The sequence below is a fragment of the Cryptomeria japonica genome, chromosome 8 (genome assembly GCF_030272615.1).
Source record: "Cryptomeria japonica chromosome 8, Sugi_1.0, whole genome shotgun sequence".
Taxonomy (NCBI): domain Eukaryota; kingdom Viridiplantae; phylum Streptophyta; class Pinopsida; order Cupressales; family Cupressaceae; genus Cryptomeria; species Cryptomeria japonica.
In genome coordinates this window covers 683,687,169-683,759,257 of record NC_081412.1, presented here as the reverse complement: position 1 = coordinate 683,759,257, position 72,089 = coordinate 683,687,169, and the positions used below count along the sequence as shown (strand labels likewise).

At 35.4% G+C, this 72,089-nt stretch overlaps 1 protein-coding gene across 1 annotated transcript; it reads right to left on the bottom strand.

Moving 5' to 3' along the window:
- Window positions 1-64,455: 64,455 nt before the first annotated feature.
- Window positions 64,456-69,557, bottom strand: LOC131857912 (uncharacterized). Its single transcript, XM_059210700.1, has 5 exons — window positions 69,126-69,557; window positions 68,929-69,000; window positions 68,711-68,800; window positions 64,837-64,915; window positions 64,456-64,664 (listed from the first exon to the last, which is right to left on the bottom strand). The coding sequence occupies exons 1-5, from the start codon at window positions 69,555-69,557 to the stop codon at window positions 64,456-64,458; spliced, it is 882 nt and encodes a 293-aa protein (XP_059066683.1).
- Between the last annotated feature and the right edge of the window lie 2,532 nt (window positions 69,558-72,089).

Sequence of the window (72,089 nt, the reverse complement as noted above, 5' to 3'; positions counted from 1 at the left end):
TTCTTGATTTTTTCACTTTTTTTTGGAATTTTATGTTTATAAAGGAAAATGAAAAAATAATAAACCTAGATCTTACAATGCAATGCAATGAAAATTAAATTGGATTAACGTCAGGTTCGCCAAAGATGTGTAGGGGAAAATGTAAGACTAGGCAAGCAAACCCTAGCCCACTCTTACATACAAACTCACATAATACAAAAGATCCTAGGGAGGTAATGCACTTTGGCTACTTCTTGTGAGGAAGAGAGATCCAAGGATTATCTTATAGGGGTTCTATTCCCTCACTGCAAAAAAGAGAATGGAAAGATGCAAGTATACACTAATAACCCTAATCTGAAAATGCAAGATTGAGAATAACTAATATGCTGATGAAAAGTACAGATTAAGATCTAAATTTAGAGGTGCACTTGTGTTATAAATATGAGGTGAAATGTCTGGGATGAGGGTTCTATGCCACTATCCTAATTCTATAGATCTAGAACTATACCTTCAGAACTAGAAACTGAGATCTGAAGCCTATTATTCTGACAAACCTTGGTAAAAATAGGGAGAAACAGGGCACCACACCCTTGTCCTGGATAGGACTAGGGCACCACGCCCCTATCCCAGGGGTTTTTCATGAAATTTTCCTTTGAAATTTTTTTTGTGCACTCTGTTGATCCTAAAAATTACAGCGACGCTCGGATTTGAATCTGCACCTTAGCTAAAAACCATTGTTTTGGGTGGCTATGTAGGATTTTGCTTTAGTCAAACCCCCATTTTGGTGATTCCACCTTAATGAATAGTTGATTTGTAAATTAAAATACTATGTGCAAGAACCTTGTGTGTGTTTGCAGTGTCATAAATTGTACACCCTTGCTAGGGTGCTACAATTTCACAATTAGTTTATCACACACCTTAGTGTGTTTGCATCTTGCATTGTAATTTCACTTGAAGCCTTTAATTAATTAATTTAATTAAATCTAAAGTCCTATTTCATAACTCCCCACAACATAAAATTGGGCACTTTACCCTAAGTGTGCCCCTTTTTATTTTATTCTTCCAATAAATCATTTAATCATAAACCCTAATTATGTCCTATTTCAACTTTTAAGGCCCGATTTCGCATATCAAAACACCTCGAAATAAGCTATAACTTTGGGATTTGCTGTAATATCATCATATCTAATGAACCTAAAAATTTGGTGAAATGTTTGTTGCACCATGTTGAAAATGCACATGGTCCTTGACTTTTTTCCCAAAATTTTGGGAGCACAATTGTTTGACACAATGGATCACTGAGAGGGGGGGTGAATCAGTGATTTAAAAAACTTTTCCTTCAATAGGGATACACTAGTAATATATAAAACACACTGACTAATAAATGGTAGCTCAAACAATGCAAACTAAGTGTGTGAAAGGATTTGCTACAACATCAACATAGCTCATACACAAGAATGCATCCCACAACACCAGATTTATGAGGAAAACCCAATTTTGGAAAAACCTTGGTGAGAATAGCTACTGGAGATCTTCTACTCCAATCTAGCCTCACAATGTAAAAGATCTAATTATAGTTTTATGGCACAAACCCAAGGAGCATGAACCCCTAATTCATGAGCACCGACTCAAAGGAGCACCAACCCCTGCACAATTTATAGGCTACAACCTAAAGGAGCTATAACCCTTGCATTGAGCACCAACTCAGTGAAAACAATATAAAACTTAGTTATACAAATTAGATCCCTATTGCAAAAGAATTTTTGCAACCTTACAATATTCTGCTCTATCAGTTTCAACCTTACTAGTTTATGTTTCCTCCACACACTCTGCTATTTTTCTTTGCTACTAATCCTAACTTTGCTAAGTCTCCTCTCACAATATCTTCATGATTCAAATCACACTAATGACTCTTTATCAGATGTTGCTTCCTCCATATTTTCACCTCTACCTCCTATGCTAACTCTGCCAGTTTGTTCCTTACACCAGTTTACCTTGCTTCTCCTTACCGGTACAATCCTTTCTCATAAATACTTCAAGTGCTTATCTCTTCGACTCTAAATTTTTTAGCAATTTCATACTTACCTTCACTCTTCAGCAGCACTGATCATAGTCTCAAGTCATCATATTTAATCTTGAGCTTTCCCACCAAAAATCAATTCAAACTAAGGGTAGTTAGGGTTTCCTTCTCCCAACTAAATTTGCATCTGATCTAATCCAATTCATCTTGGATCGATCACCTGCATTGGAGGAATACATATGTACATGTTTTCCATCATCCAATGTATATTTGGTAAAGATAGCAATCCCGACCATGATTTTTGGCCTTGAAATCTGTTGACTCATTTATAGCCTAGTTGTTTCCTTCTCGAGGTCCACTTGCAATCTGATTTATTTTCTTCGATCCAGGCACCAAGAACTCCTTGATCTTTCTATGTTATTCATTCTTCCATGAGTCTTATCAGTCTATTATTGTCCAATGATTTTTGGTTGTTTCATTAAAGTCGACAAACTATTCCAACAACTATGTTTATAGAAACTTCATCAACCTCGACATGCTTGCCACCTCAGCTCCACATGGCATCACATTGGTCATACACTCAGCTCACTGACACAAGGTTAGTTTACTCTTGAACATTCAACAAACTCATATCGGCATAAGCCCTTACTGGTGAGACCTTCTCCTTTTGCTAACCCATAGTGCACACTACACCGGTAGCACATCTTCACCTTCAATGGTTTGTGATCATTTTAGCATTCTTCCTCTTCATCATAAACAAGCAACCAACCTTCAAACCGGTTACAACTTGTCATGCCAACACACAACTTTATATCACCTTTTACCAGTGATGTTACTAATAGTCATAAATCTTACTTGTTTTCCACCATACCAGTTTCATGTTAATCTTCCTTATGCCTGTTTAACCTTCTTCACATCGGGTGATATACCTTTACTGGTAGCCTGCAATACCAATTGAAATCAATGACAACTCAATGCTAACAATCTCCCCCTTTGGCATTGATGTTAACATGATCAGTTATAGTTTCTCTGCCCCTTTAACAACAATGGGAAAGGGAACCTTAGTCTGACACCAATATTCTCTCCCTTGTCTTCATCTGGTTAGGACACATACTCCCCCTATGTCTATGCTTCATGATTCAAGAGTCATAAGAGAGTAAAAATGGTTGAGTCCCCCTGAATCATACATTCTCATATGCATTTAATTTCTACCAGATGGTTGGACAACACCCATCTTTTGTCTCAAGTACTCAAATGGGCCTAAAGGAAGTGGCTTCGTAAATATGTCAGTAATCTACTCACTAGTTGGAACATATTCTACTATGACCTCCTTGTTTGCTATCTTCTCCCTCAAGGACTCATACTTGATTGTAATGTGTTTTTTTATTGAGTGCATTATTGGATTATTGGATATGTTGATTGCACTTGAGTTATCACACCAGATTGGAATAGGTTCTGGTATCTCCACCTGTAGGTCTTTCAATGTCTGCTTCATCCATAAAACCTATGAACAACATGTAGGAGCTTCTATATACTCTACCTCTGTAGTAGATAATGACACTAAATCTTTCTTCTTGTTGTGCCATGATACTAACCGGTCTCCTAAGTAGAAAGAAGCTCCACTTGTACTTTTGTGGTCATCTATACTTCCTGGCCAATCTGCATTAGTATAAGCCTACAAAGAAAAGTCTCCTTTCTTTGGATACCACAAACCATAACTGATAGTTCCTTGTAAATACTTGAAAATCCTTCTAACTACATTTAGGTGAGACTATTTAGGAGCAACTTGGATTCTTAATACAATGTAAACGACTTGTACAATATATGGTCTAGATGTTGTTAAATATAACAAACTACCAATCATAGAACTATATATTGTTTGATCAACTTCTGGTGACTCATCTATTTTGCTCAACTTACAACTGGTAAGCATGGGAGTACTTACAATTTTGCTATCCTCCATTTGAAATTTCTTTAGCATGTCTTTTGCATACTTGGTTTGTGAGATAAAAATTGCTTTCACCTACTATTAGATCTACAAACCAAGAAAATAGGACAACTCACCCATCATGGACATCTTGAATTCCTTCTTCATCTGATATACAAATTCTTGTCACATGATGTCCTTGTCTCCTCCAAAGATAATATCATCCATATATACAACAACTATAATCATGTGATCTCCATTTACCTTGACATACAAGTTGTTGTCTACATTCCCTTTCTGGAATCCTTGCTCCTTCAAGTATTTTTCTAACTGGGAATACCATGCTTTGGGAGCTTGCTTTAAACCATACAAGGCTTTCTTTAACCAGCATACAAAAAATCTCATCTTCATGCAACAGGTACCCTTCTGGCTGTTCTATATAGACCTCTTCTTCAACATTACCATTGAGAAAGGAAGATTTTACATCCATCTGATACACTTTATATTCCTTATAGGCTGAGAAGGCTAAAAACATTCTTATTGCCTCTATCCTAGCAACCGGTGCAAAATTTTCTTCAAAATCAATGCCTTCCATTTGTGCATACCCTTTGCACACTAGCGTTTCTTTATGTCAGACTATCTTACCTTCTTCATTCATCTTATTCCGGTAGACCCATTTGGTACCTATGACATTCTTATCTGCAGGTCTAGGGACAAGTTCTCAAGTCTGATTTTTCTCAATTTGTCTCAACTCTTCATCCATGACATCTACTAGTATACACCTTAAAATGGTCTGAAGATAATTAATTGAATAAGCAATTATTTAATTAATTCTCATTCCCAATTTGATTGAATTCATTAACAATTTGATTAAATTCCCCCCATTCATCTACTTATAATAAATCTGAGGATTTACTTAACAGGTTCATTTCAATAATCCCCTTTAATTAATTAACTCAAATTAATTAATTCCCCCCATCAAAATAATTTCTTCTAAATCCCCTAATTAATTAAAACAAATCAAATTCATGAGTTGTTGAAATTAATTAGCCTTTTCCTATTCTCCTAACATTTAACCACCTAACCTAACCACTCCTAAACCTAACTCATTCCATCTAACCCCAGGTTTGCTTAACCCTATTACTATTTACTAAGTTGTCATTAGTTTTATCTCCAAATTCATCCTATATACTATAGTCGGTTAATACTACCGAAATACTCAGTCGGTAAGCACTAAAGTGGTCGGTTATAGAAGGAAAGAAGTCATAGAGTTTAGTATACACCTAGCTATCTACTGAGTAACGTTCTATGTCTACCGAGATGCAAAGATAGTATACCAAGTTAATATGAAGCGAGTGAAATGTGTTACCAGATTCATTGAACTTGGACACATATGTAGAAACGTGTTACAAGATCGAGGAATAGGGAAGCATTATCACATAGGAAATTACACCTTAAGATTTTGTATGATTTTGAGGACATCTATCCAATGAAATAATTTGTATGGTTATTCATTCAATGAATCATGTTTGTAAGATCGAAGCATGATCAAATCATCGTCATAAGAGATCTATTTATACAGCATGAAATGAGGATCAAAATGTATGAAGCAAGACATGTGTGATAGATAAGCTGAAGGGCAAAATCATGAGAAAGAACAATGTGTTGTGACTATTACGACTGACAGAGATATTCAGAGGTCACCGAGAAAGATTTCAGAGAATAGTTAACAAACAGAGTAAATAGAAGGGTTTACCGAGTTGATCTATCAATTATCGAGGTATGCTATGAGCAAGGTAATTTCATATTGAGCACAGAGAATCTGCTATAACATTTGAGATGTGAAGTTGCAGATATTTTGTAAAGATTTTGATTGTATTATTTTGAGTTGTAAGAGAAACCTTTAACAGGGTAAAAGACTCTAACAAAGTCTATAAATTGTAAAGCCTTTAACCAGGTACAATATTTAATATAAGTGTTGTAAAATCCTTTAGCAAGGTAGATCTAAAGATCTTGATACTCCTAACAGGGTAAGCTATCAGAAATAGCTAAACATGTAGCTCTAACCAAGCAACCTTTATTATTGCAGTAGTGAAGTTGTGGGTGTCATCCCCATCGTAGTTTTTCTCTCTAACAAAGAGTTTCTGCGTAACCAAAATATATGTGTTATGGAGTGAAACATGTATGAATGTTATTTATATGTTTTAGCTTTATATTATGTTTCAGCAATATCCAGTTTATGTTTAATAGTAAAGTTATTATTGAAGAAAAGTTTTGAAGTACTGATTCACCCGTACCCTCTCAATACATTAGCTTTCCATATTGGACCTAACAATTGGTATCAGAGCTTCAATCTTGGAAAAGGGTTTAACTACCTAAAGAGAAAGATCTTATCAATGAAAGGCTACAAGCAATCTCGGAGAATTGTGAATCTTCAAAATGAATTGAATCATGCTAATCAAGTGATTGCAGACATGCAGAAACAAATGCAAAAATCACTGAAAGTTAGAATAAGATTGTCTAATGATTTGTAGGACTCATAAGAGCTGGTGGAACAAATTGAGACGTCATCTAAGAATAGTATATCTGAAGAGACTAAAGAAATGATTGGAGTATTGAAAGAAAAGAACAAAGCACTGACTGATCAACTAAAAGCAATGAAAAGAGAACATGAGCATTTCAGCACATAGATGACTAAAAATCTTGATGCATTGAGGACAACCGAGGATAACATAAGAGATACAAAAAGAGAAAAACAATAGCTTGAAGCATTCGTGTCTTAAAAGAATGATGAAATCACAAGGATGACTGGAATTCAACAAAATCCATCTCATCAATTGGGTTATGCACATCATGAAGCAAATCTAAAAGAAAATGAGAATCAAGCATTGAAACTTGAAATATCAAGATTGACTGATGAACTTGAAACAGAGAAGAAATCCAAAGAAACACTAAAGAAAAGTTATGAAGCATCAAATATTTTGGATGAGAAACTAACTACAAGAAGACCCAACAAGGATGCAGGACTCGGTTACAAAGGAAAAGACTCTACCAAGAAAGGAATCCACATCACTGAGAGAGGAGAATCATCAAAACAATTTGGAAACAAGAATAACATCAAAGGAAAGAAGCCTATTTGCAACTACTATGGAAAACAAGGACATACTACCAACATGTGCCAAATCAGAAAAGGTAAGCAACCGAATGTCACTAGGTCGAATGGTTATTGTTACAATTGCAATAAGTATTGTCACACATCTAATCAATGTAGGACTAAGTGTGTTAGAAATTATTAGAAGGCAAAATTCAAGGCGTTTTGCAAAAACTACAATAGATATGGTCATAGTACTGAGAAGTGTTGGTTTAAGCAGAAAAACTATATGTGGTCTTCACATCAAGCAAATTCTAGAAGTTACCAAACTCACATAGATATCAACCGATAGTATACTGTAGTACCATGGGATTACAATACAAGGATAAGGTGTGAATGTTGTGGAAGATATGGACATATAAGTGTCAACTACTTTATAAGGTTTGGAATGAACAACCGAAGATCATGGAGAAATCTTGGTATGGCATGTTTTCATTGTCACAAAGTTGGACACTTGGCCTAAGATTGCAAAGATCAACCCAAAGGAGATACTGAGGAAATAAGAAGCAAATTATAGATAATTTGGAAAAAGAAGGAAAATGTGTCAACCAATGAAGAAAGCACCTTACCTACCGAGTTAGGTGCATCTATTTCAAATGAATCGGTAAAGGTATGAAGGGACTGCATTCTCTCAAGGTTATATCTTAACAGTTCCTATTTTTCATGTACTTAATTCCAAAATCTACATAGCTAATATGCAATAGCAAGTTTGAAATTTTATCTAGTCTTTTGGAGTACTAGAGAAGTCAGTAAATGTAGTAAGCCTGTCTAGTCAGTAAAAGCATAAAAAGGAAGGTAATCGGTTTAAAGGAACTGAGTGCATTTAATGCTTTCTTACCTAATTGCACAAAGCCTGATAAGGTAAAATATGTACTTAAAGTCCTTTGCGTGGTCATTTTACACTTACCAAGTTTTCAGAAAGCAGAGCTAAGCAATTCTAAGGTGATCAAACTCCTCCCAAGCAAATTTCAAGGTATTTATTCATCAATCCCAACACATTTTTCAAACAAGTCAGCCAATCATATTAGTTGAGAATACCTGCTTTCTATTTACTAAGTGGAAAGCATTTGTTGGTTAAGTTTCAAACCCTAAGCCTTTTTTGTTAGTAATTATTGAAAGTTTGAAATGGCTCCAAAGATTCAGAAACCTATTGTTGTTGAAACCATTGAGAAGCCCTCACTAAAATATTCCTTACCTCCCAAAGCAGCATCCAAACCTGACGATAAAACTGCATTATCTCTCATTCCGGATAGGGTTCTATTGGTTAAGGATGTTAGATTCTACACTAAGTGTCATGTTGAGGAACTAGGTCATATTGAGATCAAGGACACGTATGAAGAATTATGCACCGATGGAAATCTGGATAGCAAATATGAGCATATCAAAGTCAAGGGATTGACCAAAGCCCTAACCTACCCGAGAGTCTTCAAACCCCAATGGGTTAAATTTGTTTTGAGCAGAGTTCATGATGAATTTATGTGGTTAGGAGAGCAACCATTCAAAATCACCAAGGAAATCATCCACTTGATCACCGAATACCCTATATTCGACCATGCCCGAGCTCAGAAAATGATTTCACAGAAAGAATTGATCACTTTAACCGGAGTTGAATTTGATTGCAGAGGTCTAAAATTAAATAGTGTTACAGATGCAGAACTGAAGTTTGCAATTAGAGTCATAGGTTATTGTTTCTTTTAGTCGGCAAGGGAAAACAATGTACCATGTGCAACTGTTGATTTAACATACAAAATTGTGAAAAAGGGTATGAAGTTGGACCTATGTGAAGTGTTGTTGAAAAATATTTTTGAAAATCTCAACACCATAAGGAAGCCGAAGAAGAACAACTCAGCAAACACACTAAAGTTTGGGTCACTCTTAGTATGCATGTTTTTCTATTTTCAGAAATTATTTCCATCAGTTGGTAATGTAGTTTGGGAGTTACACCGACCAATCATCCATTAGATAAATGATTTTATCAAATAGCTAGGTGATAACTTCAATGAGATAATGGATGATTATTTTAGCAGATTTCAGGAAAAGATGCATAACAGGCACATAATAGCACCCCAGTTAGTGGATAAATACAAGGATGATATATGTTTTGAAGTGGACACCGACTACTGTTATGTCAATGTAGTAGAACCAAGAACTCAATCTTTGTCACCTATGGGTTATGAGATTGATTCTGACATTATGCAGGAGCAAATAGATGCCCTTCTTGCACTTCCAAGGCATGCTACTAAGATCAGGTACGGTACCTATGAAGAGGTCAAAGAAAAAGTTAAGATGAGCATTGTAGTTACTAAAGCTACAAGGAAAGCAACCAAAATGATCAAAGTATTAACAGATAAATTTGGAGAAGGTTCTTCCTCCACTCTTGTCAAGATCAATCAAGTCATCACTGAGGAGGAATCTAAAGCCCAAGAAGAAGCAATTACATTGAGCACCGAGTTGCCAAAAGGCAAAATTTTGAGAAGGAAGAAACAAGATACATCACAAGTATCACCTACTCCTCCAGTGAAGCACCCCAATACTAGACCATCTGTAGTGTCACCGAGTAAGAAGCAGAAAAATGTTGCAATGCCTAAGGTAAAAAAAACTTATAAGAAGTCTACTTGAACACTCATTTTGAATAAAGAGTCAAGTGACACCGAATCTGAAGACAAAAATAAATTTTAGATTGTCAAAAGCAAAAAGGAAGATGTACATAGTGTTGATAATTTTTGTGCAAATTTGAAACAATATGGTGGATTTGGGTCATTCTGGTATGTCAAATATGACTCTCAGACAGAAGAAGAAAAGAGGCAAATAGAAGAGTCAGTTGTATGTACACTTCTTAAATTCTGATTAGTCCCATTGGAAGTAACTAATTCTCTTCCAAAAGCATTGTACTTACACATTGATAACAGGTGGAAATATGCTATGGACTCGAAAAACAAGATGAGAGAAAGAAGTCTGGTACATCTCTTTCTAGACATGTTGGTAGATGAGATAAGTGAACATCTAAAAAACTACTAGACAAACTTCCTAGTCAAGCAAAGAGCCTTGAAACTGATGAATGGCCTTTATCTTGAAGTAGAGAAAGAGACAAAAGAAAAATGGCAAGAAAATTTTTGAATCAAGAGTGCTGATGAGCAAGGTGAAGTTGAAATAGTTGATATCACTGAGCAAGATCCTGCTGGTACTATACAACTTGATGAGGATATCATGGACACCAAGGTACAAGAATAGGAGATGATAGAAGGGAATGCCTATGCCAAACTGGTATCAAGTGAATTAGTTTTGGAACAAGTCAAGTCCTATCCTCCGATAACTCAGCATCTTTCAACCGAGACACCTCAGGACACTGAACAAGGCAAAGAGGGTCAATAGTCTACCAAAGGAGAAGCTACTTCTCAGCCCACTAGGGAACAGACTTCTCAAGCCCCAACAATCACTGAAACTGTTGCCACCGAGACCCCAAGCAAGGAATCACCGAAGGCTACATTTGAGGCTAAAAAAATAGACAAAAGTGTTGCCTCTACCGAGCAACCTACCGAGGGTGAACAAGCCTCCCAAGCCATTGTACTATTTCAACCGATGAAAGCCTCATCATCTAAAAAGAAGAAAATGAAGAAGAATAGTTTCAAGCTAGATCTGTCAAAGCCAATTGTGTTGCCAAATGTAGACATTTGAAAATTGAAAGGGAAAGCACTCATTGAATTCGGGGAACTATGCAAAGCCAAAGCAGAACAAGAGAGACAAATGGCTATACAAAAGAAAAATAGAGTACTTCAGAAGGTTAAAGCATTATTAATAGAAATGCTACCTGAAGCTACCATGACAAAATATGCTGCCATCCATATTCAACTAAATGAACTCCTCACTAAAATAAAAGCATCTGGAGTAGATGCATCTGAATACCTAAGCAAATTGAAGGACAAAGAGTGCACTACCAAAATGATTGAAGAGGTATAGAAAGCCATTGCTATCGGTAAAGTTAAGCTAGCCGGACTCATTGCTGAGTTGTCCCCTCAACTCAAACATATTCTTTATTCATTAAATATATCAAGAATAAAACCAAAGTTATTGAAAAAGAGATCACCAATCTCTCAAATAAATTGACCACCGAGCCCAATTCTATTTAGAATTTCTATTCCAAGTTACAATCTCTCATGGCTCAACATTTGGAACTTCAAAATGAAGAGCACAAAATAAGAATGGATGTCATGACTCTTCAAACCTTATTCATTCCACACTTGTCCTCCGTCCAAGAGTAGAATAACCGAGCTACCTATTTATCCACTCAACAAGAGGGAAGCACTTTAGATGGTCTGATTTCACTGTTAGCTGATATTACAGCTCAAAATTCCCCAATGGACAGTGTCAAGAGTTCCCTTACCAATGCTCTCACCGATGCTCTAACTAAGTACAAATCTATTTTTGATCAATTGCCTCCACCGAATGGTAAATAGTTCTGATGCTTATCAAAAAGGGGGAGTATAGTGTATAAAAGAGGAAGTATGCTGAGCAGATCAGAGTATCTAGATGTATAGGTAATTTTGACAAGGGGAGCAGTGAACACTAAGAAGTGAATATAGAATAGTAAAGCTTCATAAAAAATCAAAGTTAAGTACAGTATTGATAAGGGGAGTATATCTGAGTATACTATTTATTGACAATTGTATATACTATCAGTTTCATCAAATTTTGTAAGTATATATATTTTTGAGTAATGACTTTGAAAAGAGTTTTGTCAAGCATACCAAACTAATGTCAAAAGGGGAGATTGTTACTATTTACTAAGTTGTCATTAGTTTTATGTCCAAAGTCATCCTATATACTCTAGTCAGTTGATAATACCAAAATACTCTATCGGTGAGCACTAAAGCAATCGGTTATAGAAGGAAAGAAGTCACAGAGTTTAGTATACACCTAGCTGTCTACCAAGCAATGTTCTATTTCTAATGAGCAGCAAAGATAGTATACCGAGTTAATATGAACCGAGTGAAACGTGTTACCAGATTTATTGAACCTGGACACATATGTGGAAATGTGTTACAAGATCGAGGAATAGGGAACCATTATCACATGGGAAATTGCACCTTAAGATTTTGTATGATTTTGAGGACATCTATCCAATGAAATAATTTGTATGGTTATTCATTCGATGAATCATGTTTGTAAGATCGAAGCATGAACAAATCATCGTCATAAGAGATCTATTTATACAACATGAAATGAGGATCAAAATGTATGAAGCAAGACATGTGTGATAGATAAGCTGAAGGGCAAAATCATGAGAAAGCACAATGTGTTGTGACTGTTACGACTGACAGAGATATTCAGAGGTCATCAAGAAAGATTTCAGAGAACAGTTAAGGAACAAAGTAAATAGAAGGGTTTACCGAGTTGATTTATCAATTACCGAGGTATGCTATGAGCAAGGTAATTTCATATTAAGCACATAGAATCTGCTATAACATTTGAGATGTGAAGTTGCAGATATTTTGTAAAGATTTTGATTGTATTATTTTGAGTTGTAAGAGAAACCTTTAACAGGGTAAAAGACTCTAACAAAGTCTATAAATTGTAAAGCCTTTAACCAAGTACAACATTTAGTATAAGTGTTGTAAAATCCTTTAGCAAGGTAGATCTAAAGATCTTGATACTCTTAATAGGGTAAGCTATTAGAAATAGCTAAATATGTAGCTCTAATCGAGCAACCTTTATTATTGTAGTAGTGAAGTTGTGGGTGCCATCCCCACTGCAGTTTTTCTCTCTAACAAAGAGTTTCTGCATAACCAAAATATATGTGTTATGGAGTGAAACAAGTATGAATGTTATTTATATGTTTTAGCTTTATATTATGTTTCAGCAATATTCAGTTTATGTTTAATAGTAAAGTTATTATTGAAGAAAAGTTTTGAAGTACTGATTCACCCTCCCCTCTCAGTACAGTAGCTTTACATATTGGACCTAACAAACCCATCCTAGCTTACACATCGTAACCACCATGTCCCCTTTCCATGGACACTTTGGCCTCTGATGAGCAAAGCTTCTTGACACTTGTCACCAAGTGTTCCTTTCCAACCAAACCCTTTTCCTACCTACCACCAATTGTCCCCTTTTGTGCAACCTCTTCTGAACTCACCTCCAATTTAACCATTGATATCTTCAGATCAAATCTCGACCATTGATTCATGCCACATCACCCCTAGCCTTGTAAAATCCTATAAATATACCCCATTTTGGAGTTCAAAGCATCCACATCCATCTCATTTGCATTCAAGCATTGTTACTATAGGCATACAGCTTTTAGTTTATCATCTTAGCATTGTTATCATGTTCAATTTTAGCTTAAATCTAGCTCATTTCTAGCTTAATCTCATCTTTATGCATCATCATTATCATTTAAATGCTCCATTGAAGTGTAGTCAGGTCATTGGAATTTGCATGACCAGAGCAGAGAGCAAAATTCACACTCGCATTTACTAGGAAGCAATAGATTGATTAGCTATGGTTTTATCTTTCGTTGTTTAAATTCACTAACCATGCTTGTAATGATTTATTGATTGTCTTTGTGTTACAGCTGTAGGTTCACAGTCTACACTTCACAAACACATGACACTACCCACTTCTCACTTTTATTAGCTTCATCAAAAGTTTTGTGCTCTACTTCAGTCATGAAGAAGAAATTTACCTGCTCACTTTCCCGTGCTAATCTCCTTCTGGTTTGCACACCTTCATTCCTATCTCCTATGATCTGTTCTTTTGGATAATTCTTCTCCACATACCGGTTGGGGATCTTGTTTGGTGCATCTTCTACTAGTGCATTGTCAAATTGTTCTTCATATTCAACATTTGAATCATCAATGTAAGGTGTTGGTGCAGATTTTCCTCTATGTGAGTGACGCTCTACAAAACTGACAAGTTAGATTAAAACCTGTGGTATTGTAACACACAAAAACAACAAGAAACAGGATTAATGTTAGTGTTATTCAACCAAAGATTAACCTAAGCAGACATATCAAAAGAGATACTAAGATCATGCTAACATATTTAACAAATGAAACAAATATAAGAAGGCATCTCCAAATGCCTCTTAACATATTCTTAGCTCCTTCTCCCTTGTTCCTATCCTCTCCAAGTTCCAAATTAGTGTAGCTCTCAGCAGCTTTTTGCACTATGGATGCTTATGGAGGTTCAAGATTGTAGATGATTACTCTAAATACTATGCAAATGTAGATAAAAGCTAATATTAGATGCTATAATGCTAAAATGATTTATTTTAGGCCAAAATAACAATTATATGAGTTTATTATGCTAAAATGCTCTCTAGAATTCACTATAGCTTAAATGCATACAAGTTTTCAATAACTCTGAATGCTAAATGCTTGAGGATTTGAAAATGAGGAATGTGAGCTCTATTTATAGGTAAAATGGAGCAATGGATGTTTGAGATTGAGTAATCTCAACAAGGGTCAGGATTGAATGATTTGAAATCCATATGAGGGCTTTCAACCCAATCCTTGGTTGACAAGTGTCAATATGAGATAGGTTGAGAGGAGAGGGAATAAGCATTAAATGCTTGACATGACCTAAGAGTTAACTTGGGAGTTAAGGTCAAGGTTAGTTGAATGAATAAATTCTTTATTCAAAGAATAAAGCTTTTATCCAATGGATAAACTCTTGTGCAAAGGCAAAAGGGATAACCATGGTCAAAGCAATAAATGCTTGAGGAGACACATGAGTGCAAGTTGAAATAACCATAAATGGTTATGTAAGAGCCATAAATGGTCATGTAAGAGCCATTAGTGGTTTTGGAAGACTTTGGAGGTGAAATTGTTGAACACACAAAGCATTTAATGCTTTTCAAAGACTTTGAAGTCTTTGAGAAGTGACTTCAAGTTGCTTAGGAATGTGACAATAATTAGGGGATGGATTAGGCTAATTAGGAAGGGGTTAGAAGAATCTAGAAGGGGTTTTCGGAATGCAAGTGGATTTGGTGGGTGAGGGAAAATAGGATTTTTATTTAAAATAAATTAAGTTATTTCAATAAATGTGTGCAAGTTGCATTTGTAGGAAAATGCAAGTGGGGGGGTTTTATGATTTAAATGAATGTTTTATTTAATTTATTTAAAAGAGGAAAAGGGGATTAAATGAAATAAATATGATTTATTCATTTAATTGACTATGAATTTGGTTTAATGAATTAATTAAAATAAATTAAATAATTTATTTAATTAATAGGAGAATGTTTGAAAGTGAATTAATTAAATATTAATTTAATTAACTGATGGCTAGTGGATTTTAATCAAATAAATAGGAAATATTCATTTAATTAAATTGGACAGATTTATGTGACTACAGTGAGTCTTCATCTATTCTCACATTTACACTCTCAACCACCTTTCTCAATCTCTTGTTGTTGCATTTGTAGGCTTTACTGTTAGTTGAGTATCCCAAGAGGATTCCTTCATCACACTAGGAATCAAAACTTCCTAATCCATCAACATCTCTTTTGATGAAACACTTCCAAACACTTCGAAGTGCTTGAGTGATGGTTTCCTTTCATGACATAACTCACAAGGAGTCATTCTATTGTTCACTCTTAACTATATTTGGTTTAATGTGTAGACTCTAGTATGAATTGCTTCCTTCCAGTATATATTCGTTATGTTGGCCTCATTAAACATTGTCCTAGCCATTTCCTTCATTGTCCTATTTTTTCTCTCTACCACTTCATTTTGATGAGGTGTCCTTGTAGATAAATACTATCTTCAAATTTTGTGTCTTTCACAGTAGTCAAAAAACTCATTGGAAGAAAATTCTCCACCCTGGTTTGATCTTAAATATTTTAATTAGTGCCCACTTTCATTTTGTACCATCTTCCTAAAGGTCTTGAATCTCTCAAATGCTTGTGACTTATCATGCAGGAAGGTTACCTAGGTCATTCGTGAATAATCATCTATGAGCAACATGAAATACCTTTCACCGACCAATGCTCTTGTCCTTATTGGCCCACATAAGTTTGTATGTATCAACTCCAAAGGTCTTGAGGTATTATATTCCTTTGTTTTAAAGTTGACCTTTGATTTCTTTCCTCTGACACATTCATCACAAAATGTGCTTGCTAGTTTTATGATTTGAGGTATGTTTTTCACACATCAGTTCACATGTTCTAATCTTCAGTGCCACAACTAGCTTTCATCAACCAGTCCCATCGTGCATTAGGACTCATAGCATTCCTTTAGATTGTAAACATTACCATCTGTCCTCTTTCCTTTTGCCACAACCTGGTCGGTACTCTGCTTTCTTATCTGACAAGTGATAGAGTCAAATGTAAACTTGTACCATTTATCCCACATCTGACTTACACTCAATAGGTTATGCTTTAGTCCTTCCACATAGTACACATCATGAGCCTTGATCTTGCCATCAATATTTAGTGTACCCCTACCTTTGATCTTGATGGAGGAGTTGTCACCAAACCGGATTGAATCACCATTCCAATCATCAAGCTTGATGAACTTTTTCTTGACTCTGGTCATGTGATTTGAGCATCCACTATCAACTACCCATAGATTCCTCCTTTCAACATGTAGAGAACTCTGCACAATCAGGCAGGACTCTGTCTTGTTTTTCTCCTTTTCTACCCAAGCCTGTTTCTCTTCTTTCTTTCTTTCTTCTGTCACTTTGTGTTCTAGTTTTGTTTCTAACTTCTCATCTAGTGTTATTTTCTTTTGCTTGTCAGTTCTCATCTTACAATACCTCTCTATGTGACCAAAATTTTGATACTTATAACATTTCACATTGGCACTATAAGATGTATTCAAGGCAGTCTTGTAGGACATTTGCATATTACTCCTACATTCATAACTCTTGTGACCAAACTCATTGAAATTATAACATGTGACATTTGTACTTTGTAATGCAGGAAATGAGTTTCTACTCTCAAAACTAGGATTTAAATTCATCATCCTACAATCTGCCATTTTATGACCAAATTTATTACACCGGTAACAATAACCATGGAAATTTGGAACATATTGGCTAGGTTGTCTTGAACCTGCAAACGACTGCCTCATTGGGGGTCTTCCTTTCATGCTGCTAACTCTGGTAAATCCTTCATGATCAACACTTGCATTTCTCCTTGGATCTGCATATCTATACAATAAGTATGGTCTCCGGTTCATTGATTGAGTACACCATATTGTGTGGCGGTTTTAGGTAGTATCTGCATATGTCTTCTTGTCAATATTGTTTCTTACCACGAATGTCTTCTTCAAATGTATCTCCTTACCGGATGTGTCGTTGTTGTTTGAATTTTTACCTTCTTGAAAACCTAAGCCACCGGTATCTTTACATTGCTTATGTTTGCTCAACATCTTGTTCAATGCTTTAGTGTTGCCTTCATATTTGCTTCTCACTTTTATTTCTTCCTGACTTTTCTCTAACTCCTTTCGGAGGTTCAATATGTCTGCTTCCAGATTCTAATGCTCCTTTTCCTTTTCACTCAAACTGGTACTAGTGGCTTCATAGATCCTTTTGGCTTCTTCTAGTTGGAGTTTTAGATCTACAATGGCTTTCTTGGACTCTTAAAGAGATTTCTCCAACAACTCTTATTCTTCAAATCTCTTCTTATTTTCTTTAGCTCATCCAAGGCACTAATGAGTTCATCTTCTAGATCTACTTTTCCTTCCTCTTCTTTTTCTTCTTCTTGTATCAAGATATCTTGGGCCATGAAAAGGTTTGCTTTGATTTCATCCTCACTGCAGCAATCATCAAAGGCACTATCATCATCTGAGGTATCATTTTCATGAGTGTAGAGACTGCTCTATTTCCAATTTCCTCTTTTACCATATCGGTGAGCACTCATCTTCTTGTATGTACTGGTAGATCTACTACCACTTTGATTGATCATTTGCACCATAAGGACATTTAGCAAAAAAATGTCCAATCTTTCCATAAGTGAAGCATTTCAAAGGTAGTTTCCCCTTGTACTTCCCAAAACTTCTTTTCAGTCTCCTCTCAAAGTTGGCCATAATCTCATTAGTCTTCTCCGGTTGCATTAGGGATAGACTCTTCTTTTCCTTTCCTTGAAGAATTGAATGCAACTTCTTTCTTCACAACCTCTGTATTTGCAGTTCTCATCTCATATGCAGTTAAGGAACTAAATAACTCATCCATAGTGAAGGTTTTTTAGATCTTTGGTTTCTTCTATGGCAGATACTTTTGTATCATACTTAGATGTAAGAGATCTAAGTACTTTCTTCACTACTACCTCATCTTTCACTTCTTCTCCAAGCCCTCTAATGGTGTTTGCAGTCTCATCAATCCTTTGGAGATTGTCAGCAATATTTTCTTCATCTCTCATCTTCAATATCTAAAACTGATCTCTCAATGTCCGTAACTTGGCCTCCTTGACTTTAGAATCACCTTCAAATATTTTCTGCAACTTATCCCATGTTTCTTTGGCTGATGAGCAGTGCATGACTTTGATGAACTCATTGTCAAACAAACCACTAAGAATGGCATTTTTTCTTTGGCATTATTCTCATATTCCCTTTTTGCATTTGGATAAGTAGGTAGAACATTTGGAATTGTATACCCATTCTTGACTGACATCCAAACATCAAAACCTAGTGAGGACAAATAGGTTTCCATTCTTCTACTCCAAAATGCATAGTTAACACCATGAAAAATAGGGGCTTTTGAGGAGGCGTATTCATTTCTTGCCATTGTTAACACTTGATAGGATCTACCCAAGCTAGAGAATGCTTTGACAAAACAAGGTACCTATGATTTGATACCAATTGTTTGACACAATGGATCACTGAGAGGGGGGTGAATAAGTGATTTAAACACTTTTCCTTCAATAGGGATACACCGGTAATATATAAAGCATATTGAGTAATAACCATTAGCTTAAATAGTGCAAACTAAGTGTGTGAAAGGATTTTCTACAACATAAAACATAACCCATACACAAGAATGTATCACACAACACCAGATTTATGAGGAAAACCCAATGTGGGAAAAACCTTGGTGAGAATAGCTATTGGAGATCTTCTGCTCCAATCTAGCCTCACAATGTAAAATATCTGATTACAATTTTAGGGCACCAACCCAAGGAACACCAAGCCCTGATTCATGAGGACCAACTCAAAGGAGTACCAACCCCTGCAAAATTTATAGGCTACAAACTAAAGGAGCTACAACCCCTGCACTAAGCACCAACTCAGTGAAAACAATATAAAACTTAGTTATACAAATTAGACCCCTGTTGCAAAAGATGTTTTGCAACCTTACAATATTCTGCTCTGTCGGTTTCAACCTTACCAGTCTGTGTTTCTTCCACACACTCTGCAATTTTCCTTTGCTTCTTATTCTAACTTTGCTAAGTATCCTCTCACAATATCTTCACAATTAGACTCACACCGATCACTATTTTTTAGATGTTGCTTCCTCTAGATTTTCACCTCTGCCTCCTATGCTAACTCTGCTAGTTTGTTCCTTACACCAGTTTACCCTGCTTCTCCTTACTAGTACAATTCTCTCTCATAAACACTTCAAGTGTTTATCTCTCTGGCTCTTAGCAATTTAACAATTTCACACTTACCTTCTCTTCAGTAGTATTGATCATAGTCTCAAGTCATCATATTTAATCTTGAGCTTTCCCACCAAAAATTAATTCAAACTAAGGGCAGTTAGGGTTTCCTTCTCCCGACCAAATATGCATCCGATCTGATTTGATTCATCTTGGGTCAATCACCTGCATTGGAGGATACATTTGTACACGTTTTCCATCATCCAATGTATATTTGCTAAAGATAGCAATCTCTACCATGATTTTCGGCCTTGAAATTTGTCGACTCATTTATAGCCCAACTGTTTCCTTCTCAAGGTCCTCTTGCAACCTGATTTCTTTGCTTCAGTTGAGGCACCAAAAACTCCCTGATCTTTCTCTGTCATTCATTCTTCCTCGAGCTGCATCAGTTTGTTATTGTCTTGTGATTTGTGGTTGTTTCATTAATGTTGATTAACTGTTCCAACAACTATGTCAATGGAAACTTTACCAACCTCTGCATGCTTGCTACCTCAGCTCCACATGGCATCACATCGATCATACACTTAGCTCACCAAGACAAGGTCGGTCTAATCTTGAATATTAAACAAACTCATATCAGCACAAGCCCTTACCTGTAAGACCTTCTCCTTTTGCTAACTTGTAGTTCACACTGCACCAGTAACACATCTTCACCTCCGATGGTTTGTGATCATTTTAGCATTCTACCTCTTCATCATAAACAGATAGCCAACCTTTAAACTAGTTACAACTTGTCATGCCAACACACAGCTTCATATCACCTTTTACCATACTTGTCTTCCACCATACCAGTTTCATATTAATCTTCCTTATGTCAGTTTAACCTTCTTCATATCGATTGACATACCTTTACCGGTAGCCTGCAATATTGGTTGATATCAATGACAACTCAATGCCAACACTATGATATTTTAGTACTTAACCCCAAGAAATTGGTAGGAAATTCAATGTCTAAGTCGACCTAAAGTCAGAATTAAGATATAGGGTTTCATACAAAAGAGCTCTCTTTCTTCATTTCAAGGCAACTAAGATCAATCTATCTAATCGAATCTAGGAAAAAGCTATTGGAGTGAGTACAAGGAGCCTTCTATATACTGAAAGAGAAGCCTATGTGGAGTCTTCAACAATATTCATCAAGCATTCATCATCAATTAGGAGCCTTGATGACATTTAAGAATAATTAGAGATCACCTACTGATGATTGGCTTGTACCCCTCCCTTAGGGGTTGGGTATGGTTTCATGTTATTTTCATGTCTTTGCATAAGATTCATTACATACATTTGCATATTTACATTCATGCTTTAGATCACTTTGCATCATTGATTTAGAGTACTTACTTTGTCAATTATAAGCAATTAGGTTTTACTATTTAGGGTTGAGCCTAGGTAAAAGTACAAACTTGTGTCACACTTTTACAAAAGAAAAGGTTAACACAACAATAACTGTTCAATTTCGTTGCCATAAAAGTGGCATTTTTATTTTGAATTTGAAGATGATGTAAACTGATAAAATGTGTAAAATTTGGTGAAGTTTATGTCTAATAGTTTTTGAATTTTTTTTGTCAATAATTTATATATATTTTTTAGCTTTAAAGTTCATTTTTTATTGCTGAAAAATGTTGAAAAATAGGGGGTTTAGTTCCCACCACAAAAGAAAATGTAAATCAACTTCTTTTTTTTTCAGATTTTGATATCCGTTATAGTTGACATATATATATAGTGTATCAAAAATATAAATAAATTTTGATGTGTATTTTCTTTGTTATAGCATTTGGAAGTCAAATATACCAGAATTTGATAGTTTTTGTCTTCCACCATAATTTGTCTATTCAATTTATAATAATCAAAATATAAAAATACCCTTTTGGAGACTCTCTCTCCTCTAGTGAACCATATTTTTTTCAGATTTTTTTTAAGTTATTCGATATTTTTTTCTTGTTTTTCAAAGAAGTCTCTTACCGAACAAAAGAATACCTACTTGTAGTATTTTTAATTTTTTTATATATTAAATATAATCAAAATATTATACAAATTATATGAGTAGAAATGTGAATTTAGCCTCTACAAAAGGGTATTTATTTATTTTTTTAATAAATTTAATTTACCTATTGAATTTTTTTGCAAAAGTCATAAGTTTCATAAAATCAACATTTTTGTTGATGTGGTTGCCACTTGGCATTCCACATAGATAGTTCCGACTAAAAGTGTTTCGGCCGAAAGTGTTCTAGCCAAAACTATTTTCTGTCGGAACACTTCTAGTTGGAACTATGGAGGCCGACGTGACCAGTCGTACAAGTGACCAGTTGCTTCAACCCCATATAAAATAATATTTTTATAAATAAAAAAATCAATTTCAATCAAGTGCAAAAATAATAAAAGTGATTTTTGAATAAGATCATTTTTTTTCTGAAATAAAGTGGCATTTTTTATCGAGGAAGAAGATTATAAAGAGGCGAAGATTTTGATTTTTTTTTCAAAGGCTTCTACCCTTTCCAAGTATGTTATTTTAAATTATTTTTTTCAATCATGCTTAATTTACAACACTTTTCATTAATTACACTTCAATCATTTATTTTCAATTATGTTATTTTCAATTATTTTTTCAATTATGTTCAAATATATACAAATATTTGAAGGTTTTTTGAAAACTATTTATATTTGTTAGATTTAATTAAACTTTATTTTATTAATCATTAATTGTGGATTCAATCATTTGTTTTCAAGTATATTATATTACAAATTATTTTTTCAATTTTTTTTATATGAAACGTTAATTGTGGATTCAATCATGTGTATCTTATCTTGAATCTATAATTTACATGTACATGGATTCCATATGTTTTTATTTACATATGTATGCATTTATCCATTTTTATTTACGTGTTCATATGTATGCGTAGATTCATTCTTATTTACATACTTAAAAGAACTAAATAGTGAATTTGTAATATATATATATATATATATATATATATATATATATATATATATATATAAACACTAATGAAATTGGGAAATTGAGTATATTCAACATTATTTATTACTTAATTAAAAAAAATTTGAATCTAATACTTCACTCAAATTATCTATATATTAGCTACTCTATATTTCAAGCAATTAATGTTATTAAATCATGTTCATATGTAGATGTTACATATGTTGGCATTTTGATGATTATGTTGTGATTGTCATTGATGGACACACACTTGCTATGAGATCACTTTGTGAATGTATGAATTATGCTCAATCAGTAATTGTTCCAAACCGGCATCATGTTGTAGTCTTTAGACTATTGATGTTATGTAGAAAGTGTTTACCAATCTCAAGTGGTATAAAGACCCAAGCGGCATAGAGAGATCAAGCAGTTTAAGGATCTCAAGCAGACCGGAGCAAAGGAGCCAGAAGCGGCAATTATCTTTTTCCCAATCTTCAATTTTTGTCAACCGGTAATCTGTTAAATTGGTATTACTCCAAGTTACCAACCGGTGACCGAAAAGTTGTATAAACTGGTAATACTCTGTGATGAGTTACTAACCAGTATATTTTTGTGATGAGTTACTATCCACCAACACTTTGACGGTGATTTTGTGTCATGTTACCAAATGTGTCTAGATACAATGAACCTAGGAGCTTGCAATTTAATCCTATTGGACCGACATGAAATTAGATTCCTTTTAAGGACATCATGTCTAGGGTTTTGTATGTGTATGTATGAGTGTAGCTATTAGGTTTTGGTGGTCGTAGAAGCTCTTGTATGTGCGATCTTAACTGAGAAGATCAAGTCTGTGTACTGCAACAAAGTGTCAATTTACTGAAGACTGAAGTAATGCTAAAGAGCATTAGCTATGAGCTACAATGGATCTAATCAAGCAGACTGTGCCATTTGCTAGATCATTCACTTGTTGATTACTCGCATCTTTGACAAGTCAGAAACCCTTAACCGGGTAGGCCCAGAAAAGCCTTTGTAAATCCTCTAACAAGGTTGTTCACATCTGTGGATCTGAAATCCTATCACAAGGTAGTCTTTAATCAGACATATCTCCTAATAGAGATTGAGATTCCTAACAAGATCTATTCTAGTAAAGAACATTGTATGACCTTAACCGGTCTGACCTTAACCGGCCTGGTTACTATTCAGTCATCTCAACGTGGGCTTTCCCATTTGGGTTTCCACATCAAAATCTCTTGTGTTATGGTGATTGTTCTTCTATGGGTGAATGCCTTATTTGTTATTTGGTTTGCATGTGTGTTAACTGATTTGTTTGTTAAATTGTTTTACCGATTTACTACTAGACTGTTTAAGAGTTTAAGTATAGTAATTTTTGGTATACTAATTCACCCCCCCCTCTTAGTATTCATCAATTGGTATTAGAGCCAACCTTTCTATAAGTCTAACCACTTGGAAAGACATATGGGGGAATACACTGTGAGGGAACTTAATCATCTTCTCACTCAGACTGAGCAAGCCTATGATGAACTTAAGGTCAAATATAAGGCCTCTTAGGCAAAAAGAAGAGAGCATGCTAAAAAACTAATGGAGTTAACTGAAATCAATTCTTCTGATGAAGTAGACATGGAAGCCCTAATTCAAGAAGTAGAAATGCTGAATGAATCCAATTCCAACCTGAGAAAGGAGTTGGAAGGACTGACTATCCGAATGTGTCAAGAGCTTGAGAACCGAAGGAAAGCTGAAGATCTGGTAAAAGACAAAGATCATGAGATCTCCATGCTGAAGCAAGAAATCAGTGCACTTACAGCTCATCTTCTTGAAAATAAAATGGAAAAGGAAGGAATCCAAGGTGAACTAAACATGGCTATTTCTGAGAATGCAACCTTTAAGGAATCAGATGCTGCTATTTCCAAAGAACTCACTGAGTCAAAGGAAATACTTGCCAAATTCAATAAGAGCACTGTCAAGCTAGAACAGAAGCTTGATTCAGCTAAACAGGTAAAGAATACCAATGGACTTGGTTTCTCTAAATATGAGGAAGGTGAGACCTCTGCAACAAAAAGTAGAGCATCAAAGAAACAACCGGCACCAAAGGATAAAGGTAAGCAAAAGTTCAAACCTGTTTGCTTTAATTGTCTCAAGGAAGGACACACTGCTAATGTATGTAGAAGTAAGGCTTACAATAATTTTCCTTATTTTCTAAATGATAAGCCTAGACCCAATAGATTCAATGGTAATTGTTATGCATGCAACAAGTTTGGGCATAGAGCATTTGAATGCAGGTCTTTCACGCACAATACCGAAAGGTATCCTAAAAGGAGTTTTTCGTGAACCCTCTAGAAATCAAAATCCAAACCGGTTTAATACCTATAATCATCAGTCAGGTAGCAGTGGCTATCAAGCGGCAACCAGATGGAGAGAAAATTGTTGGATTTGTCATGGTCATAGTCACACTATTGTAACATGCAGAAGGAAGAATGGAAACATGAATAATGGACCTTGGAGAGCAGCTAGAATGGTTTGCTATCATTGCAACAAACCGGGTCATACAGCAAGATTCTGCAAAACAAGAAAGAGTATATTGGATGATATACTAGTCACTCCAGAAGGAAAGATTAATGTTGAAATTGTTTAGGTAGATATGAAGAAAACCTGGAAGAAGAAGCCAGAAGAAGTGATTCAAGTAGAACTAGTTTTTGCACCTAGTGTGGAAGTCATGGAACTGGCAAACTAAGCATCAAAAAAGCTTAGGGGGAGAAAACGGTGAAACATCTCAAACCCTCGATTTAAACTAGTAAAAGACCTTAACTGGTAAGTGATACCTATCAATTGGCAGAAGACCAAAAATGGTAAAAAGAAAATTAGGGTTTATGCCCTAATAGTGGAGCATTTATTGTGGTAGGTGAAGAACTTGTTTAAAAGAATTTTTTAAAGTCTTTTTTCACTTATCAATTCATGAGTGAAGAAGTTTTCAAGCACAGAGTGAAGAAAAGTGATTTGGATTGCGATTCAAAGAATTTATCAAAATCCTGAAGAAGAATCAGAAGCAAACATCTGTTGGTGAAGTGTAGAACACAAAATGGTATTTCAACAAACAAAGGAGTGTGTAGCGAAGTTTAAATTGCGAGCCCTAAATTTTGACTTACGAAGGTATTTTTCAAAATTCTCTGTTTATCATGGCTTCCACATCACATGCTAGTTCTAGTGCACCTATTGATTCTATAGACTTCATTCAACAGAAGGCAAAATATAATGCCCTATCTCAAATACCCATTGGTGTTATAGTGGAGGAAGGTATTTTTTATTACATTGACTGTAAGATTGAAGATTTAGGATCTCTGATGATCCATTCTCAGTTGAGTTTGTTCTATGGGAAGGACAAAAAGATTAAACTAGAAGAAACTTCACAATGCTACCTACTTCCTTGAAGAAACTTCACAATGCTACCTACTTCCTTGAAGAATTTTTAGATGATCACATCCACATTATTCTAAGCAGAGTACACAGTGATAAAATGTACTTAGAGCGGACGCATCATATTACACTAGAAGCAATTCATGCCATCACCAATTTCTGCAACATTGGTGAAGTGCCAACCCTAAGGAAGATCAACAAGATGGAAATGACCAAGCTCACTAGTTTTGTGAGTGATTCACGGGGAATGACTGTCAATTCCATCAAGGATGATCTGGTCAAATATGTGTGTATGGTGATAGGATACCAGATGTTCCATGCCAGCAGAATCAACTCTGTCTCTACTGCAGCGGTAAATGCCACCTATAGGATGATCAAGGAAGATGCATCATTTGATCTATGCATTGGTATGCAAAGACAACTTCTGTTGAACCTAAAGTCGATCAAACAGGACAATGCCCTGAAATTTAAGTTGGACAACTATTGGTTGGGTTGTTCTTCTACTTCCAAGGCTATTTTCTAGGAGTAGGTGATATTCAATGGTCTGTTGACCAACCGGTGACAAAGCAAATCAAGGAAAGCCTACAAGCATTAGGAACCGATTATCTGGAAGTGCTGAACAAATACTTTGATGAGTTTAGATGCAAAATGAACCAAAGGGTAAGAATATCAGGTGATATTGTCAATAAATATGAAGATGACATCTGCTTCACCATCAGAGTTGATGAGTGCATAATGGAGGTGGTTAAGCTTAGATAGGAAGAAGTGGAACTGATGGGATATGAGGTAATGTATGACATGCTAGATGGGTATGCCTCTACCCTAATTGCCTCGCCCCTTGATCCAAAGGCAAAGAGAACTGACACCTATTTGGAAAGGGTTACACCGGTTGAAGAACCCTTAGTAAAGAAGGGAAAGGTAGTGCCTTCATCATCGGCACCGGTTACCACAACAAGTCCCAAAGTGACCAAGCGGTCACCAGCAAAGAAGAAACTAGAAGTGGCACCCACCAAAGTCTTTGAGAGGAAGCAGAAGATAAAAAGAAATACACCAGACTTAGAGGACATGGTCTCTAAAGAACAACCTAAGAAGACTAGGCAAGTGAGGTAAAAGACAAAGAATGAACCGGCAACATCAGCACCGGTAAATATTGATATTTCCTCTTATAAACCTTTGACACAATGTCAGAGAATAATTAAGAATATTAGAAGAAAAGTGTTTGGTGATTTGAAAGAGTGCTTTGATGATTTTAATGATGATGAAAAGAAAGAAGTTGAATAGGAAGTCATTAATTATTTATGTATTAATGACCGGTGGCCTTCAGAAATTAAGTCTAAGACACCTGATTCTTTATATAATTATTTAGATAACAAATGGCACATTACCATAGAGAAAGAACATGAAATAAGAGAGGAAGTATTCACACAATACTTCATTGATGTTCCTAAAATAGAACTGTATGAAGTAGTGGAGAGATATAAGGGTCTCTTCTTCATGAGAAGAAGAAGACTCCTATTGTTGGAAGGAAAAGTTTTGGAAGTGGTCAAAGATACCCACTCCCTTGCTCAATCAGCTTTAAGATTGCATCAAGTGGCTAAAGCCAATAAAAAGGCTGAGCAAGAACTAGAAATCACTCAACTAGATGAAGTATATGATAGTCAAGGAGAACTAGTCACTACTCAATTGGACCCGATTGATGTTGATGCCTTGAATGGTGAAAATGTTACTCTAGATGCACCAATAGAAATAGAAGGTCAGGAGAAATAGGAGGAAGACAAGATAAAATAGGTAGAGAAAGAGAAGGAGAAACAGGAGGAAGACAAGAGAAAATAGGCAGAGAAAGAGAAGGAGAAACAAGAGGAAGATAATAGAAAATAGGCAGAAATGGAAAAGAAGCAAAAGGAAGAAGAGAAGAAAAAAGTGGAAGAGGAGAGAAAAGAGGAAGAAAAGAGAAAAGAAGAGGAGAATAAGAAACAAGAAGAAGAGAAGAAGAAGAAGGAAGCCGAACAGGAAAAGGAGAAGAAAAAGGAAGAGGAGAAGAAAAAGGAAGAGGAGAAGAGAAAGGAAGAGGAGAAGAAAAAGGAAGAGGAGAATAAAAAGGAAGAGGAGAAGAGAAAGGAAGAGGAGAAGAGAAGGGAGCAAGAGAAGAGGAAGAAGGAAGAGGAGAAGAAGAAGAAGGATGAAGATGAAGAGAAGCGGAAAGAAGAGGAGAAAAAGAAGGCAGAAGAGGACAAGAAAAGAGCTATAGAGAAAGAAGGAGCGACATAGAGCACTTAGATGGAGACCCTAAAGGCAACCGGTAGTCAAGCCAAACTGGCTGACATTACCACTCCCATTGACCTCCAGTTTGCAAATGAATTAGAGTTGCTGTAGAGAATTAAGGTTGCCCAAGAACGCCTGGAAGTAATAAGGAGGAAGAAAGAGCAAGATGTGATCCAAGCTGCGGTGGACACTCTTACTAGTTTGATACCCGGTACCAACCTCCCCAGTACTGATTCCTCTCTTGCACAATTGAAGCTCCTATGCAAAGTTGTAGAAGGCTAGGTGCAAAGCCTGGAAGAGATTGCAAAAGCAAATTCCAAGAAGGAGCATCAAAAGGCTCTGGACACTTCCTTGGTTAAAAAGTTAAAAAAGCTCCGGTTTGATCTATAGAAGGCACAAAAGGACATTAGAGATGCAATGGATGAGGGGAAAATTATTGCTAAGGAGGATATGTCAACCTCATTTATTCTATGATGATGTGCTTGCTCAGAAAGCCAAATTGCAATCGGATATGCAGTCATTTATAAGCACCTTCAAGACACCATATGATTCCTTCTCCACATATGGACAAACCACTCACCAGTTTCAACTCTAGTCTACAAGAATAGAGGCAGATATAAGCAACCAGACACATAATTTGCAGGAACTTCAACTGGTCCTACTGCCAAGACTGCAAATTCTTTAGAAATGCTATCTAAATCTGGATGCCCTAATGGTCACTCAGGAGATGAGTACCTTGGATACCATGGAAGAGCGGGTCTATCAGATGCAAATAGAGAATGAGGTTGCTACCTCATTGCTTAAATCATGGTCTTTATCCATGAAGACATTTATGCAGGACTTTAAATCAATTTTTGACAAGTTTCACTCTTTATTGTCATAAACTCTTTAAATCAGTTTTTAATGCTAATAGAACAAGGGTTATTCAGCTATACATTGTCATTATTGGCAAAGGGGGAGTAGTATTTTGTTTTTAAAATTTTGATGGGGAGTAGTATTCTGTATTTAAATTTTGATGCATGCTATGTATACTTTCATGTTTATCTCTGTAAGGAAGTAGTATACATTGTATTTTCTGTAAAAGGGATAGTGTGTATGCTTAGGGGGAGTTAATTTTGATTATGGCATAATTTTGTTGTAAAACACTTAGATGTCAAAATTTTTCCTATGTGTTGCCATCAATGCCAAAGGGGGAGATTGTTGGCATTTTGATGATTATGTTGTGATTTTCATTGATGGACACGCACTTTCTATGAGATCACTTTGTGAATGTATGAATTATGCTCAACCAGTAATTGTTCCAAACCGGTATCATGTTGTAGTCTTTAGACTATTAATGTTATGCAGAAAGTGTTTATCGATCTCGAGTGGTATAAAGACCCAAGCGACATAGAGAGATCAAGTTGTTTAAGGATCTCAAGCGGAGTGGAGCAAAGGACCCAAAAGTTGTAGTTATCTTTTTCCTAGTCTTCAATTTTTATCAACCGGTAATTTGCTAAACCGGTATTACTCTGAGTTACCAACCGGTAACTAGAAAAGTTGTATAAACTGGTAATACTCTGTGATGAGTTACCAACTGATATATTTTTGTGATGAGTTACCATCCACCGACACTTTGATGGTGATTTTGTGTCGTGTTACCAAATGTGTCTAGATACAATGAACCTATGAACTTGCAATGTAATCCCATTGGATCGACATGAAATTAGATTCCTTTTAAGGACATCATGTCTAGGGTTTTGTATGTGTATGTATGAGTGTAGCTGTTAGGTTTTGGTGGTCGTCAAAGCTCTTGTATGTGTGATCTTAACTGAGAAGATCAAGTTTATGTACTGCAACAGAGTGTGGATTTACTGAAGATTGAAGTAATGTTGAAGAGCATTAGCTATGAGCTACAATGGGTCTAATCAAGCAGACTATGCCATTTGCTAGATCATTCACTTGTTTATTACTCACATCTTTGACAAGTCAGAAACCCTTAACCGGGTAGGCCCAGATTAGCCTTTGTAAATCCTCTAACAAGGTGGTTCACATCTATGGATCTAAAATCCTCTCACAAGGTAGTCTTTAATCAGACTTATCTCCTAACAGAGATTGAGATTCCTAATAGGATCTGTTCTGGTAAAGAACATTGTATGACCTTAACCAGTCTGGTTACTATTTAGCAGATAGTTACTTGTGAGTTTCATCTCACCATGGTTTTTCTCATTTGGGTTTCCATGTCAAAATCTCTTGTGTTATGGTGATTTTGCTTCTATGTGTGAATGCCTTATTTGCTCTTTGGTTTGCATGTGTGTTAACTGGTTTGTTTGTTAAACTATTTTAACGGTTTACTGCTAGAGGGTGAACTCACAAAGCTAGTTCCCACTTTTTGGTACATCCTGATTTTTGTTGAAATCATACATTTTTTGGAAAATATAATTATTTAAGCTTTAAGAGGTCCCATTTGAAGTTATTAATTGAAGAGATTTAGATCAAAGGCTTTTAGATCAAAATTTCTTGAATAGAACCTCTCTACTTCTAAATCATACTTGCAATGGAGTCTCCTTTGCATCTATCAAATGCTGATAAAAAACCAACTTTACATTAGCTTTTGAGGGGTCAAACAAATTCATTTAGAAGTTTTATTTTCTTGAGGATTTAGTCCTTATTATAAGCTTTCCAAATAGTATAATTTTTAATATTTTTTAGTTTATTAATATATTTTTATTTTATTTTTTATGAATGTAGGTTTTTCACCGAACATGAACTTCTTTGTTCAATGCATTGGGAAAAATAGCAAACTAATTCAAAAAAATTCTAAAAAATATCTATGCCCTAGGTATTGATGTCTTCTTTCTAACAAAAAAAATAAAACTCAATTTTGATATATATAGAGAAAGTTATGTATTCAAACGTACACCTATATCTAAATTATAATTAGTCGGACTTCAAAACTTAATAAAATAAAAAATATTCAACATATCACTATCAAACCAACTGCATGCCCTGGGTATTGATGTTACAAACCAAAATTTAAAAGAGATAAGTTTTTATCATTTATAGAAAAAAAATTATACGTTTTGGGATGCACATCACTCTTAAAAAATGTTGTTTCCTGTAAAAAACTACTTTTGAGGGAGATGGAAAAATCAATAAAATTTTATTCAAAAAAATTTGAAAAAAATATATTTAGAATCTACAAAAAGGATGTTACAAATCACTAATTTACATCATCTTCAAATTCTTAACGATTTAAAAGTTATAGGTGTCAGAAAGTGAAGGTTTTTTGCAAAATGTTCATCTAAGTGTCAAAGTTGGTCAAAAAGTGGGAACCAGTATTGTGAGTTCACCCTAGACTGTTTAAGAGTTTAAGTATAGTAATTTTTGGTATACTAATTCACAACCCCCCCCCCCTCTTAGTATTCATCAGCATAGTCAAATGTAGAATCCAACTGACTTCATTTCTTACTCTTTATCTTATGTTTGGTAGAAACTAGGTCTTATTTCTTGAACATTATTTTTTTATTTTCTAAATTTTTAAAAGTGTAATTCAAGTCAAATGATCTAAATGGATGAAAATTTACACATTTTTCATTTATTCAATGCATAAAGTTTAAAAATGCAAAATTAAATTTACATTTCATTAATTATATTTTGTTTGTTAAGAACAAGGAAAAGTAATTATATAACTTTTTTCACTTTCATAGTTTAGATTTGAAGTCTAGATTTATATATTTAACTCTAACATTGTTCTGATAAGTATATATATGTATATAGATAGCTTCTAAAATTTAAAATAACTTGAAAGGTGCGCACAAATATGTTTTTTTCTTATATATGCTACATATGCATGTTTTTGTTTTTAGGTTCAAAGCATGAAATTTTGAAGATCTGAATATTTTTTGCAATGGGGAATAAGAGGACTAGATCAAGGTTGTATGATCATAAAATGGATGATAAGATGAAAGGTCATACAAAACGTAGTCAACAACAACCCATTGATGTTCAAGATCAACATTATGATGTTAAAGAAACATCTACTCAGGTACGAGATTCTTTTTTTTTTGGTATGGAAAATTTGATGGAAATGTATGAAGATAGTCTTTTCAATAGAATTCCATCTGAAGATATGATAGCTGAAAGCACATTAAAATTACATTGTAAGAAATTATGGGATGATTATTTTAAAAATAAGTCTATTATTGGAAGAGCACAATTATTTGCTAAGTTATTTAGGAAAAGAGAAATGAAACCTGTTTTGGAGTTGTTGGGTGTTGATAATAAGAAAAGTTCTCCTGATACATTAGCAAAAGAAACTATAATTGAAAATTTACAAGAAACATTGAATTGTATTAACAACACAAGTCGAGGTGTTGATTTAAGTGTTGCATGTAGAGCATTGATGACTATGATTAGTAGTAAGAAATTGACTCGTATAAATCAAGTTAATGCAATTTCTCAATTAATGCATGTATCTAGAAGAACTATTCAAAGATACATTAGGAAGAGAAATATGTTGGATGAAAAAATTGAAAAGAATTGGGTAAATATATGTAGGGTTTCTAGAAAAGACATAATTTCTGAAGATGTGAAAAGACAGGTCATTGATTATTGGACCAACCAATCTTGTGTTTATTCCAATAGAAGGGACACTATATAGATGATAGATGAAGATGGTAAAAAGATTACACATCCAAAACATTTCTTAGATACAACACAAAGTGAATTGTTTGAAGCATTCAAGCATGAATTTTCAATGTAAAGATTTGCCAAAGGATGTTTGAGATATTGCATTCTTTCTTTGTATGCATAAATAAGGTACGTGAAACTTCTTGTTGTCAAAATCAAGTTGAATTTCATCTACACTTGCAATCATATAAGAAGTTCATGGTAACAATTAATCAAAATCTAGTCATTCCTACAAGTACAACACAATTTGTGAAGTCTATTTTATGTGATAAATTAGAAGATTCAAATGATTTGAAAATACAATGTATAAAAGGTGAATGCAATGATTCTGGAGTTTTGAGTAAGTTTGTGTTGCAAACTGAGAATATTGATATTCATGCACTAGTTATATGGAAGAGATTTGAATATGAGACATACCAAAGTAAGTTAGGAACTGAATCCAAAAAGATTACGTTGAAAGAGAGTGTATTTCCCTACATTCAATTTATAGATAGATTTCATAATATGATATATCCACATATCCAACATTTTCATGGTGCAAGATGGAAGGCTAAACAATTTTGTGATTAAAAGAATTGTTTTCCACCAGGTTGTATTCTTTCAATTGTAGAATTCTCCAAGAACTATAAGTTTAGTCCTCACATAGAAATTCAAAGTCAATATTATCATTTTGATCAAGTTTCAATATTTGTACAAGTTTGCAATAGACATGCACAATTCCAAGTGGATGGCATAGAGGGTATTGAAAATGAACACATTATCACCAAGGAGGTTCATTTATATATCAGTGATTGATACATGTCATGATAGGAGCTATGTAGCACATTATTTTGGAATGTTTTTGAAGATATTAAAGATCATGGGATAAAATTTACATAACATTGGATTTGCTTAGATGGATGTGCCAATAAGTACATTAGATTTTAAATTGATTATAAGTTGAGTTTTTTCTTATATATGATTTGATTGTATATAACAGGTCAAAAGTTTAAATACATATATATATATGTTATTCATGTCAGGGCAATTTAAGTATGCAAAAGATTTTAATTGGTTATCCCTATAGCATGGTCGATGTAGCATAATGTTTTTGTGGAACTTCTTTGAGAGTGGACATGGAAAATGAGAGCATGATGGAGAAGGAGCATGTGTGAAGCATGCACTTCGCCAACATGAACTTGCAGGTAAATCCTCTTCATATTTGTGTACAATTTTAATTCTCTTCATAGATTAATTTAAATATATATATATATATATATTTATGTACATGAGTTGTCCACTTTTATAAATCGAGAGCTTCTATGCAGGTAACACTAAATGTAATTCTAATGATATTATTGAGTGGTGCAAAAATCATTTTGTTGGTTGTGATACAACTTACAACAAGCGTTATTTTTGGGAAGTTAAATGTATGTATATATAAATATTCTTAAACATTCAAGTGTTCTTGAATTATTTTTAAAATTTGTTTGTGTGTGTGTGCACATGCATATGTGTGAAATGAACTAAAATGGACTAAATAATTTGTATTATCAGATATTGATCGATCAAATCCTTATAATTGTCAATCAATTAATGGCATTAGAAGTTTTCATCAAGTCATGACTACAGGATTTAGCAAGCCTTGTGTTATTCTTGCAAGAGGAAAATCATGCTTTTTTGTTGATTGCATTGTGGACAACACAGATACTCATTGTCAGAATATTGCTAATGGATATGTGCAATCATATTTTATAAATTATATATGTACGTGTATAAATTTTTAAATTCTTATTTAATTTAATATTGTTCAAAATTAATTTAAAAATGTATAATGAACTAATATTGCTTTAAATATATATACACATGGTCTATTTTCATAGGTGATATTTTTGTAGTGATTGTTGATTTTGACAATATTGAAAGTGTAGACTATTATCTACTAAGATGCACACAACCAAAATGCAAGTTATTGAAATTAGTCAATGATGATGATGGACAACAATATTCCACTGGTTCAGTTGTTGTTGAAGGCGCCTATTATCAACAAATAAAGATAGATACAAATGGTGTAGCATTCATTCATTATATGCCTGGCCAAAAAGTTCTACACTATAGTCACTTAGTAACTGGGACAAGATTGTAGTTAGAGACATTGTCAAAAAGAGGATGTGGAAACCAAAAGTGGAGGTTGCCTATTGAAGATCATGAAATTTTTTTTAGAGATATAAAAGATAGGGAGGATCCAGATTATATGTACTAGGAGCTTTAAGTTCACTTGTCATGTTTGAACAAGTAAATTATATTAGATAGGTCTTATTTTGTTAAACTCATGTATATATTTAGATATTTAGACACATGTTTACATTTGGATAACTTGTGGAAATTTAGTTTTGCTGATGCATCTATTTTACATTTTATATGTTGATTTTACATAATTTATTCTTAAATTAAATATTTTGTATCTATGCATTGAACATGTATGTATTGATTTTAATTTTTAATTTTATTTATGTGTATGGATTCATTTTATTACATGTTGTCTTAAGGGGTCATTTAAACACATGTATGGATTCATTTATATTTGTACACATGCATGGATTCATTTTATTCATCTATGTATTCATTTAATTTATATTTACACATGTATAGTATCACTTAATTATGTTGTATTTATAGTTACACAAGTAGCTTGAATTTTTAATGTGTGAATCACCTATTAAATCATCTTTAAATGTATGTATACAAGTATCAATTCATTTATAGATATGCATGATCCAAGAGATCATCTATATATATACGTTGTCTTAAGGGATCTTAAGGGGATATTTGTGTCATGGATTCATTTATATTTTAACACATGCATGGATTCATTTTATTCATCTCTGTATTCATTTAATTTATATTTACACATGTGTGGTTTTGTTTAATTATGTTAGACAATCTAGATAACTAGAAGACAAATGAGAGGGAGGGGGGCTGAATCAGTTGTCATAGATTACCTGAAGCATTTAGAATTTGAAATTTAATACTGGAACCCAAAACAATAATACTCAAATAGCAGTTAATCCAATTAAGTATAAGAAATAATCAAAGAATAAAATCCATCCATAAAACACAAAGATTTGTACGTGGAAAATGCGGTATAGGGAAAAACCACAATGGGAAGACTACCCACAGTCAAATAATACTTATGTAGTAAGTATGTGAATTACAATGAAGGGGTATGCACTCGCAAGAAGGCCAACAGTCTAGAGCATACTGCTCATCACAAAAGGCACCTCACTGACTACATACAAATTGAGACTACAATCTGGAGAAGTGTTGAACTGCAAAAGATAGCATCTCCTATGCCAGAGTAAAGTTCCAGTTAAGCTAAATATCGGAGGACCAAATCCCCTTACATAAACGCAATTCAATTTCCAATAATCAACCAAGTCCTCTGCCTGAATGATATTACATAATTCGCACATTACATTCCTTGACGATGACCTCTTACATTAACCATGATGATCTACAATAAAATCTTACATCTATATATACAAACCCTCGACCATAAACAATCAAGATGGCCACCACACAATAAACTAATTACATAATTACAAACCATATTGGCCTTAGACCAAAAAAGTAATATCAAGACATAAGATATCCCAAAAATACATCAATAGGTCCTATCCACATGTTACATTAAAGTTGGTCAATAACCTAGATAAACTTGGACCAAGTATAGGTCCACACGCTTCAAAAATGATCTCTGAACGCCAATTCTCGAACATGATCACCAACAACATCTTGAAACTCCATCAGAAGCTACACCAAGACAATTAATGCAATTCATCAAAGATCTCCATCAAACGCTTTGTCGGTGAAACCCTTGCCTGAACAAGAAACCAATCTTCTAAGAAATCAGGATAGGATCCAATCACCAGAACAAAACCATTTGACCAAATATGAGTATGAGTATCATGAACAAGCCAATTCTATCACAAAATTATACCAGAGCCTGCCAGATCATACCAAATCCAAGTTAACCAGAAATCACTTAACCTATCGAGACCAGAAGGATGCCGGTAAAACATCCAAACAGTTAGTGTTGACATTAATGACAAAACATCAATGCAACACATAATCAATTCCACCAAATGGCCAACAATATCCCCCTTTGGCATTCATGATAGTACTATATGTCAAAAACATCTAGGTACCAATAAATTGCAAACAAGTCTCCCCCTGTGGAAGACAACCAACAATCACTGATGGGATGGGGTTTGGGATAGACTAACCTAGTCTATGCTCTTGGATCCTTTCCTTGGATCACCTGGTGTTCTCCCCACACCCTAGGGTCTCTAGGAATCCTTTGCTTGAGGAATCCCCTGACCTTGCCCAATCCACCCACCAATGGGTTGCTTTGTTGCTCCTAATGTCTAACCTACTCATGAGACTCAAAACCCTTCCTATGGCTAATAAGGGCTAATCTTGTTCCACAACTTCTAAGGTCTTAGCAAGGTTGTTTCAGGTCTATTTCATGATCTATCCACCCATTCATGAGCCCCCAAGAGGTTTCAAGACTCTAACCCCTCACCGATTTCACAATTTTGTGTTTTTGCCTTCAAAAAGGGCTACAAGGATTAGGACCAATTAGGCCTCCTAACCGGTCTTCTAGGGCTCCCTCTCACAAATGATTCACAAACAACCTAATCTCCCAAAAAGGACTACCATTCATTTGGAAAGGACTCAAGGATTTTCTAGGTTTTAGGCCTCCAAGTGTCCGTACACTGTCCTTGGTGGATTTTAAGGTTTTTAAGGGTTTTTATGAGGGTTTTTAAGGTCTGCCTGGGTCACAGTGAGTGTGTTTTGAGTTTTAGACACCTTGTTTGGATTGGTGGAGGCTCCTCCTTCACACAAATGATACTTCACTCACTCCTCTGCACTTCCTCCAAAGGATGCACTCTCCACTAATCAACCTTGCTCTCCAAGACCTCTACACCAACAACCATTCCTAACCGGGCATTGTCCAGTCTCGCCTAGGAATGGGTCTTTGCTTGGCCTCCTTTCATTTTCAAGGGCCCTGCTTTCTTGGGACTATAGCATAGGGTCTTCACATCCATTCCCCATGGTTTCATGGTGGTTCCACAATGGGGAATGGAGTTAAGACTTCATTTACTCAAACCGGTCCAAAACTAGACAGTAAGACTGCAATTTACAAACTATTTACAAACACACTCAATCGGTAAACAAAAAGATAATATAATCACTCACAATGAAGATATATACACCAAAGAAGACATTTCACATAGGTTTTCTCACAAATCAATCCATTTGTTTGCTTGGTAACTTCATTCAAACTGACTGGTAACTCAAAAATAGTCATAGTCAATTCAGTTTGCTTGAGCCATACAATCTCTGACATCCAACCCTTTAAATTAGGGTTTGTAACATCTTATACTACCCATACCTTGGTTAGTGTGCCACATTTAGGGTTTTCCACACCAACCTAAGGATTTTGACATCATGGTGGAAAAGTTGCTCGACAACTTTTAAAAGTTGTCATGCAACTTTTGCAACTTTTGAGCAACTTTCCCAATATTGCTCTTCATGACTCCTAGACCCACAATGGGCCAACCTAAGGACACCACCATGATATGAAGGACCCCTAAACACCTGTAGGACACACATACCCTCCATTTTCAAGAAAATCACAATTTTGACTTATGACCCCTAAGATCTCCTCTAGGACCCTACCTAGGACCTATGAGCACATGGCTCACTATTTTATGTACAATGGCTTCTAAAGAAGCATAAAATGAACTAGAAAAAGAAAGAGAAAGTGTCTGGAAGGGTACTCCTACACCAATCACCCAATATAGCTTTAAATTTATCTCTCTTTTACTTTTCATATCTCTCCCCCTTTGACATTTATCACTTTCTATTTTTAACTTTTTCACATCAATATCTCTCCCCCTTTGACATCAATGCCATAAAACTGTCAGAAATATCAAAGCAAAAATATATACCTTTGAATCTCAAAGCTGACTACTCCCCCTAGGCAGTAGCATCCCACATCAATGTCGAAATGAATAGTATCTCAGACAATGCATGCCATACTAATGCCAAACTGCATCAATCAAGTCTCTATCAGAAGGGCAAAAACTCCCAATTTGTCTCTCAGGTACTCAAATGATTCCTTGGATAAAGGTTTAGTGAAAATACCTACAATCTATTCTTTAGTGTTCACATAAACCAGCCTAACTTCATTTGCTTCCACCTTCTCCTTCAAAAAGTTATACTTGATAGATATGTGCTTTGTCTTAGAATGAAATACCGGATTCTTTGATATATCAATAGCAGCAGAGTTATCATAGTGAATAACTACCAGTGCATCACAATCCACCTTTATATCTTTCAACTTTTGCTTCATCCATAAAACTTGTGTACAATTAGTAGCAGCAACAACATACTTAGCTTCAACAATAGATAAAGAAGTACATGATTATTTCTTGTTGATACATGTAACCAACTTATTTCCAAGAAAGAAAGCTCCACTAGAAGTAATTTTTTGATCATCAACATCTCCAGCCCAATAAGCATATGTATATGCACATAAAGTGAATTTATCATCCGTAGGATACCACAATCCATATTTTGATGTACCTTGCAAGTATCTAAAAATCCTTTTCTCTGCCATCTCATGATTTTCTCTAGGATCACTTTGAAATCTTGAAACAATATAAAAAACATTCATAATGTCAGGCCTAGTCTAAGTCAAACCTCCAATCATAGATTTGTATCTTCTAGGATTTAGCGGTGCATAAACATCTTTTCTTGTCAATTTCTCACTTGTAACCATAGGAGTACTTACTAGTTTAGAATCTCCCATACCAAATTTCTTCAACAATTCCTTAGCATATTTATTTTGATAGATAAAAATGCCTTTGTCAGTTTGAGTAATCTACAAACCTAAGAAAAATTTCATCTCACCAATCATAGACATCTCAAATTCTTTCTCCATATTCTTAGAAAAATCTATGCATAATTTATCTTCACCTCCAAAAATAATGTCATCAAAAAATATTTCAACAATCCGTATATCATCATAAATGATTTTATAATATAAATTATTGTTGGCACTACCCTTAGTAAAGCCAAGCTTCAAAAGGTATTTATCCAACCTTGCATACCAAGTTCTAGGCGCTTGTTTCAATCCATATAAATCTTTCCTTAATCTGCAAACCATATCTGTATCATTAGATAGTGAAAAACCATCAAGTTTCTCAATATAAACTTCCTCATTGAGATCCCCACTCAAGAATGCACATTTAACATCTATCTAATAAACCTTGTAGTTTTTGTAAGCACCATAGGCAACAAATAATCGTATAGCTTCAATCCTAGATATATGTACAAAAGTATCTCCATAATCAATTCCTTCCTTCTTAGAATATCCTTTACAAACCAATCTAGCCTTATTTCTTATAACTTGACCATCCTCATTCAATTTATACCTGAAAACCCATTTACTTCCAATGATATTTTTATTTTTAGGGCAGGGAACCAAAGTCCATGTGTTATTTTTCTCAATCGAATCTAATTCTTCTTCCATAGCTTTTACCCAATGTTCATCATTACATGCCTCAATTATCGATACTGGTTCAACTTGTGAAATTAAACATACCTCATTAGTTGCTATTCTTCTTCTTGTCATCACTCAATTTCTCTTATCCCCAATGATCTAATCTTCAAAATGATTTAATCTCACATACCTAGGAGTCTTCTGACTCTCTGTTCCTCTTCCTTGTTCTTCAGTTACTCTATAATTCTCTGATGTTTTCAGAGTAACTGGTTCAACTCTTTGTTCTGGTAAAGGTGCTACCGGTTCAGATATAATCATTTCCACTGCTGGTTCCTTCTCATAAACTCTGATTTGACTTTTGTTCAAATCATCTACTTTGACATTAGCACTCTCCACAATTCTTTGCAATCTCTTTTTATCACATCTATATGCTTTTCCTTCATTAGAATAACCAAGAAATATGGCTTCATCACATCTAGGATCAAATTTCCCAATGGTATCATCTCTCCTGGTATAACATTTATTACTGAAAAAACTAAAATACTTAACTATAGGTGTATTGCCAAACCATAATTCATAAGGTGTCTTACCGGTTTCTCCTTTGATATGTACTTTGTTGAATGTATAAACCACTATACTCACTACTTCTCTCCAATAGATATGAGGTAGATTAGCTTCCATCATCAATGTTCTAGCAACATCCAAGATAGTTCTCTTCTTCCTTTGCACAACTTCATTTTGCTGAGGTGGCCGAGGAGCTGAAAAATTGTCTTCTTATACCATGCTTGTCACAAAAGTTATTAAACTCACCGGATGTGAATTCTCCACCATGATCTGATCTCAAACATTTGATCTTCAATCCTCTCTTAGTTTCCACTTTAGCCTTAAAGATTTTAAAATTTTAAAATTCTTCATATTTTTCTCTCAAAAAGGTAACCCACGCCATTCTAGAATAATCATCAATGATTAGCATGAAATATCTATCACCATGAAAACTTTTAACTCTAGCAGGGCCACACAAATCAGTACGAATAAGATCAAGAACATCATTTGATTTATCTTGTATACTCCAAAAAGAGGTTACGACTTGTTTACCCATTTGACATTCTTTACATACTAGATTATAGGGCTTCATAATCTTAGGTATATTCCTAACTGCCTTAGTTGAATTGATCTTCACAATGAAATCAAAATTCACATGACACAACCTTTATGCCATAGCCAACTCTCATCAATCTGCATAATCAAACATGTCTTCTCACTAGATTTCAAATTAAATATATTACCTTTTGTTTGTGTACTAGTTGCAATCTCCAAGCCAGATTTGTTAATGAATTTGCATTTTCCATCCTTGAATTGTAATTGAAATCCCTTATCTACCAATTGTCCTACACTCAAAAGATTGTGCTTCAAACCTTCAACATAATAAACATTGTAAGTATTGTTCTTACCATCCAATGATATAGTTCCTTTTCCTTTGATCATGCATGCCTTGTCATTTCCAGATCTAACTAGTCCACCATCAAATCCTTGCAAAGATAGAAACTTCCCTTTATCTCTAGTCATATGATATGAACAAGCACTTTCAATTACCCATTCATCCTTGTCCTCAATTTTAGTAGCAAGTACCTTCTCTTCAGGTACATTCTCTTCCAATGCCAGATCATCTTTCTTGATAGCTAAGAGTACCCATTCTTTTCTATTGCCGGATCCACTAGTAGAGTCTTCTACCGATTAATGATCCAAATAAGTAATTCCTTCCTCATCCGCTATATAGCATGATTTGTCTTTGTTTTTCTTGTATTTATATTTGTTCTGATATCCAAGGTTAGGCTTAAATGATCTTTTAACTCTTTCTTCAAATCTTGAATTCCTTTCAAGACATCTAGATGTAAAATGACCAATCTTATTACATGTAAAACATTTAAAAGGTGTTTTTCCTTCATACTTACTTCCTACCATTCCTTTCAGTACTCTTCTAACCAATAGTGCTTCAAGTTTCTCAAAATCATCATCTCCTCTCTTCATATCTTCTAATTATTTTTCATATAAGGCTTTCCAGTCTTGCTTACCAGTTGTAGATGTAGATGCATGAAAAGCGGGTTCAATTTTCATAGGTCCAAAAGGTCCAAATTCTTCAAGCTCAAAAGCAGATAGTTTCCCAACCAAAGTATCTCTATTGATAGATGTATTAGCCAGTGTTCTCAATTCATTAATAGCAGTAGCCTTCATTTTGTAAGCTGGTGGTAGGGCTCTCAGGACTTTAGAAACAATTTCATCTTCACTCAGAGTTCCACCACAACATTGAATTCCCACAACAATATCATTTACTCTTTCCATGAATGCAGTAATCCTTTCATCATCTCCCATCTTCAAGTTTTCATATCTCACTCAGTAACCATGCAGTTTAGTAATCTTCATTGTAGGTTCACCTTCATGAAGAGTCTCCAACTTATCCCATATAACCTTTCCAGATGATTTGTTTGTTAATCCCATTATTTGCTGATCATAAAGTGCACACAAGAGGGCCTCTCTTTCTCTACAATCATTCTCAAGCTCCTTATCTAGGTTAGCTGGAGGAGGATTGCCAGATCCTTGATTATAGGGTGTGACACCATTCTGTGTGATCTCCCAAATCTCATTGCCAAGACATCTCAAATGAGTCTCCATCTGAATCTTCCATACTGTGTAATTTGTTCCATCAAGGCTCGGAATATCTCTTTGAAAGATAGCTCCAGAAGAACTGGATGAACTTGACCTATTAGTTGCCATAGGATCTTCCTCAAGCAGTTAATCTTTTTGCAGAGAGGACCAAAAAATTGATACCAATTGTTAGACAATTCAGATAACTGAAAGACAACTGAGAGGAGGGGGGGTGAATTAGTTGTCACAAATTATCGGAAGCATTAGAAATTTAAACTTTAATACTAGAATCCAAAAAAAATAATACCATAATAGTAGTTAATCCAATTAAGTATAGACAATAATCACAAAATAAAAGTCATCCACACAACACCAAGATTTGTACATGGAAAACCCGATAAAGGGAAAAACCATGGTGGGAAGCCTACCCATAGTCAGATAATACTTTTGTAGTAAGTATGAGAAATACAATGAAGGGGCCTGCACTTGCAGGAAGGCCAACAACCTAGAGCATAATGTTAATCACAAAATGAGCCTCACTAATTACATACAAATGCAGACTACAATCCGAAGAAGTGTTGAACTGCTAAAGACAGCATCTCTTATGCCAAAGTACAGTTCCGGTTAAGCTCAATACCGGAGGACTAAATCCTCTTACATAAGCCCAATTAGATATCCAATGATCAACCAACTCCTCTTCCTGAATGGTATTGCATTATTCACACATTACATTCCTTTACCATGACCTCTTACATTAACCATGATGATCTACAATGAGATCTTACATCTATATATACAAACCCTTGACCATAAACAATCAGGTCAGCCACCAGACAATAAACTAATTACATAATTACAAACCATGTCAGCCTTAGACCAAACAAGTAATATTAACACATAAGACATCCCAGAAATACATCAAAAGGTCCTATCCATGCGTTACATTAAACTTGGTCCATAACCGGTACCAAGTATAGGTCCACACACTTCAGCAATAATCTCCAAATGCCAAGTCTCGAACATGATCACCAACAACATCCTGAAACTTTATAAGAAGATGCACTAACACCACTTATGCAATTCATCAAAGATCTCCATCAAAATCATTGTCCGTGAAACCCTCATGGGAACCAAAAACCAATCTTCTAAGCAAGCAGGATAACATCCAATCTCTAGACCAAAACCATCTGATTAAATATGAGTATGAGTATCATGAACAAGCCAATTCCATCACTAGATTATACCAGAGCCTACCAAATCATACCAAATTCAAGTTAACCATAAACCACCTAACCTACCGGGACCAGAAGGGTGCCGGTAAAGCATCCAAATAGCTAGTGTTGACATCAATGACAAAACATCAATGCAACACATAATCAATTCCACCAAATGGCGAACAAATTATGTTGTATGGATTCATTTAATTATGTTGTCCTAAGGTGTTTTAAGTGGTCTTAAGGGGATATTTACGTCATGGATATAAGTTCATTAAATTTAAATATATAGATACAAGTTCCTTAAATTTTTGATGTAAGTTCATTAAACATACATAAACACTTAACTAAAATGAACAACTAAATTAAATTTTAATGACTAAATTTGTATGCTTAAGGGGATTTTACTAAAATGAACAACTAATTAAATTTCAATCTAATTATGTTGTCTTAATGTGTTTTAAGTTGTCTTAAGGGGATTTAAGGAGATATTTGCGTTATGGATTCTTTTATATTTTTACACATGCATGGATTCATTTTATTCATCTATGTATTCATTTAATTTATATTTACACATATATGGTTTCATTTAATCATGTTATTTGGATTCATCTAATTATGTTGTCCTAACATGTTTTACGTGGTCTTAAGGGGATTTAAGTTCATATTTGTGTCATGGATATAAGCTCATTAAATTTAAATATATAGATATAAAATCGTTAAATTTTTTAAGTAAGTTCAATAAACATACATTTGTGTCATTTAGGAGATGCTATCTTTATATTTAATTTGTGTCATTTAGACAAACATACCTTTGAAGAGTCTCTAACATCACCACCGTGTGCATGCAAGATTCTATGACATCTATGTAATGAGGAGCTCAACCTGGATGATAGTGGTGCATCTTGCAATTTTGAACTTTTGTTAGATATACATACACATATATTTATAACTTGGAACATAACCCATTAAATATAGAACTTAAATATTTAAGAAACAATTAATTTAAAGTTATAATGTATACCTATGTCTCTTGATGAACAGGGCCGATGGCAATGTGCAAATCCTCAAACATCGCCCCTGCGTCTACAATATAAGTTATACATGAACTCACATGTACATTATTTAAACATTCATTATTAAGTTATATATACATACATACATATATATATATATGTATATACATACATACATATATATATATGTATATACATACATACATATATATACATACATACATACATATATATATATATATGTATGTATATATATACATATACATACATACATATATATATATATGTATGTATGTATGTATATATATACGTACATATATATATATATATGTATGTATGTATGTATATATATGTATATATGTATGTATGTATGTATATATATGTATATATATATGTATGTATGTATGTATGTATATGTATGTATGTATATATATGTATGTATATATATATATGTATATATGTATATATACACATAAATCTGTCCACTTAATTAAATGAATATATAATGTTTATTTGATTAATTAACCATCAGTAATTATTTAATTAAATTAATATTTAATTAATTAATCCTCAACCTCTTCTCCTATTAATTAAATAAATTATTGAATTTATTTAAATTAATTCATGAAACCAAATTCACAATAAATTAAATGAATAAAACATATTTGTTTAAATTAACCCCCTTTCCTCCTTTAAATAAATAAATAAATATTTATTTAAATCCCTAAACTACCCCCCCCAGCAATTGCATTCTCCTACAAATGCAAGTTGTACCTATTTTGTTGAAATAAAATAATTTTCTTTTAACTAAAATCCTATTTTCCCTCACCCACCAAACCCACTTGCATTCTAAACCCATTCTAGATTCTTCTAAACCATTCCTAATTAGCCTATTCCATCCCCTAATTAGCCTAATCCATCCCCTAATTATTGTCACATTCCTAAGCAACTTGAAGTCACTTCTCAAAGCCTCCAAAGTCTTTGAAAAGCATTAAAAGCTTTATGTCTCCAACAAGTTAACCCCTAAAGTCTTCCAAACCATTAATGGCTCTTACATAACCATTAATGGTTAATTCCACTTGCCCACATGGTAAGAGGTTTTCCCTCTAACTCAAACTCCATTTAACCCATCTGTCTCTTCAAGCATTTATTGCTTTGACCATGGTTATCCCCACTAACTCTTGCACACGAGTTTGTCCATTGGATAAAAGCATTATTCATTGGATAAAGGCTTTATTCACTAACCCAAGCCTAACCTTACCTGCTAAGGTAACCTTCATGTCATCTCAAGCATTTAATTCTTCTTCCCTCTCCTCTCAATCCATCTCATGCTGACATTTGTCATCCTTGGATTGGGTTGAAAGCCCTCACATGGAGCATAAACCTTTCAATCTTGAACCTTGTTGAGATTACTCAATCTCAACCATCCATTTCTCTATTTTTCCTATAAATAGAGCTTATTCCTTCAAGCTTAAGATCTAAAAATCTTTATGCATCAAACTTATAGTAAATTTGAGAGAGCATTTAGGGGGAATTTCTTTGTTATTTTGGCTAAAATTAAAATAGACTAATCAGGTACTTTCTCATATTTAGCTTGTTTGCATTTGCATAATCTTTTATCTTCATTTTTATAATCTTGAATCTCCATAAGACATACATAAGAGTGAAAAAATCTGAGGGCTACACTAATGTGGAACTTGGAGAGGAGAGGAACAAGGGAGGAGCAACTATGAGCATGTTGGAAGGCATCTTGGAGGGTTTTGTTTCATTCGTTAGTTTTTGTATGCTTTTCATTATCTGTTTTATATCTCTCTTGATATGCATGCTTAGGATCATAGTTTTGTTTGTCTTTTGTTTGTGTCACTAACATATTAACGTTTGAACTTGTGTTCCTATGCATCCCACTTCGGGGTGCATCATTTTGTGAACCATAATGAAATATTATATTGATTATTTACTAGCTAAATCATTAAGAAGAGATGGGGTCATCTTGCAATACTAGGTCAAATCTTTGACAGATTAGAGAAATATCATGTCTGTCTAAATCCAAAGAAATGTGTCTTTGGAGTAACCTCCAGGAAGCTCCTAGGATACATTGTCTCAAGCAAAGGCATTTAAATAGATCTGGCGAAAGTCAAAGAAATCATGGACATGCCCCCTCCAAAGAACATCAGTCAGTTAAGGACACTACAAGGGTGGCTACAATCAATTCAGAGATTCATTGCACAATTGGCTGATAAGTGTCATCCCTTCACCCATCTATTACACAAGAATATCCACTTTCAATGGGATACAAAGTGCCAGCAAGCATTCCAAATGCTTAAAGACTACCTGATGCATACACCATTGTTGATCCCACCAAATCTAAGTAGACCTCTATTGCTATATATTTCAGCTACAAATACAACATTAGGAGTACTGCTGGCACAACACAATACAAAAGGAAAAGAATGTGTTGTATACTATATCTCTCGCACATTGGTAGGCTATGAACTCAATTAAACACCTATTGAGCGAGCTTGCCTAGTATTTATCTTGGCAGCCACCAAATTGAGGCACTACATGTTGACACACAAGGTACAACTCATTGCTAAAATAGATCCACTCAAGTACCTACTTAGCAAGGCAGCATTGATAGGATGCTTGGCCAAATGGTTATGATCCTAAATGAATTTGACATTGAGTACATGGACAATGTACAACTCACAAGGGACCATCCTCTTGTTTCTAACTTTCTAGATAAAGAAATCTTCATGATTATAGCTACACAACCTTGAAAGCTATATTTTGATGGCTCCTACACTAGACATGGCTCAGGGGTAGGTATTCTTTTCATCACACCTCATGGTGACAACATCTCAAAGTCATACAGGCTCACTTTTCCATGCACAAATAATATAGTAGAATATGAGGCCTTGATCACAGGAGTCGGATTGGCTATACAATTGCATCTAAAAGAGCTACAGGTATATGGAGATTCTTAGCTAGTCATCCAACAAGTCACTTATGAATACTAGACAAAGGATGACAAACTCATGCCGTACAAAAATATGGTGGATAGTTTCAAAGAATCATTTACAACTATCACATTTGAGCAAGTACACATAGATCATAATTGAGCTATCGACACAATGGCTATATTTGCATCTCTCCTGGATCTTCCACAAAATTCAACATGCTATGAGTTCTTGGTAGAACAACTTTGGATCCCAGGTTATGATATCCCTGAGACTAAAATGATATGTTGCCTCGTTGGTTCCGATTCCCTATGGTACGATGAGTTCTTCACTTACCTACGTGATCACACACTTCCTCCCAACCAATCAAATAACCAACAAAAAACCTTTATCTACCAAACCGCTCAATACACCATCATTGCCAAAACCCTATATTAGTGAATTCGTGATGGTACTCTCCTTTGATGTTTGGAACAAGATGAGATAACAAAAGCTTTGGAAGAGGTACACGAAGGAATTTGTGGGGCTCACTCAAGCGGGCCTTCACTAGCAAAGAAAATCATGCGAGTCAGTTACTATTGGCCCTCCATGGAGAAAGACTCCTACTATTTTGTCAGAAAGTGCAAGAAGTGCCAAGTTCACAATGATTTGATACATGCCCCAACACAAAAATTGCAACCAATCACAACACCATGGCCATGTTTTCAATGGAGACTTGACCTTGTGGGTACAATTCATCCATCTTCATCCAATGACCATAAATTTATCATTACTACCATCGAATACTTCACAAAGTGGGTCAAAGCCGTTCCACTTCCCAAGTCACCAGAAAGCAGATCGCCTCAATCATCCTTAATTACATCATCTACCGGTATGGTGTACCCATGTCCATCATCACAGATAACAAACTCCCCTTCAAAAATCAAGATGTGCATGAGCTCTTTGAAAAGTTTCATATCCAACATCACTTTTCCACCCCATATTACCCACAAGGGAATGGTCAGGCCGAAGCATGAAACAAGAACATATTGAGGATCCTCAAGAAGATAATCAATGATGCTAACTATGATTGGGACATTTAATTAAATCCAGTACTATGGGTATATCAAACTAGCATTCAAACCCTTACAGGTGCAACTCCCTACTCATTGTTTTATGGAGCAGATGCTATCTTGCCTATTGAGGTTGAGATATCATCTCTATGGGTCTCCTTGCACAATGTGATAGATGATGAAGCATACCGAGTCTAACATCTTCAAGACTTGGAACTACTTGATGAAAGGCGACAAGCTACATACAACCACCTAAAAGCCTATTAGTAGCACATGAGAAGAAGCTATAATCATCGGGTTAAACCTCATACATTTGAAGTAGGTGACCTTGTTCTTAAGGAGAATCCTCGTAACCAACCAAATAGAGAATATTAGGGGAAGTTTCAATCAAATTGGTTGGGTTTGTATGTCATCACTACCATCTTAGGGTCTAGGGCATATCAATTGGCAACTTCAGAAGGGGAACCACTAGTAGATCCCATCAACAACATGCACCTCAAACGGTTCCATACATAAGCTATACAGAGCATTGGGCTCCACCATATATCAGAAAAATGTCCTAAAGAAAATACAAAAAAAATCAAGAAAATAGTAAAGAAAAATCATGCTTCCAAATAGTGAAAACCACTTCGGTGGTGCCTTGGTTAAGTGCGGTGGTGAAAACTTGGCAAATAGGTGACATTCATAAAGGGTATGGCTCCATTGTATTTCAGACTCAGTGCGATCACATCCATTCATCCATCATTCAAACCATGGCTTGTTATTGATATGCAATCAGGGTTATTACTTCATGTGTTCTGCATCCCGCTTTCATAGCAACATCTAATTGGGGGCAAAGCTCTTAACCTACTAATGGAAGTGGATTCTACATCATTTGAGATTCATTGAGTTCCTCATTCAAAACTATCTAGAAATATAACATAAACATTCATAAAAACTCATAAAATATCAAAAATATTCATAAACATTCACAAAATCCAGAAACATAACAAAAACATCAAAAATCAATCACAAACATTACAACATATATTCTTCCTTGTACATATCGCAATAGACACCAAACAAACATTTTGAGTTACTCAAAACAATGATCACCTATCAAATCAACCAACCAATCAACACATCTACACATAATTGTCTTCACAAGGATCCATTATAAAAAAAGACATGGCAACATTTTCTTTGACAAGAAAATTATTTTTGAGCTGCTAAGCACTTGGTTGATTTGTTATGTCTTTATTTTATTCATATCAGGTTCCTATGCTACTCCAGGATATCCACAAGTGATTAGAGTAGCCAAGATGGTTCCTAATATATTTTTCTTTGTTTGTTGTCTATGGATTGTTCCAATGAAGTTTTGGGGCATTTACTAATGGTGTCTATGTGGGAAGTTCACTAAGCTACATGATCCTATGCAAAATACAATCATAGATCGCTATGGTTTACTTACTACAACGTATACCTTGACCATTTGCACATGAACTGGAATGGAGGGTAACTTTCCTTGTCTGTGAGGCTTTCTTACAGGTGAAATGCTCAAACTTGGTTCCTGCTACCTTGACCAAGAATGATACTACCATGCTCGATGATGAAAATAAAGCACTATGAATAATCTATGGATCCTCATTTCATCTCACTTGTTTGTATTGCATTCCGTTTCATATCTCCCATCCATTTGCTCATTCATTGTTCATACCTGTTATTCGTATGCAAGTAATTCAGGTTTCTATGAGAAATCACTTAATATAAATTTTTCTTGGGTCCAATCACAACAGAGTTCTCTGATACATCATATCACATCTACATTCCACATCCACAATTTTTCCTCAACTTGCATTCATATATCATGAAGGCATGACATTATCATGTAGTTGCATTAAATACATTCAGTTCAGTATCATTTACTTACATTTAGATGGATTAAATCCATTTAGATATTCATTTAAGTGCATTTGTTTATTCATCAATAAGAGTGCATTTATTATCATTTACTTGCATTTCATTTAAGTGCATTTGTTTCTCTGTTATCAAGAAAAATCATTTATCCATTTAGTGCATTCATTTTATCATTAAGTATGCATTCCTTTCATTATCATTTAAGTTTCATTTAGATTAATTTAGTAGTTACATTTTTAACCATTTAGTTTCATCTAGATTCATTAAGATGCATTCATTATCCTTTAAATTTCATTAAGGTGTAGTTATTCATTATCTCTTAGTTGCATTGGTTTCATTATCATTTCATTTCATTTATCAATTAGTTACATTTCGAATCATTTTATTCATTTAGATTCATTTAGATACATTTCACATCATTTAGATTCATTTATTCAAGTAGACACATAAATACATCTTATTCATTTTATTCATTTAGATACATCTTAATAAACATTTCATTCATTTAGATTCATCTTAAAAATATGCATCATTTACTCATATCATCACATCATATCATCAACATAAACAAGTATTATCCATCATAATATCATTCTTCATTATCTAAAATACATCATCATCATTCCATTACATTAATAGCATTCCAAAAGCATCATCCATCTATTAGCCTACATTAACATGTAACAAATCATCCATAGCATGCATATAGAAATCATATAATCAAAATGTACATCTAGAAAGAAAATCATCCATAGCATGTATCTAAGTATTATTAATATCATCATCCTAAATAAAATCATACATGTCATCACATAGATACATATCATATTGTATATGGTGAAAATGGATAACAATAATAACAATATTGAAAGGCTAAACGAATTCAACCACCAAACCCTAGCCTAACAACAACAAAGATCCACCATAACATATGAAGATTACCAAAGACAATGCAAATCAAATGAAATCACAAAGATTATACCATCACATGTCCAATAGGGTTTTGATCTCCATTCTTCCTATCTCCATTGATCTTGCTTGATATATTTACTCTCAGATTTTATGTGCACAAGAGCTCAACAAAGAACGGAATGTGGTTGCAAGTAGGATCGTAGTATAGTCATTAGCTCAAAAATAGTTCATTAGCTCATTAGGGTTTGATAATGAAAGAAGCATCTCCTTAAATAGAAGACACTATATGAAATGGAGGGATAAGATTGAGAGGTGTAAAAAGGAGGTCGGCTAGGATTAGAGGGTAGGTAGAAGAAATAATAAAATAATGAAAGAGGTAGGTAGTGTAGGAATTAAGAGATGAATGACATGTGTCATAGGTGGAAAGGGATAATGAATTAATTAAATAAATAAAGATTTATTTAATTAATAGAAGAAGTGGGATCAATTAAATAAATCTCATATTTATTTAATTTAGGAAAATGATAATTTAAATAAATAAATGTATTTATTTAAATGAGAAATAAGGCTAGAAGAGGATAAATGAATTAATTAAATAAATAAAGATTTATTTAATTAATAGAAGAATTAGGCTTAGATAATTAAATAAAATAAAATATTTATTTAATTAGACTGGACAATTTTGGGTGTCTACATTTTGCCCCTCTTTGATACAATGCGGCTTGTCGTGTTGTTTCAAAGAAGATAAGATGAACTGATACAAAGTTGCCCCAAGATGGGAATGATATGCCCCCTCGAGAGATTGGATGAAAATGTCTAAAAAGATTGCAAACAATCTCTTGATAAGAAAGATGGGATAGAATGGACTGACTGGATAAAGTGACAGAGTCACGGGATAATGAAGACTGACTCGGGAAATGAGGGCGAGGGCTAGGGTAGGCTATAAGATAGACCACGGGAAAAAGACATCCTCATTGTCATCCACACATCCACGAGAGCAGAGTGCAAAGCAAGAAAAAAGCAGTAGCAGTCAGCAGCGATGGCTTTCGTTCACAGATTCGACCGCGTTCGTCGATTCCAGAGGCCAGCAGAGGCAGGAGAGCCAATAAGTACCACAAAACCTCCTTGTACTTTGATGCATTTATTGTTGTCATTAATGCATGCTAGATAGGGAAATAAATGTGCTTAGAATAGGGTTAAAAAAAAATGTCAAAAACATCCAGGTGCATCTGCGTTGGTGCCAGGCACGTTTATGTAGTCTAAAAGAGCGTTTATGTCATGAAAGCATGTTTGTGTCCAAAAAATGTGAATTTGTGTCTTCTAGGTCAAATCGGTAGTTCTGTGATGAACATACACTATCGATTGGATAAGCTACTGAAAGGATACACTCAAGCAAGTCCTCTATGGAAAATTAGGATAGCAAAAAGGGCTAGGATTGACAATTCTATGATAGAACATATGTTGCCAATTAGGAAACTACTCAAGAGGATTCACTCAAGCATAGGCCCTAGGATAAGATAGATCAAGGCACTTTGTGATGAATAGTGAGTACCAAGATATAGTACTTTGTGATGAACAGGGAGTACTAAAATATGAGCAGCACTTTGTGATGAACAATGAGTGCAAATGTGAGTAGCACTTTGTGATGAACAGGGAGTGCAAAACACGTAGTACTTTGTGATGAACCAGGAGTACCACTAGGATAGATAGCAACACTTTGTGATGAATAGGGAGTGTCACTAGGATAGAATGCCATATGCATTTAGATAAAAAGTAGCATTTTGTGATAAACAGTGAATGCCACTATGACTGACATGATTGATTTGCTTGACTGCAAGACTATTTGTTGATGCTAGAGTCACAGGAGAGATTTTCGTCGACACAAAGATTGCGACCTGAGTTGACATTGCGACCTGAGTTGACACTTGAGGACTGAGTAGCAATTGAGGCTATGGGATTGAGACATATTCTATATGTGCCTGAGTTTTAGGTGAACATGGGACTGTTGACTGCATTGGCAGAGAGGGGGCACTCTGAGACATGTACTTTTCATTTGCCGATGGGGGAGATGGCAGTCACCTTGGAGGATGTATATAGGATTCTGCAGATACCGATCGATGGGGAGTTAGTACCCTATGATCGAGACGGAGACAAGGATGCACTGAGATGAGTATTATAGGATCCAGGACTGGAGATGAGGGTGGGACATGTGGCATGGGATACCATGACATGGATAGGATTAGCACTACCAACAGTGTTGGCAGGAGTTATCAGTGGGTTCCTCTATCTGGATAGGGTGACACGAGGGGTGGCTGCAGGGGACACAAGGGCCAGGAGAGATGATCTTGGGGTGGGTCCTTCTAGGGCTCAAACTCCATCGAGGCCAGCCAGCTCTGAGGAAGGGAATTCATCATAGCCGTAGAGGGCTCCCTATGTATCAATATTGTACCATTTTGTATGATGATGTAGACACCTGCGGGTGATTGTAGCCATATGATTTTGACATCATTGTACCATGACACTTTATATATATATATGAGATGATTCATCTTTGTGGAAGCTATATGCATGCATACCTATGTGATGTATGTTTCTATGTGATGCTTATGATATGGATGCAAATATGTATATGATGTAATCCAATATTTTTTTTTGTTCTTTTATGTTTTATATGTGTATGCATAATGCAATTGTGAATGTATGTAATGTAGATGAATATGATAATGCAAATGTAAATTATGCTAACAGGTGTTGTGTGCAGGATGTGATGCAATTGTGATATCTATATGTATGTATGAAATGCTTATATGTGGTAATGCAGGTGCAACTACATGAAATACAAATGTTTTTGGTGTGTCATTATACTCAGTCATGTGATAGCAAGCTACGTGGACTCAAGAAGGACGATGGAAGTCAATCAAGAAAGGGGGATGAAAGATAGAAGATATGAACGTGAAAGAGCTTCTTGTGCGTTATCATCATTGAGCTTTATTATGGCAAGTAGGTTATGACAATCGAGGCATGTGTTCGACCCAAAAAGTCATTGTACCCATTTGCATGGAGATAAGACAGTCACAAACAAGGAATGCCCTAGTTCATACTAGACTCACAGTGTCCTCATATCCTTGGACAAGTCATAGCATTACTAAAAGACAATCCACAGACAGCAAACAAAAATAGGTGACGATACCCCATCTTCGCCTTTCTAGTCAAAGACATCCTGGAGATAGAATCTCTAGTCAGAGACATCCTGAAAAAGCTAAAAGACATGTCACCAAAAAAGATGAAATCAAAAGAAAATCAAGACTCGACACCAACATCCACTGTAGCCCTCAAGTTTAGTGTTTGTTGTCACTTGTATAAGTCTTATTTGATTGTGGTCACAATGTTTACTTTCACAAAATGGATAGATAGCACTGAACCATAATGTTGTCTGAGTCTGTTGAAAGATTTGATTTTGTTGAAGCTCATTGTTGCTGTTGTCTCATCTGAAACCGATATTTTATTGTGAAGAAGATGGAACCTTATTGCGGATCTGGCGATGCAAATGTTTCTTTATTGTGGATTGTGTGCGGATAGACTGAAGGAAGTTGGAAGAAACTGTACTCCTTGAAACATGTGATGTTCTCAGTTCCACACCCATCACTAGACATAGGATTTGCCTTAGCCACAAATAGGAGCTGATTTATTATGGATGGAAAGGGAGGTTTATTATGAATGGCTAACCAATCTTGGGTAGATCAATAACAAGCCATGATGGGAATGGGTAAGTTTATTATGGATGAATTGGTCGTGAGTGTGTGCAAAGTGAAAGGATGAAAGTGGATCCTGAAGGAGGGAGGAGCAATGTTTCTACGCATGGCGCTGGTGACCCAATTTTCACCATGGTACTTGCCCAAGGCGCCACCGAAGTGGTTTTCACCGTTGGACGAAATTATTTCTCTTTACTTTTTTTGATTTTTTTGATTTTTCAATGTTTTCTATGTCACAAGGCACCTGTTTGCCAGGTTTTCACCAAGTAATGATTTTTTTTGTTTTTATAAATTTTTTTTGTATTTTTGAAATTTTTAGATTTTTTGTATTTTTGAATTAGGATATTCCAAAGAGCTATGTGTAGAACCTGCGAAGGTGCATGCTGTTGATAGGATCCTCCAAAGGTTCACCTTCTGTAGTTGAGAGCTGATATGCCCCAGATCCATATACTACTGTAATGATGTAAGGACCAAGCCAATTTGGTTTGAACTTGCCCTTCTTCTCTCTGTCTTGCTGATTTTTAGGATTTTCTCTGAGAACCAAGTCACCTACCTCAAATGTGTGAGGCTTGACTTTATAATTGTAACTGTGATGTTCCTTGACTGAATTATGTGTAGCTCGAGTGACTGTCTTCCTTGATAAAGGAACTGAGATAGAATTACTAGCGTGTGGACTACACAGGCCCGTATGCGTGTCACCTAAAGAAGTTTGGGCATCTCTAATAGAAAAGTCCTTCGAGTAAGCTCCATTAAAGCTCCATGATGTATTGCCGGAAGGGAAAGGATGTGTGGAATATGTGGATGAGTTATGAAGGCTTATGATTGCAAAAAGGAGTGAAAGTAGCATAGCATGATGGAGGCTTAGGATCAACAAGTATGCTTTTTGACTTGAAATTTTAGAAATTTTGCCCCCAGTTATTTTGATATTAGGGGAGATCAACTCTTGTTCTTTTTGCTTCATAGGATTTTTATCCTTGACTTTAATTTTTGGAGAGTCCAATAGCTTTTGATTTTGATTTGGACTAAAGGACTTTTCTTTATTTTTGACTTTTAAATTTTTCTTTTCAAAGCTTGATTTTTGATCCCCAAATAGTAAGGGCTTTTGTAATTCTTGTTGATCCAAGTCTAGAATTGGAGTGGAAATGGAATGAGTGGATGAAATGTTAAGGCTATGTGAGTTCTCAAGAGGGCTGACGATATGCTCAATGGATTCTTTGTTGGAACCACTCTTAGGACTATTGATATCAAGAGCTGCTTGCACCACTAGAGGAGATTTGCATTCAGACTTAGTAGCCACAACACTAGGTGGTTCACACCCAATTCCTTGGCATTGCAGATTGTTTATAGATTGTTCCTGTCGACTGAATGTCTTAGGAGATAGTGGGAGTTGATCAACATGAAAGATATACTCACCACATCCCATATCTTTAATCTTAAATTTTTCTTTGAGCTCTATTTGCTTTGATGTTGAAGCTTTTAATGATTCTGGATCCACATATGCTGATGAAGGAATAGCCTCTCGATTGGCTGGAATTGTTACTTCTAATCTATGTTGCATATTGTTGCAATATATGAATGGATTTGGGTCAGCTTTGATAGTCACTTCAACTCCATTGTGTGGAAACTTGATACATTGATGGTATGTAGATGGGACTGCACCAATCTCATGAATCCATGGATGTCCTAGCAATATGTTGTATGTGAGATCAAGGTCTAGGACTTGACAAATCACATCTTTTGTAACTAGCCCAACTCTGAGAGGTAAAATGACTATACCCTTGGATGAATTCTCTTCATCATCATATGCTTTGATAGTAATTTTGTTTGTAGAATTCATAGCTTTATCAGAATATCCCAATTGTTTAATAGTGCTCAATGTACAAATGTTTAGACCTTCTCCTCCATCTATCAGGACTCATTTGATTCTATGTTTGTGTATGAAGGCTTCAATGTGTAATGGTGCATTATGTGGTTGACTTACAGAGGCATCATCGGCTTCTATGAATGTAAGGGAATGTGGAACGGATAGGTATCCCACCATGGCTTGAAACTAGTCCACGTTCAAATCAGTAGGAACGACAGTGTCTCTCAAGATTTTGTCAAGAATAGCTTTATGAGCAGGGGATATGCGTAAGGGCTCAAGTATGGAGATGAGGGTGGGTGTCTTCCCTAACTGTTCTACAAGGGCATACTCAAGTTTGGTTGATGAAGAAGCGGTGTTTTTATTTGAAGCACCTGTCAAAGTGATTTTACCTTGATGGGTTGTAACATGACATTCAGAAGTAGGTTTGGAAGAAGATCCAACACCTTTTAGGACAATCTTGGGTCTCTGAGTAGGATTCTCAGGGTTTTTGTCCATCGAGATGTGATTGATGGTTGAATCATAGTTGTAAGATTCTCTAGTATAGTTGGTTTGATCATCTGTGGCTTTACCTTTTCCCTTGTCATGCTTTGGGAATGGCTCCTTAAACATCTCATGTTCTTGATTAGATGAGTGTCCCTCAATCTCAATGTCACCTCTATCAATGAGATCTTGTACGATATTCTTCAGTCGATGACAATTTCCTATATTATGACCCTTGCTCTTATGAAATTCACAATACTCATCATAATTCCACCAATTTGGTTTAACCTTTGGTTCATATGGAGGAAAATCTGGAATTGTGATTACCTTGTTTGCCACTAACTTTTTGAAGACTGACTCAAGTGGTTCTCCCAATGGAGTGTACTTCCTTCGTGATCTAGAAGTTGTTTGGGTATTCACTTGATTGTTTGTAGAACTTGATCTCGAAAAGATGAATTTGGGTCGCACTGTGTTGGCATCAACAACACCATCATTGACTATGTTCTTGTTTTTATTCCAAAATCTTGGCTTGTCTTTTCCTTTAAAGTCATATTTGTTTGCCTTGAATATCTTAATGACTCCTTGATCAATTAGGACCTTTTCTATTGCTAAGCCTTTTTCAATAACGTCCCTGAAGGTGGACAAAGAAGCTTTTCTTAGATCATAGCCAATGTCTTTGTTAACATTTTGTGTGAACATCTCTACCATTTATTTTTGTGGAATTTCACAAGAGCATCTGCTAGCTAGATTCCTCCATCTTTGTAAAAATGATGCAAAAGACTCTCCCTCTTTTTGTTTGGTGTTGCATAAAGTAGTGACTGATATGTCTGTCTCTATATTGTAGGAGAAATGTTGAATAAATGCCTCTGCTAAGTCACCCCATGACTTAATACCAAGTGGGAGTTGGGAGAACCATTCCATAGCTTGATCACCTAAGCTTTGTGGGAATAATCTCATCAAATATGTCTCTTCTGAAGCTACTTCAATGCAAGCTGTGAAAAACTGTCTTATGTGTGTCTTAGGATCCCCTTTTCCTCTATACTTATCAAATTTAGGCGTCACAAAGTGTGTAGGAAATGGAGGCATTGGAATGCTCTTGTCGAATGGATAAGGACATATGTCTCTCATTGTGTATGTTGGCTTCAGTGTATTTATGTCCTCCATTTTCTTTTGTAAGTCCTTGATTTGTTGCTCCAAATTGCTCTTAGGTGGAGATCGACTTCTTGGACCATACCCCATGCTTGAGGCACCAATTGGAGGAGAAGCATGTTGCATATATGGATGATATTGATCATACACATGTTCATATGGAGTAGGTCTATAGTGATGTTGCGTATATGGACCACTTGGTATAGATTCATGTTGAGGAATGCCATATCTATTTTGTGCATGTATACCATACTCTACAGGCATGTCATATTCTATTGTGTTGCCCCCAAATTTGACACGGGGTTTCCTTGTGTCCAAATTTTGAGCATGCCTTTGAATATCCAATTGCTTTGGTGGTTGATCCTTAGCATTTGTATGTGATTGAGCATATCTTTCTGCATAAGACTTCCATAATGGTCTGCGAAGGTGAGTATCATATGCTTGACCATGTGTATGTGGGACCTCTAGTTTTTGAAACAAAGATGATGGTGATTCAAGCACAAGATGTGGTCCTCTATTTCCTCCACTATTAGGCCTCCTTTGATCCATGTTGGAGTGAGTTTGTTGCAAAGGTCAATTTTCCATTATTTGAGACATGTCAAAATCATGAGGTATCTTGGCTCCACTTTGTGCCATCATTTGTAAGAAGTATTGTCTATCTCTCCTCATTATTTCCTCAACCATTCGATTGAAATGGGGATTCATAATGGATTCTTCCACATCTGCTGAATGTACTGAAAAGTTGTCCATATTGTCTTTGTGTGTATCATTGTTGTTTGTAGTGGCCATGTTCTCAACATTTGGAATGTTTCTATAGGCATCCATGCCAGGTAATGTGTTATGATCAGTATTGAAAAAGACATCATTGTCATACTCATAAGAACTCATGTTTGCGGACTCTTGAGCCTCTTTAGTTTCTCTCCTAGATTTTTGAAGATGAGTTTCAACCATGAACTAGGTATTGACCAAGATGTGTGAGACTAGATGAAAATGGAAAAAGTATGGAAGACCAAGAGTTGGATGGAGTGTAAATGAATCTAAGATGTACTTGCAATGTCCAAAGTGTAAGACCAAGTATGTATGTAGTAGAGTAGGCGTGACTTCCAAAGAGAGGATAGTTTCTCTTGATGAGGTAAGTTGACCTTGACTCTAAGTAAGACCAAATGAGACCCAAAGGTGATAGACCTTGATGAGGGACCACTTAGCAAAGTGTCGTTGTATGTAGTGTGTTGACAAAGTATGATGAGGACAAGCAAGTGACCTTTTGACTCAAGTTTAGACAAGTGTGAATGTAAAGGAATGATGGACTTTGTGAGACCCAAAGACAAGTTGAATGCTAAATGAAACTTGGAGAAACAACCTAGGAAGCTCAAGAATTCCAAAACTGATTGCTCTTGTTTGCTGGACTGTAAAATTTTTCCAATTTGTGAAGTTGTTGGTTGTGACCAAATCTGAATGTTTGACTATTTTTCGTGACAAGAGGATACAATGTTGATGAGGACTCAATGTTTGCAAGTGTTTAGACACAAAATGACTCTAAGAAAGTGTGTTGTTTGATGTAAAAATGTTTTGCATACACTTGAAGATACAAAAGACACAATGTTTTGTTGTTTGGTCTTGAATGTTTTGAATGTTTAAAATAAGTCAAGCACAATTCTTATGGCTGGCCAAGATAATAGTTGTTGATCCCACATGAGGTTGTACCCTCGAGGCTATGCTATTCAAAGTGGATACTTAGATGCTTGACCTCACTGGCTCCACCCTCGGCACTCACTTCTCGGGTCAGCCAAGCATCATTCCCCACGAAAACTCCCCGTGGTGAACTTTGTATCTCTACTAAGAACTGTATGTGTGTGGGCCGCTACCAGAGGTCCGACCTCTTGCCCCAATAACTAGAAGGATTTGGGCTTCTAAAATGAAAAGGTGCTAGTAAGGGCATCCGCTCGTGTGGCCATACATGCAGCACTTTCAGCTCTGTAAATACAGAAGGCTCCTAGTCGGCAGGGGTTACGCCCTACAACTGATCAAATAAATTTGATCAAACGGGTTTATGGGGAGACATAGTGTCGGTATGAACTAATCAACACACATTATCCATAGTTTTCACCATGAATACATTTGTTTATAGTGGTTCGAAAGAGGTGGGTTTTCCTTGCTACCACTTGGGTCGTTCTCTTCTCACTAGTAGTCCTAATGACCACATGGGAAGACAGGCCCTCTAAAGATTAAACAAAAAGAGCTTGTTGCTCAAGACACAAAAGACAATGATTCAATTTTAGTGCACCAATGGAAGTGTTTGCTAGTCTATGAAAACAAGGCACACAATAAAAATCCAAAAAACCCTTGCCAAGGACCTGCAACAAAGATTTATTAGTAGTTTGGATTGTTTCAAATGATCACTACTTCCTGCAAGCACACAAGTTAGGTAAATTTTAGATCCAAAAGACTTTGTGAAATAGGGGCCTTCAACAATGCATTTTGCTAACCAATTTAAATATCTGATTCATCATAAAAAAAGACCACTTGTAAAATTTCAAGAGATTTCCAAAAATGTAAAAAAGTCAAAAAAATTTGCTAATTTGCTCTCAAAATTAATTTTTTATGAAAAATCATAAAAAATTCATATAAAATGCAAAATTGATCCAAAAAATCTAAAATTTTTATTGGAGAGTCTTGATCGTCTTCCAAACCTCCATAAAAACATTTCTGCAACAAATCCAAGCAGTTTCTGAGATATGAGTAAAATAATGCAAAACCCTAATTTTCAAAGATCTGATTTTTGAGGAATTATTTTGCATCAAATTTAAAATCACAAAGATCAAATCCTATGTATAATTTTGAGATATTTCCAAAAATGTAAGAAAATCCAAAACATTTGCTAATTTGCTCTCCAAATTAATTTTTTACGAAAAATCATAAAAAATTCATAAAAATTGCAAAATCGATCCAAAAATCTTGAAATTTGTATTGGATCCTTTTGATATGTTTCCTGACCTACAAAAACAATTTTATGCCAAAATTCATAGCCATTTGTGAGATATGATCAAAATAAGGAAAAAACCTAATTTTTAAAGATCCAATTTTTAGGGAAATATTTTGCATCAAAATTAAAATCACAAAGAACAGATCCTATGTATAATTATGAGAGATTTCCAAAAATGTAAGAAAATCCAAAAAATTCTCTCATTTTCTCTCAAAATTAATTTTTATGAAAAATCATAAAAAATTCATAGAAAATGAAAATATGCTCCAAAAATTCTGAATTTTTTATTGAGAGCTTCTGATACTTTCTTCAACTTGGAAAAACCATTTGGTGCAAAATTTCTTAGACGTTTGTGAGATATGATCTCTCTCCAAGATCTTGATTTTTGGTCCAAAACCCTAGCTGCACAAGGTTATTCTCCAAATTGTTTTACAAAACAGCAATATAGGGTTAGAAAAATCTACAAAAAACATAGATCTAACAAAAATCCATGTCCCACGGGGTGTGCCAAAATTTTTATGGTGAAAATGGATAACAATAATAACAAAATTGAAAGGTTAAATGAATTCAACCACCAAACCCTAGCCTAACAACAACAAAGATCCACCATAACATATGAAGATTACCTAAGACAATGCAAATCAAATGAAATTACAAAGATTATACCATCACATGTCCAATAGGGTGTTGATCTCCATTCTTCCTATCTCCATTGATCTTGCTTGATATATTTGCTCTCAGATTTTATGTGCACAAGAGCTCAACAAAGAACGGAATGTGGTTGCAAGTAGGATCGTAGTATAGTCAAATGATCAAAAATAGTTCATTAGCTCATTAGGGTTTGATAATGAAAGAAGCATCTCCTTAAATAGAAGACACTATATGAAATGGAGGGATAAGATTGAGAGGTGTAAAAAGGAGGTCGGCTAGGATTAGAGGGTAGGTAGAAGAAATAATAAAATAATGAAAGAGGTAGGTAGTGTAGGAATTAAGAGATGAATGACATGTGTCATAGGTGGAAAAGGATAATGAATTAATTAAATAAATAAATATTTATTTAATTAATAGAAGAAGTGGGATCAATTAAATAAATAAGATATTTATTTAATTTAGGAAAATGATAATTTAAATAAATAAATGTATTTATTTAAATGAGAAATGAGGCTAGAAGAGGATAAATGAATTAATTAAATAAATAAAGATTTATTTAATTAATAGAAGAATTAGGCTTAGATAATTAAATAAAATAAAATATTTATTTAATTAGACTGGACAATTTTGGGTGTCTACACATATCATCACCAAAATAATGCGATATCATCATATATCACATAAAAAAGAATACATGTATTAGAGTACAATGATGTCCAACAATATTGGCTACAAAGAGCCATCCAAGTATCACCCTAAATAACAAAGAAAAGATGTTCCAAAATCTCTCAAATGGCTCTCTGGCCAGATGCTTCTCCCCAACCACCCTCACCATCTCACTGAGGAGGACCCATAACACTACCACTACTCTGAACCCTCTCAAAATGCTCTAACCTCACCCTCTGCATCCAAGAATAGCTCATATCTCACTAACTAACCTGTACCTACCCACCGCATCTCCCTCAACACCTCCCCAGTCAGACCCTGTCCCTGTGCTCCCTCCAAAAATTGAACTCTATCCTATAACTCCATCAGTCTACCTACTACATCATCTCTCTCTCACATCACTACAGTCAAATCAGATTCCCGTGCAAACAACTAGACATCCCTGGCTGCAATCTCTACATCCCTCTCCTCTAGCTATGCCTTGGTTGTTTTCAGTTGATTCTGCAAGTGTAAAATCATGTGCTCCCATAGGTCTCCCCCTCCTCCACCTATAGCTCCCCCTCCCATCTCCATAGGATCCTCTCCTCTACCTATGGCTCTCTATCCCATCTCTATAGGATTCTCTCCCCCACTAGCATCCCCCTGTATCAATGGACTCTATGACAATCACAAAAATTACCCACCTTTGCCTCTCCTTTGTAATCATTGTCCTCCACCACCATCACCTCCAAATCCACCACCACCACCAAATCCACCTCCCCCACCCCCTCCACCTCCTCCTACTCCACTAAAACCTCCTCCACCACCTCCATCTCCTCCTCCACCACCACCTCCTTCTACACCCCTGCCTCCTCTCCTCCTCCATCGATGTCTCCTGTCATTCTCAAAAGGTGGTATGGGCTCAGAAGGATCTAAAATCCATGAAATTAGGTGTGCAGTATGATACTATGTGTACTCCTTTGTCACGCCGACATCTACAATCTCTAGCCTCATCTGCCATGGTCTCACCTATAGTGTGCAAATCTCTACCAAAGCCTGATCATAAGGTAACACTGACCCCCACTGAAACCTCTCTTGCACTACCCGTGCATACTCCCCTGAACTGCTCGACAACCCCTATCTCATCACTCTCTCGGGAAACTATCTCTCTACATAGTAGGAGCTGCAACCAATCAAAAAATGTGTCATAAATACATATGACAATGCCTCTCCATGATCCTCCCAGGGCTCACAATCAAGGTACAACCTCTATATGACTATATCTAGATCATCCAATGCTCATCGCCAAAACTCCAACTTCTCTAAATGGGGATGGGTCATCATCCCTCCATACATACACACATAGGGCTAATATATCACCCTAAATCTCAAGCATATCGGCCGTGTGACTAGCAAGTGCTCCTAAGCTGAGATATGCTGCAAAGTTATCCCTACCCCTAGAGACCTCATCTCTCGGTACACTGTCTCGTGTAGATCCCTATAAAGGTGTGCTAGTACACATGGCCCCCATGCATAGCGGGTCCCCTATGTCACCATCTTCTCTATAACCTGACCCCACCCAACTGCCAATCCATGTGACCATCGATCGAGGCATAGTAAACACCCAATGATACTTGCTAGAACAAAAGGTAGAGGCTCATACAGCACTACTATCTCCTCCCATGCCATAGAACCATCCTCGAAATATACATCCTTTGCAAAGATCATCTATGGCTGTCGTCCCTAGATGGTGATCATATGTAACCATCTCCCCTCTGATCAGGATGTGCAATATCCTCCATACATCCTCCAACATGACCATCATGTCTCCCATCGCCAAGTGAAAGGAGCATGTCTCGCTATGCCATCGCTCCGCTAATGCTATCAGTAGACCGTGATTTGTCTGAATCATGGGTAGATACATCATGTCATCCAAACAAGTTGCACATACACAATCTATTTCTGCCTCTGTCAACTGCACACGCAGCTGTTATGTGGCAGGATGCCTCTCCCACATCGATAAGATGGGAAGATCCTCCTACACATATCAACACAAACATCAGCTATTTTTTTACAAACTTTCTTAAGTTTCAACCTAGACTATCAACATATACTTTGATAAAGTATCTTCGAGTCTCAATAGGTAATCGATCATGGTAATCCTAGACTACATGAGACATTTATCACAATGACCTTAGTCTCAGTGGAGCTTCTATGATTCACCAAAATAACTCATCCATCCATTGACACTGGTATCAAAGGATATTGTATCTAAACACTGGGCCATCTATCATAATTGTGCTACTCTACTGACAATCGCACTACTCTACTAACAATAGCACTACAACTTGTGCACAACAATGCTAAAACAAAGAAATGCACTAATACATCTATACCATAGCGCTATCTAATGACAACAATGCTATAACATCTACCTGATAGCACTGAAATTACAAATGCATCATAACTAGACCCCAATAGCACTAAACCGAAAATAGCACTACAAAAACAATGCAATAGTGCCACTGCGGCACAATAGTGCTATTTTAGGTGACAAAAGTGCTAAAACACAACTTTAGCACTATTGTCTTACTTGGACTTTGATGCTTGAAGAAACATGACAAAAATACATCGAAAAGAAAAATTCAAGATTAGCGTACCGCTGGTCCATAGTCATTTGGCTGCTGGTATTGATGAATCCGTTCTAGCTAGTGATTTGTTGTAGGCATAGACATGATGACTGCTTGTCACTCCTTTGCAAACGATCACTATCAGAGCTCTAAACTGCTAGGGAGATAGGTGCAAATCAGCTAATTTTTACCCCCTCCCCTCCATATATACCCCCCAACCCTAACCCTAATTCACCCCACTCAGTGTCGTGGTCCCTATGAACTTCCAACGCCTCTCATTTCTCCGTTTTACCCCCATTTTCTTTCATTATTTCACCATTATTTCTTAATTCTTCTATTCTACCTCCCTTCCACTCCTTTCTATTTTTTGAGAGATCGCTTGATTTTTGAAAAAATTAGGCCCATCTCTTGAGAGGGCATAAAACACACTAAATTAACATTTACGGGACATATTTCTTCACACCTATTTTTCTTTCTTTGAAACGATGCGATAAACCACACCGTCTCAAAGAGGGGCAAATGTAGACACATAAATCTGTCCACTTAATTAAATGAATATTTAATGTTTATTTGATTAATTAGCCATTAGTAATCAGTTAATTAAATTGTCCAAGGGGTTGAGCTTAACTGGTTAAAACACTGGGTTCTCATTGTGGAGACCCAAGTTCAATTCCCAATAGGGACATCTGAAGTGGAATTCTAAGTTGTGACTCTTGGCCTTCCATAGGATGGGGAAGGTCTTAGGGTCAATCTAATCAAACATAATAATAATAATAATAATAATAATAATAATAATTCAAAGATATGTAATAGGGATGGGGCCCCCTACTGTGTCCCCATTGGTTCATAGCTCCAGTCAAAAGCTATTCAGGCTTCGGCCAATTACCGATCAAAAAAAATAAAAATCAATTAATTAAATTAATATTTAATTAATTCATCCTCAACCTCTTCTTTTAGTAGTTAGAAAATTATTCAAATTATTTAAATTAATTCATTAAACCAAATTCACAATCAATTAAATGAATAAAATATATTTGTTTAAATTAACCCCCTTTCCTCCTTTAAATAAATACTTAATAAATATTTATTTAAATCCCTAAACTACCCCCGCCCCCTACTTGCATTCTCCTACAAATGCAAGTTGCACCTATTTTGTTGAAATAAAGTAATTTTATTTTAATTAAAATTTTACTTTCCCTCACCCACCAAACCGAGTTGAATTCTAAACCCATTCTAGATTCTTCTAAACCATTCCTAATTAGCCTAATCCATCCCCTAATTATTGTCACATTCCTAAGCAACTTGAAGTCACTTCTCAAAGCCTTCAATGTCTTTGAAAAGCATTAAAAGCTTTATGTCTCCAATAAGTTAACCTCTAATGTCTTCCAAACCATTAATGGCTCTTACATAACCATTAATGGTTAATTCCACTTGCCCACATGGTTAGAGGCTTTCTCTCTAACTCAAACTCCATTTAACCCATTTGTCTCTTCAAGCATTTATTGCTTTGACCATGGTTATGCCCAGTAACTCTTGCACAAGAGTTTGTCCACTGGATAAAGGCTTTATTTACTAACCCAAGCCTAACCTTACCTCCTAAGGTAACCTTCATGTCATCTCAAGCATTTAATGCTTCTTCCCTCTCCTCTCAAGCCATCTCATGTTGACATATGTCATCCTTGGATTGGGTTGAAAGCCCTCACATGGATCATAAACCTTTCAATCCTGACCCTTGTTGAGATTACTCAATCTCAACCATCCATTTCTCTATTTTTCCTATAAATAGAGCTCATTCCTTCAAGCTTAAGATCCAGAAATCTTTATGCATTAAACTCATAGTAAATTTGAGAGAGCATTTAGGAGCAATTTCTTTGTTATTTTGGCTAAAATTAACATAGATTAATTAGGTAGTTTCTCATATTTAGCTTGTTTGCATTTGCATAATCTTTTATCTTTAGTTTCATAATCTTGAATCTCCATAAGACATCCATTAATAGTGCAAAAAGTTGAAGGCTACAGTCATGTGGAACATGGAGAGAAGAGGAACAAGGGAGAAACAGGTATGAGCATGTTGGAAGGCATCTTTGAGGATTTTGTTTCATTCCTTTGTTTTTGTATTCTTTTCATTATCTATTTTATATCTCTCTTGATATGAATGCTTAGGATCATATTTTTGTTTTTCTTTTGTTTGTGTCACTGACCTATTAATGTATGAACTTTTGTTCATGTGCATCCCATTCTGGTGTGCATCAATATATATATATATATATATATATATATAATTTATTTTAAAGATCAAATCAAATCTTCTTGAACATGTACATGTACGTGGTTGTAGATAAACATACCTTGGGGTCTCTAACACCTCCATCGCGCGCATGCTGGACTCTAGAACATTTGTGAGATGAATGGTTCATCTTGTGCAATTCTTTCTCATCCTAGATAATGCACACATTTTTTTCAATACATATAATTTAAATAACTTGAAATTATTTAATCAACTGCTAGATATCCCTTTAAATAGAACTTAAAAATAAAAAAATAATAATTTAAAATTTATATATACCTGTGTCTCTTGGTGAACACCTTGGTCAGTGACAACATCCAAATCTCTATACATCAACCCTAACGTGATACCCTATATAGTTTAAAAAATACAATCTAATATATAATTAATTTAATCTATGTAGTTTATGTGTACAATCAGGTAGCTATATAAAATTACTAAATTAAAATTAGTAAATTATATATTATAATTCATACCTCTCCTCCAACATGTAAGGCTTGTCTAATCCTAGTGATGTTAGAATCATGCAAGGAGCCCACTGCAACATGATCCCCCTCAGTTTCTGGCTCCGTAAGCATGGTAGTGAACATCCCCAAAAATTCGGTACCTGGTATTGTGGCCCGATCAACTGATGTATAAATAGGAGTAGGAGGTGTGTCCTGACCAACTTCTATATGCTGGGGCAGGGTAGTAGGATGTGCATCAGCAGTAGGTTGAGAATGTGTATGCTCACAACCACTGATAGAGGCAACCGGTCTACCAAGTACACACCTAACATATGATGGGGCCTCCTCTAGTGGGATCCCATGCTCCATATAAATGACGTGATATGATTCTAGGAGATAATTGTATAAGCATGCACTTATCTGTTGTAAAGGTTCTATGTCATGCATGCTTTTACCATCCATTGTTGATGGTATATCTACTCAAACATATGGATCATTACTCGCTGATGCATCATGAGCCCCATGAATGGTAGTATGAGAGTGCAAAAAATATCTACCCACCTGATCTGATGTCATCTCATCCACCTATGTGGCTATAGTAGCAATTCTAGAAAAGATGGATTGTTGAGTGTCATTTGGTACACTATCTGCAACATGTGCTAGGCCCGCACTCTTGGGAAGAACGACAAGGTTTGGACCAATCAATGTCCGCTTATTAATTGGTGAGGGTGCACTTGGTCGCCTAAACTTATCTGAAAATCTTCCCTTCCCTTTCCAAACATGTTTTCAGAAAATCGATGTAGTCAACATCATCCAACAAATGAAACTATGCAAACAATTGTTTGTAGAAATAAAGGGGCAAATCATCCTTTTGGGGCCACCTATGATGAGTCACCAACCATCTAGGATAGATAAAAGGTGCTACTAGTGTATCCGTGCACCTGGTAGGCATATAACCCGTCACCCTACCAAAGGCCTGATAATGAGGAAATATGGTTTTCACATCAGTTGTGGAAACCTTTCATTCACTATGTCCCATTTCACTGTATCGCATACACTGCATGAAAGGGATCTATAGGACTCCTCTATATTGACCTTGTCATATGGATTATAATTTTCAACGAGGTCAATCATATGAAGTAGCTCCTATTTAATTATCTCACCTGTTTGCTTATTTCTGTGATCATGCATGTTTCCCAATGTGATATTTAAATGATCTAGGGCACATTGGAGTGCCTCATTTGTCTGACTGTAAAGTTGTTGTCTCTCCTGTGGAGTTGTGGTAGACCTATGTGACGTCTTCTCACTCCCAGGAGGATGAACACTAGGTTCATAACTACTAGTGTTATGGGATCCAAGCTCATCAAATATGATATTAATGGGTAATGTGTGTATATATATATATACATCTGCACATGTGCATGTATGTAGTACACATTACAATAATTATAAAAGTATACATATATTTAAATTATTTTAAATATATTTAAACATGTAAATTAAAAAAATTAGATATACAAAAAAGAAATTTAAGCATAATAAATGCATACAAGTTAAAATTATCTATATAAAGACAAATTTAAGATAAATTTCTAGATCTATGCACAAAATAAATTTAAACAACAACTATAAATTTAATTTTAAATTTCAATATATGTCTAATTTACAATTACATATATTTGCATATAAAATAATTAATTTGAAATTTAGTCAAATTAAGTCAAATTAATTTACAATTACAATTTGTCAAATTAAGTCAAATTAAGACAAATTAAGTCAAATTAATTTACAATTAACTCAAATTAATTTACAATTGCATATATACAATTTAATTAATTTCAACATATGTCTTATATGGTCGTAATAGGTCCTAATGGGTGCACATGTGTCGTTAGGGGCCTTGTGTGGTGATAAGGGGTCACCCATGTGTTAGAACACATGTGTGACCCCTTAAGACCACATAAGACCCCTTTCAACACCATTTGGTCTTATGTGCTCCTAATAGGTCCTTAGGGGTCAACATGTGTCATAAGGGCCCTTGTGTGGTCCTAAGGGGTCACCCATGTGTCAGAGCACATGTGTAAACCCTTAGGACTACATAGGACCCCTTTTGACACCATTTGGTCTTGTGTGGTCCTAAGGGGTTCACATGTGTCGTAAGGGGCCTTGTGTGGTCCTAAGGGGTTCACATGTGTTGTAAGGGGCCTTGTGTGGTCCTAAGGGGTCACCCATGTGTTAGAACACATGCATGACCCCTTAGGACCACATAAGACCCCTTGCAACATTAGTTGGTCTTATGTGGTCCTAATAGGTCCTAAGTGGTGCACATGTGTTATAAGGGGCCTTGTGTGGTCGTAAGGGGCCACCCATGCATTAGAACACATGCATAACCCCTTAGGACCACATAAGACCCCTTTCAACAACATTTGGTCTTATGTGGTTCTAATAGATCCTAAGGGGTGCACATGTGTCGTAAGGGGCCTTGTGTGGTCATAAGGGGCCACCCATGTGTTAGAACACATGCGTGACCTCTTAAGACCACATAAGACCCCTTTCTATACCATTTGGTCTTGTGTGGTCCTAATAGGTCCTAAGGAGTGCCATGTATCATAAGGGGTCTCGTGTGGTCCTAAGGGATCATATTAAATAATTATATACACCTTAGGATATATACATACACATACATACATACATACACCTCAAGACATGCTATTAAGGGTCGTGTGTGGTCCTGAGGGGTCACACATATGTTAGAACACGTGTGTGACCCCTCAAGACCACACACGACCCTTGATAGCTTGTTCTAAGGTGTACATGCACGTCCTAAGGTGTATATAATTATTTTATGTGTATTTATGTATGTATGTGTATGTATTTATGTATGTGTATGTACATGTATGTGTGTGTATGTATGTAGGTAGACCTATGCATGTATGTTTATGTACGTATGTGTGTATTTTTATGTATGTGTATATGTATATCCTAAGGTGTACT

What these genes read in the sequence shown, in the direction of transcription:
- LOC131857912 (XM_059210700.1), bottom strand. Translation starts at nt 69,557, where the DNA reads ATGGATGGTAAAAGCATGCATGACATAGAACCTTTACAACAGATAAGT. An exon ending in GAGGTGTTAGAGACCCCAAG is followed by an intron (nt 64,916 to 68,710) that starts GTATGTTTATCT and finishes GATTGGTTGCAG; the next exon opens with CTCCTACTATGTAGAGAGAT. An exon ending in GTTCAGGGGAGTATGCACGG is followed by an intron (nt 64,665 to 64,836) that starts GTAGTGCAAGAG and finishes CATGGATTTTAG; the next exon opens with ATCCTTCTGAGCCCATACCA.